The following is a 56,922-nucleotide window of genomic DNA, read 5'->3' on the forward strand; positions in this document are numbered from 1 at the left end:
CAAAACAAGAACAAAAAAAATAAAATCACGGGGGTAAGAAAAAAAAAAAAAAAAAAAAAAAAGGGGGGGGGGGGGGGGGAAAGCCTTGAAAGTAAATCTGAGCCAAGTTCTAATTAATGCCCTAGGCCCCGATTCACCACAGCACTTAGGCATGTAGTTAACTTTAAGCATGTATTTAGTTCCATTGAAGTCAAAAGACAGCATCGAAGAGGCAAACTACATTAGCACAATTTAATACTCTTTGGGCTAATTAATCAGCCATAAAAATTAACTATGAGAAAAGCCTTGAAAGTAAATCTGAGCCAAGTTCTAATTAATGCCCTAGGCCCCGATTCACCACAGCACTTAGGCATGTAGTTAACTTTAAGCATGTATTTAGTTCCATTGAAGTCAAAAGACAGCATCGAAGAGGCAAACTACATTAGCACAATTTAATACTCTTTGGGCTAATTAATCAGCCATAAAAATTAACTATGAGAACTGTATTCCTTATTTCCCTTGCTGTGGCATTTCCAGATAAAAATACTTGGATGTGGCTGGAATAAGCAAAAAGCACTACCTTGTTTGGCTGTCATGGGCTGCTAAGTCCTACCGCTGTGAAGGCCAGTCCCTAAGAGCAGCTAAAGGTACTGAGCTCTCTGCACATCACAGCCTAGTGTCTGTGTCCTCTATGCGGTGACAGCATGCAGGCACAAAAGGTACAGCCCTTGTCCTGAGGAGCAGTAATCTAAGAAACGAAAAGAACTGGCAACATATGAGCAAAGCCATCAGGCAATGGAGGGCACATCAGAGACATCTTTCCTTTTCTCTATAAAGAGGCATTTGTTCACTGCAGTGCATCAGTGTTAGCTGTGCTCGGAGGTGGCAAGGAAGGGCAGCAAACAGGGCTGGGTAAATGAGGGAAGCTGAGGGCAGATGCGAGTTTGGAGGCAGAACTGGTGAGGTTACCAAGAGAGGCAATGTCAGGCAGAGCTGGCAGGAGATGGGCAGTGCTGATGTCTAAAGGGTAGGCAGACTGGAGTCTGGTCCAGCCCCAAATGTGGGCAAGGGCTAAACTCTCCTCGATTTCAGTGGAGTGGGACTGAGCCCTGTAAAAAAGAAGCCCAGAGTGCGATCTCCAAATAGCTGAATAGTCCCAGACACATCTAGACCTTTTCTCCACTTGGTAAGCACAGCATGGTGAACGGCTGCCAAACAACCAACAATGTACTAGCTAGATTTGCCCCGAACATGGTCTTCAGGGGCCCAGTACAACCAATTTTTGAGCTCCTGTTGACTTCACAAAGGCATTTGTACAACTAACCATTCTGTAAATCAGGATGCAAGGAGAAAAGTTGGCTGATAAGGGTCTTCTTGCTAGGATTTCTGCAAAAATGAAACTACAGTTTGACAAAGTATCATTAATGCTGTACATAGACCTATAAAAGCTAGGAAATCGAGAGCTGGGGACATAAACTCCTGGCTGACAATAATTCGTTATCTCATCCATTATGAAAACAAAAAAGGACAAAAACAACCCCCCAAAAATTACGATGCCATGAGCATAAAAGAAAGTACCAGCACAGCTTTTCAGATTAACTTTGAATTTCCTTGCTTTCATTGGTTTAAGAGGTCTATTGTTACTCGCTTTTTTTTTTAATTGCAGATACTAAAAATTCTTTTATCTTTCGAAGTCCTTAAAGTCTGTTATATAAATACGTAATTAAAGCCTCTTTCAACTGGGTATAATTTACTCTATAGTTTACAACAGCTGCACTAGAGCTATTACAGTTTATCATTTAAAAGCCTAATTAGGGGCTTCTTAATTAGTGGATCCTTCAGTCACTAGACTGTGACTGTGTAAAAGATGCTTGGCAGCTATCGCATGTTACAAATCTGCATGAAATGTTTGCGTGAAAACAGGGTGAGTACAAATCCAAAAAGACATTCATCGTCCCTGCAGGTCAGCCCATCTGAACATGCAAACCTCCACACTACATCTACACTCTCCTCTCTAAGCACGTGGCTGCTCTGCACACAGCCTTTCCCTCGTGCACATGTTGTTGGGAACCGCCAGTGCATCCAGAGGCAAGCCCCCAGCCTAGCTGAGCTGACCTGCTACGACAGTCCACTCTGATGTGACCATTCTCATGTTCAAACACAACCGAAAGAGAGGACGGGACTCTGCCCACTGACTGCTCAGGCTGGCTCTCATGTGGCTTGTCAAACGCTTTCTCCAGCAAACGCAGCTCCTCGCTGCTGCCGCTCTCTCCCTCAGGAGCTCTGCACCATGCTGGATTCAGTGGGCAGTCCCTGTGTGGTGCCAAAAGTACTCACATCACTAGAAGGAGGAAGACAGGATTCAGTTACTGCCTCTTATTTATAGCCACCAACACGGATTTCTCGTTAATCACCACCAAATTAGCAGTCAGTCACTGAGATTTTAAGTGCAATATTTGCCCAGAGAAAGGACTGTAACTCCTTCATCCTTCCCCTCTGGGTGGCATGGTGCGGGGGAGCAGCTGGTGGAGCCATAGCTAGTCTTAACAGGAATCACTCACTGGAACGAGCCTCATATGAGCGCCGGGCTCACAGGACCAGCGAGGAAAGAGCTTGTCCAGACCATGCTCTGGAGGACTGGTGGGGTTTTGTTAAGCTTTCACCCGCTTGTAACACAGCTGCTGTGTTACAGAGGGTCAGATTTGAGGCGTGCCAGCATTTGGGAGCATTGCTTTAAACAATACAGTGACAAAATCATGAGTTTTTATTGACTGCAAGATAATATAAATCAGCTATTGAAAACCTGTATCATTAGTGCTATTGCTTTCCAGTGGTAGATAGCTGCAGTAATGGATTGGCCTCTCCATCTCATCCTCCCACTGGAAAACAACATATACAGGACTGATCAATAACCCGATCTACGTTACTTGTAGACATGTCAGGTGCAAATATCTCCCTTTCTCAAAGGTTTAAAAGACCAGATATTTTTGCAAAATTTAGGCCAGGCAACAAATTGCTTTGGGTAAATTGTTGTTATGGCGGAGAACAGCATAACCAGATCCACCCACATTGTTACAAGGAAGTTTTAAATAGACAGGCAATAACTATATTATATGCATGTATTACGTTGCGGGGTCAATAGCTCAAGATGTTCCTTTGCAACAGGATAAATTTCCATTTGAAAAGCACTTTCTATAATATTCATGTCACCAAGGAACCTCCGTTTGACAGGGAATAACTAGATTATTTCATCATGGGGTTTGCCACCAATTTCTACAGCTGAAATCCTAAAATACCTTCAAAATCAGTATGAAAATCTACTGCCATTACTAGGGCCAGGATTTCATCCTATTGTGTCACAACATATTACCCACTTAATTTAGTGTTGCCAAATCTGAAGTCAATGGAAACTCTACAGGTCACAGCCTTGTTTCCCCACAGCTCAGTGGAGAGCCTAGAGAGGTGTTTAAGGGCCTTCTCTATATAAAGATGGCATCACTTTCACTCCATCAGTATGATTAAAGCATGTACACAAGTTTCTTCCCCTTACCCCACTCCCTGTCACTTGCACACGCACAGACGGGATATATTCAAGAAGATGATAAAGCGGGTCGGGGGGAGCTGAAGCACAGTTATTTCACAGTTACTATGTTACAGCCTCCAAGGATGTCCCTGGACACAAAGAAGTGGATGTACGCTGGGTCCTGGCTGTACACTGAGTCCCACTGCAGCACTGACATCAAGGCAGTCTTTTTGGGGGAGAGCAGACAAACACTAGCCAGGGCTTTCTGAAAGGCAAGCTGTCACCTTCTGAAAACCCTCATGGCAAGCCACCTACGGACTCAACTGAGAACTTCACAGAGACATCGTATTTCTTTCATTTGAGCTGACCTTCCTAGAAAACTTTGCACTCCAAATTCCTGGAAATCCTTGCACCCTAAATCAAATACCCTTTTAAACAGATCCTTGTTGTACAACACAGGTTGCATGGCCCGCATGGCACTAATGCCTACTTTCTTCATTAAGTTTAGTGGCATCCAAAGTGATGCTATGGAAATGATTTTATCTGATTTCATTTTGCGTTGACTTCTGTGACACAAGAGCAGGGATGGCCTTTCAAAGGGGAAGAGGCCATAGTAACATAGCGGCTGGGTTCAGGTAGCCACAACCATAAAGCAGAGGTGAAGGCTGAAGACAGAGGAGAAAATAACATCATGCCAATATGTTTTATTTTCAATTACTTCAACCCAATTTGCTGGCTGGCCCCAAGCAAGTACCATGAACCTCCTTGTCTTTGCAGCAGAGCAGACACGCTGCACCCCACCATGGAAAATGCTGGGAGAGCAGAGTGGCAGAGCAGCCAGCGGCTTGGTGAGGCCAAGAGCCCTCTGGAGCACAGAGCCTGCAGAAGCCGGGCAAGCGTGGCACCCCTGTGGTTCCCAGCAGGACAGCTCACCACCTCAGCTCCCTCAGCACGGGAGCACCACAGTGAGGAATCCAAGCACCTGCATGCAGCCCACCACTGTCCCAGCTGCGCAGGCTGGTGGCTGACCTGTTACAGCGCCGGGCCTGCTGCCTGAACCGTTGGGTTCAGAAGAAAGAAATGTATCCCCCTGGCAATCAAGAGATCCCTTTTTATGGGGGCAGGATCATGGATTATCATTTTCTGTAGTCCTCTGCTGTTCTCCTCATCCCCCCCCCTTTTTTTTTTAATAAATGAAAACACACCAGAAGAGCTCAGCGTCTTCTTTCAAAACTTCTCTATTTCACTAACTTGTTCCAACCTCCATCACAGCTCTTTCCTTGTCAGCAACTGTACCACTGTGCTATACCTCTGCCCACGCACAAATGCACTGGTTGAAGGTATGAACTGGAATCTCTCTGTTAAAGGAACAAGCAGGCATCCCAGAGACTGACACAGCTGCTATTTGCATGTAAAAGAGGAAAAGAGGTGCATGACTGAGCCCAAATTAGCATGAGCAAAGCCTCCCACCACATTTGCAAACTACAGCTTGCACAGTGGTGCTAATAGAGGTGCACTTTCCTCACAAAGAAAGATTTCTACCTCAGCTATAAGGAAACTTGGCTAACAGTGGTTCACCGAATATAGCATCACATGAACTTTTAAATCCCTGCTTTCCTAAAATTTAGAGTGCTAGAAAAAGAGAAACACAGTGGATACAGAGTGAGCTGGATATGCCCAGGTTTAATTTCGTCTCTACTTCCTGCTTGATTCCTGAAGCTGGCTACCTCAGCGAAAGTCATATTTTCTAAGGCCTCCATCACTTCTGTACCCCTAGATTTTTGAATGTCCAGAAATATTCACAGTGCTCAGTGCATCTAAAAATGAAAACCAAAATAAGCAGGGCAAATGCAGATCTAATGCTCCACGTCTCATTTCCATCTTTTGAGAAATGAGGACCGTTAACCTCTTTTTCACCATCAGCTCTTTCAAAGGGATGCTGTGGCGATTCATTTATGTCTGCAAAGTCTTGCTGAAGACACACACTTCATAAACTATAAGACTTCCAGATATTAACACAATCTTTGTCTCTTTCTCTGGCTGTATACACACATACCTAAGCATCCATGCCTGTGCACATACCTGCTGAGTCATAAAAAGAGGATTAGATGTCTCAGTAGACTATTTAAGCAGTGTAATTTTTTTAAGAACCGTCCCCCAAACCAAACTGCATTTTGAGGACTTGTTGCAGAGAAGTTATAGACTCTCTCTACTTTATCACCATACTTTTATGGGAGCTGTTGGAACAATTCAGTGCCTCCGCTACTTCCGCAGTAGGTTTAGCTCATCTGAGAGACTAGAAAGAACAGTAAATGCAGAAATTAATGGTAATAAAAATCAAAGCTAAGCCATACATGAAGAGAAACGAATTCTAAAATGAAAAATTCGATTACACAGTACCTGTCTCCTGTCTTGATTTCCTCATTATACGTAGAAATTAACCCTGTCATTAAGTACTTTGATCAGGCTGTACATAAACAGCTTATAACGGCATGAAATCTACCACAGCAAGCAGGCAAATGAACAAGGGGAGAAACACTGACATTTGGGGCTTCTGTCAGACATCAAGTGCTGCTACTCCCTCAGGGCCAAACTGCTAGAGTAAATGGGGTTACTCCAAGGATTAATTGCTCCCTCCTGGTTTGCACTACTTCCAGAAAGTTTCAGTAATAATATCTAAGAGGCTATCATTTGGAGATCAGTAGCATCATTTTAAGATCTTTGAGAGATTTATAAATTGGGCCGTTGTAACTGCTCTTAGGCTAAAACTCGGTACAGAAATTCCCAGCCCATGACGGAGCTGAAGCAGTATGCAGTCAAATTGGTCCAGGTTTGCATAGCTCAGAAATGAGGTACGGCACCATTTCACATACTCCAGCTCCAAACATTTGTCACTTAAATTTGGAGAATTTCCAGGCACTAATACATATCATAAGCAAGATTTCAGGGCAATTGAGGGTTTTTTTTCTGGTTTGTTTGTCAGGATTTTGGAGCAGAAGTTGCTTTCTTCTGGGATGCTTTTAACTCAATGTAGCTTTACTTAGTTGTGGTACTAGCTAAATTCCTTGTACGTACAGATTGCTACACAATCAGAGGTGGTCAGGCCAACAGGACCTCTTCCCAGCTCTGCCCCTGGCCTGCCATGGGTCCCTTACCATCTCTGAGCCCTGTTTCCAAGCAGCCGTGTTTCCTGTTGGCTTCTTCCACCTCTTTGCTCAGGAGACCCTCAGCATGGAGATGGACTGAGGGTGGCCAGGTACAACATCCGCCCCTGAGCACCGCCTGGAGGCACTCCGTTTTGTTTAGAAAGTACAGTTCAGATGCTTGCTCCTCTCTGTTCTCCTAGCTTAGCTGTGATGGCATTTCTGGTGATTTGCCAGTTATAGCAGGCACAGACGTAAGCAAGAAATCCTGACCCAAGAGAGGCAAAGGCAGAGTTTCCCACTGTCTTCAAGATGGCCAAGATTTTACCTTTAACATCCTAATAAAAGCTTGGAAAAACACGAAGCAACCCCACAGATTATTTGTTTCTTTATGCATTGCTAAACATACTGCAGAACAGGCATTTTATTATTCCTAAAAGCACTACAGTCCAGTATTTCCTCTGCTTCTCACAATCCATTATTTTATCCCATTGCTACAATCAGCTCCAGGACATTATAGCAAGAAATTGTTCAAAATGGCTATCACCACAATTTAGACAAACTCAGTCCTAGACCAAAACAGCTCAGACAAAACATCACAGGCACTATGGAGCTTCCCAGCATATTGTTCTCACTCTATAAAACTGCATAACTGTTCTTACTCATGCCCCACATAGCAGTTGTGTGCACACAAAAACAGTCCTTTCCAGATCCACAAACACTCAAACACTCCTTTCTGTATAGTCATGCGAAGAATGAAACCATGTGTGCTGGTTTTGGCTGGGATAGAGTTAATTTTCTTCATAGTAGCTAGTATGGGGCTATGTTTTAGATTTGTGCTGAAAACAGTGTTGATAATACAGAGATGTTTTCATTACTGCTGAGCAGTGCTGACACAGAGTCAGGGCCTTTTCTGCTTCTCACCCCACCCCACCAGCGAGTAGGCTGGGGGTGCACAAGAATTTGGGAGGGGACACAGTCAGGACAGCTGACCCCAACTGACCAAAGGAATGTTCCACACCATATGACATCATGCTCAGCATATAAAGCTGGGGGAAGAAGAAGGAAGGGGCGTACGTTTGGAGCAATGGCATTTGTCATCACTTTGTCAAGTCACCGTTATGTGTGATGGAGCCCTGCTTTCCCGGTGATGGCTGAACACCTGCCTGCCGATGGGAAGGAGTGAATGAATTCCTTGTGTTGCTTTGCTTGTGTGTGCAGCTTTTGCTTTACCTATCAAACTGTCTTTATCTCAACCCATGAGTTTTCTGACTTTTACTCTTCTGATTCTCTCCCCCATCTCACCGGGGGGAGTGAGCGAGTGGCTGTGTGGTGCTGAGTTGCCGGCTGGGGTTAAACCATGACACCATGCCACGCCAATATGGGTATACACCAGGCAAATAATACTATAGATTTGGATAGACTTGGAGGCTTTGACCTCAGCTACAGAGGGGCTGGGCACTTTGAGGTAAAGGTCTGTAAAGGTGAAAGGATGAGCAGTCACTCACCAGCCGGGCAGAGATCAGAGGGCTCATAGGAGACAGGCGGCAGGGAGGAAAGGTGCTCGCAAAGGCAGTTTGCAGGGGCTGGAGCTAGCTGGAGGCAGCATTTTTACATCTGGCTCTAATGAACCAGACCAAACTCTTTCAGCACGTGTAGTCCTAGTAATAAAGCAAATCAGACATTTCTTTTGAATTTGCAGTTCCTGTTCAAATTCATTTACTCGCGTATTGCTGGGTATTTTGCCTACACTAAAAGTTGCAGTAGGGATGTACCTGAAATTTCTAGCAAACCTAGAAGTGCCTAACAATCCAGGCTGCAAATGCACATTACATATACCAACTACCATATCATTATCATTTGACACTTTTACAATATGTCAGCTTCCCTTCTAAAAATAATTCACTATTAATAGCAATTTTATGTAACTAGCATGCCAGGGATTTCTCGCAGATCCCATCCCTGAAGAAACCCCAGATTCAGCAAGGTAATCAAATCTCATCTGCGAAGTCTTCTAGTGATTACTCTCTTTCATTCATCTCTTCAGTGGTCTGGAGTTTGCTCTTGCTCCCACTGAACCCTGTGACCAAATCTAGCCTTCCTGGTGAACTGCAGTATGCAGAGCAGATTACGGGCTCCAGTCCTGACCAAGCAAGACATTTTTAAGCATTTCTTACCTGTAAGTGTATGTGTTCCTTAAGTAATGAATGACATCACCTAAATGCACAGTCAAGCACGTTGTTAAACACCTCTCTGAACAGCTGGTGCTATAACCTGGGAAAGTTCCCTGGCACAGCTTTGGAGCTACTCTAGAATAACTCACGAGTAATGTACACTGGCACTGAAACATGTAAGTCAGGAAAAGCGTAAACAAGAGGAGCAGAGCAGCTATGGCGGAACTGCTTTTCAAAATGTACTCAATGGCTATTGGAAGGCAAGGCCAGAGCATTCGTTTAGGTTTAAAACTGAACTTGGGAAGGATGGCAGCTGCTCAGGGACCCAGGGCGAGTCACAGAGGGTATGTGAAGAAGCTGGCTTCTTTCAGGGAATAGTAAAAATCGTAGTTAAGATAAATGAAGTTTCATTAAAGGTTTTTTTTTACTAAATCTTTGTTCCTGCTGTTAAACTGGATTTAAAGCAGTGTGGTAACTTTATTCCACCAGCAACAAATCCCAGCCAAGGAGAACAGCAAGTATCCATATGCAGTTGGATCTGCCAGGTAGGAACGTCTGGCTGCAGAGTAAGGAATTACAGTACGGCCCCCCCTTGCAGGAGGTGAGGCCTGGGGCCAGAGTCTCGCAGATATAACCAGGACACTCAGCACCTGCAGCTGCCATTGAAGCTAATGGGAATTGTTGGTACTCAGCACCACTGAGGCTTTGCCTCTATGAGAGGAATTTATGATTTATCATGAGTTCATCGATTACAGCAGGAGTCCGCCACAAAGACACACCCTTGAAAGAAACTTAATTTTTCAGTCCTCCCCTTGGAGTACACGTACCCGTATGGGCTTCCCTATATAAGATCATGTATGAACCCCAGCCACGCATCTGGGAAGTTGGTTATCTCGGTACACCCCCAACATTCCTGTGAGGGAAAACCTCTCCAGACAGCTGCAAATTAAACACAGGTCACACATTGGAAGAACATCACTTTGATAGGTCCAAGCCTTCCTGACAGCAGGTTGGGGCTTGTGGCTAGAAGAACATAGGCCTATTGAAAAGCATGCTAAATGCAACTGCCTTCAGGAGGCGATAAATGTCAGGAAAGCAGTACACAAAGCATTTCCAGACCCGAGTCAGAGAATGAAAGCATGAAGCTCCTTAGTACAAGGTCTAACTCCCTTTCATATCTGCAGGCCTCAGAGGTGCTGTCAGGTAAAGAGCATAAGTTACGGGTATCTACAACATCTCTTCTTGGCAGTCTTTATCCTATCACTCTGCCATTGCTCCTCTGCTAAACAGCCAGAAAGTCACGGAGAAATATTTCTTCCCCATTCTATCTGCACATGCTCTCCAGAGATTGAATAGTAAAGAAAGCAGAAAGGAAAATATTACCACTTTCAGAGGCCTGAACCTATTATAGAAGTCCTCATTTCTTCATGAAAAGTATCATGGTGCACCTGCCACAACTGCTTCCATTCAGAGCCTTCTCTGCTGAGGTGCCTACTCAAAGATGCAGGAATCCTTTGGAAATGGGGCCTGGTTGCCCTCTCATTTTCCCTGCAGTCTGTATTTGCATTCAGACTTCGTGACTTCTGATTGCTGGCTAGGAAAAGCTGACAATGATATGCCACAGGTTTCTTAACAAAAATCAGGCAATCTTGCCTTTTGGAAGTCTGTCCCTATTCTCTTTTGCTCCAAAGAGATTTCATTGCTCGTAGCATGGAGCAGATCTTCAGTGACTGTAAATGGACAGTGCTCTGTTGAATTTTTTGGATTGGCAGTGATTAACAGCACCCAAAGATCCTGCACACCATCCCAGCCACTACTTTGCATATTTTACATTCTCTTCCTCAACACAGTTAGGCATCATGACTTAGAGAACAGAGTCAGTAAAAATTGAGATGGTTTTAAACTGGGCATCTTTGTTTCCGAGGTGTAAAAATGATTTTTGGCTTGGGCACTTGGTTCTCAAGTAAACAGCCTGAAGAGGCCATGGAGGATGAACTGCAGAAACTGATATTCCTTTCTGTGGAATGGGATAAGAAAGAGCTGTGCCTCTAGAAAGGGCTCACTCGATAACACTCTTCCTTCATTTCCAGCTGCTGTAATGAGCTGAACACTCCTAAAGGGACAGCTCTTGAAATCCTCATGGATTACTTGTGAAGCACGTATTAATAAGTTGTATCAAATGACTATGATCATGGTCTTTTTTACTAAGTGCATTTGTTCCCCATAATTACAAACTCAAACAAGTGGAATAATGGCAGTAACACACTGTGTGTCAAAGATAACAGTGGAACAATTACTGTTGGCTGCCAACAACCTGGATCAAGTCAGCGAGCCTACAGCACGAGCCTCTCCTGCCGGGTCACTGCCACCATCAGCACCAGTTCCTACAGAGCATCACCTTATGCATTAGACAACTCTCCCCTCATCTGCCATTTAAATCTGGCCTAAGTGAATCACTTGGAAAGAGTAGCTGCATGTGCCATGACCAATAGTGGTCACTCGGATGAAGTTTTCTGTTGGTAAGATTTCCTCTGGATTAGGAGTCTGAATATCCCATCACTGCATCTGAACAGACTGTTCCCTAGCAGAGAGGAAGACTATTTCTGCTCCTGGGCAGCAGCCACAAGGCTGGTGGTACAAAAGGAACAATTGTCCAGATTATACTGTAGTAATTCAAATGGTTAACTGACGCACAGGAGAATAACTCTCCACACAACTCCAACCTTCCCTGCTCTATCATCATCACTAATCAGAAACACATTCAGGTAATTTCTGTCATTGGTTCCAAGTTAAAAGAGAAACTAAAGACTTTGCTGATCTGAAATTGTTAGTGCTTGGCTTTTAAAAAGCTCTTCAGAAGGTCCCTGACAAATTACTTCAGCTTCAAAGAAAACTTCTTTTTCGGGGAGTCAGGGGAATGTTTTTCAAGTAGTTGGTGGAACAAAGGTGCTCATGATTTTCCTAGGAAATATGTGAAAATGAATCAAATAGTTCCAGGAGCAGCAGACCGCTGCAGCCAGCTTCCTTATTCATCTGTATCCAAAGGCTGGATTCCTTGGTACGAAGAAGGCACAAGCCATAGCTGACATTTCCCGGTACCTGAGACTGTCATGACATTTCTTTCCCAAGTGCCTCTCTCCACAGCCTTTCCTCTCCTGGGCCTATCTCCATTTTCTTTTCTACCCCCACGTACGTAATTTCATTGAATTTGGTCAAAAAGGTATTTCCAACCACCTGTCAAATTTGGATGAAACTAGTCCGGATATCCAAAGAGACACAGTAGGAGGGGCACACTTGCACTGGAAGCCAGATTTTAGTGGCATGCTGAAAACTCCCCCAACTGTTCAGCACCTGCATTGCTGTAAGCCTGAAGAAGGGCTTCATCACACCTCCACAGTACCAGATGCTCTGGGGTGGGACCCCACAGAAAGGAGCACAGTCCTGGCAAATCCTGTGCCCTAGAGACTGCCTCAGCCCCAGCCCTGTACTCCAGAGCAGCTGTGTACTCCAGAGGCAGCTACTCCAAGCAGCAGTGTAGGAACAACCATCCCCTGCAAACGGAGGCCCACCTCTCACTGCAGCAGTGGGCTGAAAGCAAGGCACAGGGCACTTTCATACGAACAAAGGTGGGGATGGCATTCCCATTCTTCCTTTTAATGCCAATATGCAAAACCCAGCTACCTGTGAGAAGATTAGACCTTATTCAACAGGCCACTTACTTCCTCCTGTCAGCTAAGCTTCTGTTGTACGGCCAGCACATCAGATGAGATTTCAATGTAGGCAAGAAAGAAGCCAGATACAAGTCTAGAAGTAAAAGGGTTTATTTCTTACTGACCAGCTTGATAGCAGAAGTGCCATGGTCATTCTTTCTACTTTCAGGGACCTTTTAAATAAAGTTCCACTCCAGAAGCCAAGCATGAAAGGAGAGGAATGAAAACTCTTTGATAGATAAGATATTACAAGAGACTGTCAGAAGCTTGGTAGGAGAATGAAATAACACTCTGGATACTGTCATTGGAAACAATAATGAAAGAGTACACCATTTTCTTAACTGAAGTACTATCAAATCTATGTTACTGCCACACAACATATTTTTCGTCCAAAGGTGCCAATTTCAAGCTATGACTATTGATCTCTTATCTAACACTCAAAATTAACTGCACTACTAAGGAAAAGTGGCACCAAATCGTTTGAGAACATCAAACAGTAAAAAGCCAATGGGGTCAAATCAAGGTCAGAATTTGATGAGTAGGGTGTCAGAAATTTAATCCATTTTGTCTAAGATAATGTATAGAGCCAGTATTGGGGTTTTTTTTCCCTTTCTTTTCTGTAATTTTTTTAAGCCAGCTTCTCTCAAAAATATCACAAAACCAGACCTCAACCTTTTTTATGACCTTTTTTCCATGACTGGAGAGAGAAAAGATTAAACGGACTGAAACACAGATGGCAATTATGCCTCTGTTTATTTCCTAATGAGTCACTAGATTATTTTTTGCCTTCTGCCACATCATTTCAGAATACAAGAAAACCTTATCTTGAAGGAGACTTGAGGAGACAAAATAACACTGTTAAAAGTCCCAGTCCAGCAAGATACTTAACTGCGTTTAAAAAAACCCCAAACCTTTAACCATGAGTGAAGTCCCATTCACTTAAACTCAAATTCAGAAATGATGGGTAAATCTGTTCCACCAACTGGTGAATGTGGTGGCTATCAAATTCATTAGTGGTCTCATGACAAAATATTCAGCAGCTCTTATAGTCACATGTTGCATTTACATCTCAGCGTTTGGAGAAAATTAAGTCCAGAACTATGGCTAGAAAAGGCTTTCCCTCTGCCTCCCAACCACAGCCTGCAATGCCCATGCCCCCTAACCACCTCCCACTTGAGTCCGTATCTCCCCTTGCCTGCCCAGGATATCCCCCAGCCTCAGAGACTTGACCAAACTCACACCCAGCTGAAACCCGGATCCAGAAAGCCTGGCTACCTCCCACACTAGAGGCAGTACAGCTACGAGCACACTGACCCAGCACTGGCTGGGCTCTCAAACTTGGCTGTGGCCACTTTGTTTTAAAACCCAGGCTGAGTAACTGATTTGATAGTGGCAACACCGTCTGCTTCTCATATCACAGTCTAGTAATTAGCATGCTCTTGAAAGGAAGCAGAAGATACGTATTCTTCAGTTCAAACCCATGTCTCTCACCTCCTCAGAAGGTGCCTTAACCACAGGGCTTTGGATAGGGGACTCCCCTCTTATCCTACTGAAATCATGCAACAAAAATTCAGGCTTTGATCCTAAAAGGGCCGAATCTTCAGCCCAGTGATTAGGACACATGGCTGGAAGAGATGAATCCTTTATCTGAGGACTTTTCATATGTTTTAGGCAGTAACTGGGGGTGGATAATATGAATTTGGATCTTGTCAGGAAGACTCTGAGTGTGACCTCCCACCTCCTACCAGAACACACAATATGCAAAAGAGGATCCATTTTAAAGGGAGAGCAAGACATACACTCCTCTCTGAAACAGTGCTACCTCCGTGCTGGAACACACTTGCTTTCTGCAGTAGTAGGTAAAGACATCTCTACTCAGGAGATGGCTGGTGCTTCAGAAACACCCATGTCCTTGGAATATTTCTGTTTCCTGGCTCTAGGGGTTCCCCCTTCAGCATCTGGGGATTCCTGCAGGCATTGGGGAGCCTCAGGCTTATCTATCCTAAGGAACTCCAAAGACACGCACAACTGGTGTGGTGAAAAGAGGGCACAGTTAGGTTGAATAATTTGTTACCTAAAAATGCTTCTGACAGATGGCAAGGCTGTTCTGGAACACTGTGAACATAACAGATTTTGGGACAGGGTGCTGAAGAGAACTGATTTTAGTGAAAAGTTGGATTTTTATCAAAGTTACCTTTTTCACTCCGAGTGCCTGCTTTGCATAGAAAATTGCAAAGAAATTTCCAAAATTTGATAAGAAATTGAACATCCCAGTGACTTACTGGAGTCATGGCTTGGATGTCATTATCCTTCATGGACCATTTCCTGCAACTGGGCTCCATGTCCAACAGGCATCATTGCCAGATGTTCCCATGATATATCACACAGCACAAGATGACAGAAAACCATCATTCACATTAAAAAAGCCCTGAATTTAAGGAAGAGAATGGGTCATTTGCCCTGAAGACTTGCAAGTTCCTGAATCTGATGTGGAAACCAGTCGCTTCTACGTTGCTTCCCCCCCCCCCTCAAAAAACCCTGCAGTTTTCCACAAGAAATAAAATATTCCCAATTCATTCTAATTACCAATGCATTTTCAGGCTACGTTCCTAAAGAAATGAGGCTTAGTTGTTGGTACTGTGTGCCCATTTATCCAATGGTCAGTTCTGCATCCCTTCCCTTCCTGTCTCCTCAACGTGTTTAGAAACTACCCGACAGACAGGGAAGGGGGAAGGAGCTGTGAGTGCTGGGTGGGAAGAGTAGATATAAAAATCCTTAGTTCTGTTTTGATACTTTGCAACCACAGTACAGATCTACATGACAGATCAGCAAGTCTCTGAGGTTTGGGAGGAAACACTGCCAAAAGATGGTGTTTCTTTTCCTTTAAAAAAAAAAGTTGAAACAGTTTATTACTAGGTGTTTTATCGCATCTGAAACTTTCAGTTTCAGTACTTACTTATGTGACGTATATACCAAGTAGAGAAGGATCTTACTAAAACCTTCCAGGATGAAAAACTTCTCGCTAGCCAGTCTAGACATTTTCTAGCAAATACAAAAGTGGGATTAGATGGTGCTGCTATTCTGACTCGAACAGAAAAATTAATTAAAAGAAAAACAACAGGTAAACATTAGCTAAAAACAAGATTAGTTTGAGATGGTGAAATGCTATAATATAGCTTACTGAGGTAAATCCATTAAAATTCCACACACTTTTTAAAGCATATTTAAAGCATGTATTAAAGTATGTATTTGTTTGTCTTATGATTATGTAGAAACTTTTTTTTAAGTAAGAACCTCATTTAGATTTCTAAATTAGAGTGGAAACCAGTCTCATTGGCTTCTACTTGCTACTTAGCTTTCTACATATCTAGCTACTAAGTTAAGAGCTTACTGAATTCGTAGTGTCTACTTAATCCCTTAGCTAACTTTAGACTCCTTTTCTAAAAAGTTTCACTTAAGTGAGATGAAAATCACTGATTTCTGACACTTTACTGCATAGCTAGGAAAAAGGATCATGGGGCATGTGGCACAGCCTTAGGGAGATACTTGAGTTAAATTATACACATCTGTCTGCCCAAGAAAAGGTTTTCTATTTGTTTTGGAATGGACTTTTGATATATATTTCTTTTTTCCCAATTCCTGGTAATTCTCCTGGCTTAGTTTCTACATACATATTCCACAGAAGAGGTAAAGGTTACCGGTGTATTAATATTACTTCTGTACAATGCTGTATGTTTGCAATTAGGCTCACTCCCACAATGATTTCCATATCTAGCCACTTGCTCTTCTTATTTCTTGATAAGTGATGGCCCCTATCAGGAAGTCGGGGGCGAGTCTGTTACTGCTTTGAGTAAACAGCCTAAAGGTCATTTTAGATGTTGGCTTTGACACTCTTGGTTCAATAGCCACCCACCATAGCTGTCACCAGTAAGCTGAAGTTAACCTCATGGAAAAATAGCCTTTAAGTGGGTCCTGTTGTCTCATCAACAGAACAACCCACCGGTGGGCACTTAATGGTGGAATGAGGAAAATCCTATCAAATTCTCCTCACTGACACCTGACAGAGGCATTTGGTCTGAGGTCAGGATCCAAGTGCTGTAGGTCTTCCCTGAGGTCTGCTAAGGTTATGGGAAAGTCCTTGAGTTAATGGGATCTCTGAGTCCCAGTGTGTCCACAAGGGTGCCCCAGTTCTCCTAGCCGGTGCTCAAGGACCTTTTTAATGAGATTTCCCATAGCAGAAATGAAAGCAGCAGAAGGCATCCCAGCTACATACACACAACTGACTTCTGCAGGCACGGCTATGTACACTAGAATGTGAAGGGCTAAAACCCACGGCTAACATTGGACCCCCACTTTGGGTGTCCACCAGTACAGCTGTTACACACACACCACCACGCCCCAACCTTGACTTCTGCAGGTATTGTTTCTTTCCTTCTGCTCCCGCAAGATTAATCAGTAGGAGGCACAGCTTTGCCAAAATAGATGCATCCACTGCTGGAGTGTGTTGCCAGCACACACCACCAGTGAGCCTCCATCAGTAAAAGGTCATTACACTACTGACATGCCTGGCCACCTTCTCCCACACACCTCTTCAGCATGAAAGCAGGAAGAACCCAGCAGACAGGTCTAAAGATACTATCGTCCTGCAAAAGGAGAAGAGTTACATGACTAGATCTAAGATCCAGAGCAAAGGCCAAAGTACTCACAGGGCTGATACAGCAAATATGCCTCGCATTGACCCTTCTACAGATTGAAGTGACGCATATCCCATGAGGGACACCACCACTCAAGGTAGAATCCAAAGTTCACTACAAAATGACCACTAAAGCCCTTTCAGGAAACTTTCCATAAACAAAGGCCATTTTCTTCCCAAAATTAGGTACTTCAGATTCCTAGGCTCTCATTTTAGGCATCTGAAGATAAGTATTTCAAAGGTGATGGAACAGATGACTCTCACTGAAGTGGCAGGTAAAAAGTTACTGTGGATTCAGCCCCCTAGGATGCTGTTCTGGTACTGCCTGGTGCTTCTTCTCTCTCCCCTCGCACCAGTGACCAACCAGCTTAGTGGCAAGGCATTTTGGACACGCTTCATCCTCCCCAGCCTGAACACAGTACCTCCAGTAACTGAGGCACTCTTGGGTCTTGCAGTGCCAAATTGTATGCCCTGCTGGAAGACACAGTCTGTGTCCACTTTACAAAAGTGAAAAAGGCACAGCACAGCCCAACCCTCCTTGTCCAGCTAGAGAGATAGGTCTGGGTCTCTCCTATACAACAATGTTGACTGTTAGTAAAAAAGGGATTTACCCAAGTGAGGGGACAGGTTGTGCTGATAAACTATCTCCACTTCTCTGTTAAGACAGATACATGCTCGTACATGTGTTCTTAAATTTCTACATGAAGTGCACCTTGTATCATCTTTGTCTCACCACTGCGTAGTTAAAAAAAAAAACAGAACCCTGAAGAACAGCTAAGGGAAGACAGCAAAAATATGTATGTTTTTCAAAGATGCTGCTGTCTTTTCAGAGCCAGACACCCAGGCTACTGCATCCACCAGCCCCTTTGCTTCAAGACACACACATGACAGTAGCTACCAGAACATCCTGTTCATCTTTTCCACCACACTTTGTGGGATCCAGCTGTAGCCATTGTGACCTCTGGTGCTTCCCTCACATGCAGCATGGGCTGTTCTGCTGCCCCTAGAGATGAAATTTCTGGTTTTTAGAAGTCACTCCTAGCACAGTTCACTCAGAGTGGCATTATCAAGCAGGTGCTAATAGATAAAAACTACTGAGGACACATCCCATTGCTCTTTTTCCCTCCCTCCACTCCACGACAAAGAGAGCTCAAGGCTTCAGAGACCTCTGCAAGAGCAGTCAAGCCCAACTTCCACAGAGCCCTGGTATTGTATAGGCACAGTCATAGCTGTTTTCTCCAGACACGGGGCTCCATTTTCCAGTACATAATTTTCACTTTGCACTAAACAGACAACAGAGTGCGAAAACTCCCTTTTTTGGGTTTGACATTATCGTACATACAAGAAAACCATCTGCAGTTTTCAGCTTCAGCTTTTGCTCCAAGTTGGGATCTTTCACTTACTTTTCCCAATACGTTTTCCAGCCCAGACACTAATTCAGCCTACTCCCTACTCCAGCCGCTCTCCCCCTCTGTAAGCAACGTCTGTTTTCTGGCATGATGCAGGAGTCACTAAACAGCACCTGAGCAGAGTGCTTATAATGCCAAGATGCCGTATCACAGAGCAGGCTCCTTGAATCCAGCACTTACCCAAAAAGGGCACGTGCATGACAGCTGCACAGCCCCAGCACTGCTCACTCATGAAGGGTAGAATAGCACAGGTGGGACTTCACTGCAGTCCGATATCACAACCTGTCACGTCTTTCTAGTTAAAGGAATCTGGGTAAAGAAAACATAAGCGTATTTAAGCAATAATACCTTCTGGGAATGTCTAGCAACAAGAAGTGTTCTGAGGAAGGAGCTGTCTCTCTGGCCCTTACCCTCACCAGTCAACAACTCCCAAGCTGACTGAGTTAAAATAGCTGACTTAAAAGTCATAACTGCTATTCTCAGCAGTAAAATACAAAAATGGTTTTTTTTAATGTACCTTTTAACATGCTGCAAAGTTAAACACAGCTTGCATGTTACCATGGATATAATTTCATGTTTATAAGACTGGTCTTTCCTGGCAGCTAAATGCCTGCATGGGAACAAATAGCACAGCAGGATTTTGTTTGGCATTTTGCTCCGTTTATGATAACAGCTAACTACTTTTTCTATTAACAAGCTTTTGATTTTACTGGAGTTTCTCTAGGAACAGAGTTCATCTCATTGGCATTAAACACATTACAACTGATCCTTCAGTTTGTGTGAGCAGAGCCCTGAACTCAGTGGCACTAGTCATGAGAATCAGGGCCATAGGATCAAGTCCTAGCATGTTTATGTATCTGCCATGGCTGATGTCAGACAGTATACAGTACATGAAAACATGCTTCATCTCCACCTGATGAAGAGTCCACTCCAAACCCAGAGTGCAGGGGTTGAGCTAGATCTAACTTTCATTCAGAGTGATAAATTCTGACTAAACTCAGGCAGTGAAGTTAGGTTTCCATTTGACGAGGGGGGCAGTTTTATTCCACAGGGTCCCAGGAAAAATCTCCAAAATAGAATTGCTAAGTTCATTCATATCAACTTGAAATCAGCTGCATTTACGAAGAAAGGCTAATGGAGTAAGAATAAAATCTAGACTGGCAGGAAGGTAAGTGTTACCAGTTTAGAACACCAAGTCTAAATGCCTCCTTCACATCCACATTTAATTACTCATGCCCACATCTATTTCAAAAACTGCGTGTGTATTCCTAGCCCTACTGAACAACTTCTGTGGCAAAAGTCACCTGGTCTTCAGTGGGCCAAGATTTCACCCCTTAGTGAATAAGCCCAGGAATAGCTTTTGGCTGCTGGTTGGTAACGTGTAGGATTGTAACAACTCAGCTGCTACTGCTAGAAGATCTGAAAATAAGATGTAATTGCACAGATAAGTCTGGGGATTACACCACATCATGTCCCTCCAAATCACGCAGCCAGAGTGTTTACCTGTGTCTGTGTGTTGCTGTCATGAAAAGTTCAGTACCTATTTCAGTATCAGAGATGCATATCAGTCAACCTTGACTTCAGCTTTTGAAGTGGGTGGAGAGCAACACCACCCCTTTCCTGTACTGAAGTCTGCAACAAAACTGCATTTTACTCACAAACATATCTGTAGTTCTGTTGTGTTCTGACTTTTAAAAAAAATAATCTCATTGGACAGACACCACCAGCAAGTTTCTCCACTCTGTGGAGTGTCTTCACAGCCCTCCCACATAGTGAAAATGACTCAGACAAAACTACTAAATTTAGGGCATTGGTATTCTATGTGTTACGCTGGTGTTCATACAAGTAATGCCTTAAACAGTAAAATTCTGAATTAAGCATTCAGGCATCTTTTCTGTGCTGCATCTGCCACTGAAACAGAATGGCAATGAAGGTGGGCTGAGGAGGAGGTTATTTGGATCGTGATTCAGGTTGTGTTTTGGCTAGAGCTAAATGTGAATTTGAATGAGGTTTGCATGTACTTTTAGAAATATCTATTGACCCGATATCGTGATGTTTGATCTCAAGTGATGAGATCGTGCAAGACTAGCTGCCCTTGGGAGATTCCCTTCATCTCAGGCAAGAGACTGCAGGCTTTGACTCACAAATGGGGATGATTTCTCTTGGGATGACTAGACCAATTCCCATTTCTCAGCATTCAACTCACCCATCTCTCTGAGGTTCCCCTCCTGCAAGGACGGCTCATGAAGCAGCTGCTGAACTGCTGGTTGCAAATCCATGCAGTCAATTAAATCGGTACTTCCGTAATTCAGTGTAAAAGTACATAGAATTATTGCAGTTTTATAATTTGCAAATCACCCCCTGCTTCACAAGCAACAGCCATCCCTGTAGCAGGGGCAAGGTACTCTGGAAGAATGCAGTGGTAGCCAATTAAAGGTGAGAAGTTTTACAGCTATCACTCACAAGCCAGGGCTTTGCCATGAAGTTGGCCATGTGGTCACCACCCAGAAAAAGGGACAGGAAGTCTCTGGCCATAAGGGGAGCAGAAGAAGCAATGAGAGGTGCGGGACGAGAAGAGGAAAGGGAGAAAGAGGAGTGCTAGAGCACCTTCTCGGTTAAGGCAGTCTTTCCTCTCCGCTTGCCTAAAATTGCCAACAAATCAGTGTGAGATCGAAGTCAGGCCAAAGCCAGGCCAAGAGACCACGCTCTCCTTCAGGCTGACCACAACACCTGCTGAAGCCAGCACGAGTTTTGTGTGGGTATCTCAGGGAAGGACATAGAAGCAATGACTCATCTATTAATGAACTTTGACTCTTTATCTGTTTGCCAGATGTCTCCAGAAGGGCATGGCTTTCTTAAATATTTTTGTTTTTTGAAACTGCTGAATAATCTTCACAAATACAGTTCATGATCTGTTACCCAATTAAAACCATGCAATTGCTAGGAGCAATCTGAGCTGTTTACACTGCACACTTCCATCACATGCCCTTCCTTTGTTCCTCATCATTGGAGCATAACTCTTTAATAAAATTAGGTTCACGCAAAAACATTTTCAGATAATCTGCTGTAGCCTCCAGAAATGCTTATGCTGGTCTGACGTGCAGTATTTCAACCTGGGAAGTAGGGCATCCTTGTCTAAAGTTCTGCAGACCACGTAAAGAATAATTCTTTTCAATACAACCCAGAACTCATACTTGTATGTACACCTGCCCTGAGGAAAATTTCCATAGTACAATGTTTATCCTTGTCCGGACTCCACCTGAGAAGCAGGGATCTTGAAAGTCCCCAAAGTGCCCACTTAATAGAAGCTTAAAAATCCATGTCTAGAGGGGATGTGGAGGGATTATTTAATCTCTTCCCTTGCTCTAAGGCAGAATAAATCACTTAGACCATCTCTGAAAAATATTTGTCACCCTTGTTCTTGCAAAACTTCAGTCAAGAAGATTCTACTTTCTCCCTAAGTAATTTGTGCCGTGATTTTACTACTCATGCAATTAGAACATTTTTCCTAATGCTCGAGCCATGTCTCTTTACCTTATCACCTCATTAGGATATTTGTCTAAGCAGACAACGCTGAGTGGGTCAAATTACCCAGTCTTATTACCCAGATTTTGACTGGTAATGTAGTCAGAGAATATAATGAAGGATGATGTTGAAAGCCAAGATCAAGAAATATATCAAGATCAAAAGAATAGCTGTATGATATCTACTGCTCACTCTTTTTTCCTTAGCTAGCTGCCCTATAAACTGGGAAATTAAATTAGTTTAACATTAATTACTCTTGGCAATTATATTTTTTAACACTTTACAATCTATGTCTGTACAGACTGCCTGATAGTCTGTTCCACTATCTGTCCAGGAATCCAAACCTCTTTCTTAAGTGGATTCGCATTTTCAGCTTCATTAACATTCCCTTCTTTAGATGCACAGGCAAGCCCTCCTTTGTAAGACTCAACTAAAATAACTGCCTGATAACTTCTACCTTGTGAAACAGAGTTGCCTCAACATATCCCAAGATGGTGATACACTGGTTTTTTGCCATATTGCCTTTCTAAGCAATATCCCGATAAAGTGTCCAGTGCCACTGGGCCTTGGCTACTAAGCGCTTCCAAGAACTGATCAAAAACATCTTTCCACTCCTCCCAGGGAGGTGGCTTAGACTACACCCACCTGCCACAGAGGCTCGTTCTTTCTCTCTTTCTAACTTCACCCAGACAAGTTTGTCCCTCGTTTATCCCACAACTTCAGAACAAGGATGGATAATGCTTCTCCATTTCTCCAAGCCTGTCCTTCCAGAATGAGCTATGCTAATACTCCCATCCTGTGACTTATCCCAGCAAATTTCTAACACGCCTATTAAGTACTTAATTTGATTCTACACTACAACCTCAGGTCCTTTCCATTTTTCCCATGTTTGTATTGACATTGCCCTCTTAACCTTCCAAAGGTGCTACTGTAATATTCCCTTTTTTAAACTTTCCAATGTTTTTCTGCAATGTGTTCCTTAATTTTTACTTACCTAGGTAACTTTTGCACCGGTGTCTTTCACACTGGGCCTACAAAGCCCTCTTCTCACTTAGGCTGGTGTATGGTGCAATGCGATGGACTCCTATTTCTTCATCACCTAAGTGCCACCTCTCCCCAACAGGCCTGTGTAAGAACATCCACTGTTATGTGGAAGTGAGGATCTCCTGTCAACAGCACCTGAGAAATTCATACCCTTACCTTCAAAATCTCCATTAGCAAGTGCCAAATATTTTATTTCCACACTTTTGATGAAAAAATGAAGTGGTTTGGTATTCCTGAATTGAAACATTTCATTTCAATCAGTTGGACCAAAGCAAAATATTTTGCTTTGACCCAGTTTGACATCAAACAGTTTGTCTCATCCGTCCAGAGCAAGGCTCTTTGACCAAGCTTTTTCCCATGATCCAGCACTACGGTAGGTAAGAAGGGAGACTGCAACGCACCCTTGGTTAGGTAATGCAGGGGTGGGGGTGGCTGTAAGAAATAATCAGGATACAATGCTACCTGTCCCAAAAATACCACAGCAGTTCAGGCAGATGGCTCAGACTTAATATTAAGTAACACACAGCAATCCAGCTCAACAAACTGTTTTGAAATGGACCAAACTGACTCAAAGCAAAATATTTCAGTTATACCTTCCTGGTGAGTCCTTCTTAAATCACAACTTCACAGAAACTTTGCATAAAAGTCACTTCAACACCAAGTATTTTTTAACATAATATAATTAGCAACTGTAGAAATAGATCAGTCATGATGACTTGCTGCACAGGAAGATCAGAATACTGATTCATACATACTTCATATACATTGAATTCCTTCAGGAACTCAGCACTTTTACATCTTCTCCATACCATGACAATTCAAAAGGAGGTCTTTGCTCTCCAATAGCTTGCACGTGATGGGAAGTGATGCTAATCATGAGAACAACCAGAAAATTCTTTTGAGCCAATTAGATGGCACCAGTCACAATGACATTAGTCATCCACTCCTCAATCTGAGGAGAAGGAACCAAAATTATCCTTCATCTACTCCTGAAGCTGCAAAAGACACAAGGGAAGTGTACTGTTTCCCATTCTTATTGCAATCATCATCACACAAAGTGACAGAAGCTGCTATTTTCTGCTCCTGTTCTAGGAGAGCAGTGGTTACTCTGTGCAGGCTTCAAAAGAGAGAATTTGATCTCACTTAACTGCTTCATTCTCCTCCTCCTGTCCATGCCTGATCAGCACATGACCAAGAAAGGAAATGGGACCAGAAAATGCTACACAGAAAGAATATATACAGCCTGATGCCATTAGCCTCTGCAGCATATAAGGGCAAGGCTACTGAGATGTGGCTGCTGGTTAACAGTGATGGTGACAGAAGAGAGAGTTGTCATATATGGTGCCATGACTCTGCATACCAGTGAGAATAACAAGAAAAGCATGAGAAGTGGTAACTGGTGTGTGGAAAAGTGCACACAAAAGGAAAACCTCACAAAAAGTTGACAGTGAAGCATCAGGAGAGGTTAACTGCAGAGGGTTCAAAGCGGATGACTTCTAGAACAGATCCAGGAATAATACTGGAACAGAGAGACAGACTGCCCTGGAAGAGCCAATCTAAAAAAACACACATCAGTCTTTACACTGCTGAGATCAATGAGATACGTACCACTTATCTCAGCAAGCTGAGAGGTGGGGGAAGTCCAGGAGGAACTGACAGGCAGGAGAGGCTGACCAGACCCTGTGTCTCCACAGCAAGATGGTTTGGGCATTTCAGAGGTGCTGGTGTAGCAATCTAGCTCACTTCCACCCACAGCCAGGAGACCTGACTACCTAGCAGCCCTGGTGAGCACAGAGACCTTTGTATATGATGTTGTCCCAATGTGACAGGCACCCTTGAACCGCTCAACAGCTACATACATCTCCAAGGCACAGGCTGGCCAGCTCTGGATATATCAGCTCTTGAAGTCCCTCCAACACTTTGTTATTGGAAGACAGAGGTAGTGAAAAAGAGGATGAAAAATCAGAAACATCAACCCTTCTGATAGAGGGGTAAAGAGACCAAGTTAATGGTGAAGTAATATTCTAAAGAAGCCAAGGAAAGACCTGTGGCTTGGAAAGCCCAGACGCCTCCAACACGTCTGGGGAAACTCTGCCAAGGTTTTCATGGCTCCTCTGGGGTGACATTTGGGTTCACTGCCCAACTAGAGTTTGCCCTTGAAGGACTTTATGGGATAGATCCTCAGCTAGAGTAAACAGTGCCACTGCTTTCTAGAAGCATGGCGATTTTGAGCAGGAGACAATTATGCCCCAGATCTCAGACTGGCAGGGAGGTTTTCACAGGGGAGCTACATCTGACAGCTTCACAATGAAGGGAAATGTTATCCGCAACATGAAACTCCAATTCAACAAACAAATTTGAAACTGACTTTAGAAGAAGTCACGTTAACAGATGGTACCAAATCCAAGTGGCAAAGATCACAATTACTTCTTTACATTTCCCATTTTGTCTTTTTGTGTGTGTGGGCACTTCAGCCCCAGAGAAACAGATTACAACTCAAGATGTGGAGCTAATTAAACTATAATATACTAAAAGGAGATTTGGCTGTGTTGATAAATCTGAGTGTGATAAAGCAAGATAGTCCTCTGTAAACACTGAGATACCTCCCCAGGATTTTTCATAATTATTAAATAATTCAGACTATCTCCAGAAGTAGTCTTAAATTTGAATGCCAACACTAGAGAGAATGAACTAAAACATGCCTGAGCTAGATAAATTAGATAATCTAAGACCATATATATGTATGTATAAAAAGATGACAAAGAGGGACAACTGGAATAGTTACTGTGTACTGCAGTTGTTGCTAGACCTTACCTTTCCACAGACAGCTGTACTGAATCCAGTTTCATACTCTTCAAAAGATGGTATCTAAAACTTCCTGATTTGTCTTTCACACTATGCACTAGAAATAACTTGACCACAGTGGAATAAGACTCACAGCAGCCCTCTTTCTCCCAGAGAAAGAGAGATCTTCCATAAACTGTAAAGATACATTTTTAATTATGTTCCAGTGCTCATTTGTAACAAACGCCTGTTTGCACCATGCTAGCAACATAAAAGGTCTCTCATTCTGAGGTGGCCCCTGCTTTGCCTGGTATGAATAAAGCAACACTGATCTAAGAAGTGCTGATGCATCCCACAGGAAGGGGAACAAACTTTCAGCGCAGAGCATCTTCATACCAGCACACTTTTATCTTCCCAATAGGAAAAGTGCTTCAGTAAAGAAAACTACAACCTCTAACTGACCTAGATAGACTGCTGGCATGAGGAAACCAGGAGTGAGGTTTCTGACAGATGAACTCAGTCCACCTTCTATTAGACTTTAAGATTTTTCCACCCTAGCTGTCTATGTACATCCTGCCAGAAGTCACAGCTGCCCTCGCAGAGTCAGCAAAAGGGAACCTCTGTCTGTGTCCCATCATGCAAGGGATGCTCACTGAAGATGTGGCAAAGGGGAGCTCTGGGCATATACAGTATGCTCAAGCATCTGCAGCACATCGATCTGTCTGTGGGCAACAGCTGCCTTTGCAGACATGCAGCACTCCAGGCTCTCTTTATGTTCATTTGCATCTAAATGCTGCTAGTTGGAAATTAAACTCACACTTCCCTGGCTCTGAGCAAGAAAAGCATGCCCCTTTAGCCTAAAGTTAATGCCTAGTCTAGGCTAATCATCCTGGCTCTCTCCATCACCAGCAGATGCAGACAGTATTGCTAGATGATTCACTGTCTTACATACCTGATGAATCACTCTGGCTATCTTCAGTGATGAGGGAGAAACAGAGCGTGCCCATATACCTTGCTTAGACTAGATCCCTAGCCTTCAGACAGCTCAAGTAGGATAAGATACATCCTACCTGGATGGTCTTTTTCTTTTGAATGTGTCCAGTGGTCAAGACAAATGAAAAAGGAACTCAGACTGTGGCTTCTTGACACAATAACCATATAAAACTATCATGAAAGCAGTAACCAAACAGCACTAATATTAATGACAATAACATAAAAAGTAATTCTCATAGAAGTCAACAGCTGTTCCACATGAAACTCAAGTGTGCCACAGCCTACCTGTGTGTAGATGTGTATCACACCTATGCACAATATGAAGGCCACTGCCAAATCACATGCTGTGTACGTTTTCAGAGAAGAAAAGGAACCATTGGCCCAATGGCTTGGAAAGCAGGTCATGAGATTCCTTCTGCATGATCTTCGTATCCTGCATGAAACTTTCTGTCCAGAAAAACACCTGTAACCCTGCCCTTTCAACATAGCTTTGTTTTATTTCCTTGGCTTGGCTTCTGCAGTACTTTTAACCCTTCCATAGGGAGTCTGCTTGGGCCCAAGGTGCATAGCTGGGGAAGTGGCAGGGAAGAACAAGGCTCTGCCAGCGTGAAAGCAGCTAGACTCTCTCCTGCTGGTTTCAAAGCTCTCGCAGGGGGGCACCAGGCAGGGTGGGCTGCCAGGCTTCTCTCCGCAATAGCAGCATTGCCAGGAAGCAGAAATGACCCAAGGGATCCACAACATCATACAGAGGTACAAGATTTGCACGCAGTGGCCTTGTGTTCCAGTCACCTTGGAGCAGCTGCCCGTTTTGCAGTGGGGGTTTCTGCTATGCCCATGAGAGGGCAGTTCAAGCCCCAGTGGAATAGGCCCAGGGGACTGGATCAAGTTCGACTGGCTCTGAAACACCCAGCTGTGTGGTGTGACATGGCCCTTTATCTCTTGGGGCGGGGGGAGGGATTTTGTGCATTTTCATTCTAAACACATAAAGCAGGTAGCTAGATGAAATACAGCACAGTCAGGCTCTGAAAAGGCTTCTTCTAAGTGTGAAGACTGCAAGAGACATACATAATTCTTCATTTAACACTCCGTTGATCACTGACTTGTGGATTGTTCTCCCTCTGAAAAATTCTAACTATTCTTTTTAAATGGGAATTTTGACCAGAGTAATTGAGATGTCTTTAAACATAGATTTGGCATAGAGACTGCAATGGCAGTGAGATACCAATCTGGCTGGGCTTGTACCTATCCTGTGGCTGAGGCAGAACAGGAAATGCCTGTGTCAGCTACAGTTGAAAAGAAAAAGGGTTTCTGTTTCAGTCAGCACACAGCATCAAGGCAGTCAGGCACTGACTGCCCCACTAGGCTCCCCAAGCTTAGGAGAGCATCCCTCATCAACCAGCTTTTAAAAGATCAGTCACATTCAAGCGTACGCCACCAACAGAAATATGCTTATTATGCAACATAAAGTGAACACTTTGAGAGCACTACTTACAGCAGTTTGTCCTGTACAACTCCTTACAGGGTCCTATTCCCGAGGCTTATAAATTAGCCAGGCTGTCTAGACCAAGTTCTGTACGTGCTGCAGGTAGACACACCACAAACCAAGAGCAGCAGGAGGACACAGTCTCTTCCCTGCAAGTATTTCATAAATAATAAAAATCAGCATATGAAAGATGGGAGAAGGCTATCAAGTGTACGCAACATTCATGACTTACACCTAGCACAAATGTGTGCACACGCATCAATTGACTTTCTTTTCACTTGGTCCACATTTGGCCTTGCAATGTTCATTCAAGTAACAGAACTGCTTCAACTACAAAGTCATCTTTCAAATAACATTTTTCAATTGATAATATGCTCCCACGCTTTAATCAACCAAACTTTTAACTACCCTTTAACCTAGTATTTTCATATAGGTATAATACCAGAATGGTAGGGAAAAGAAAATATTATATATCTGATATAAACATATAGTTTAATAATTGACAGCAGATGTCAAAGTCAACAAATCACAGAGCTCAGGCAATGCAGTGATGTGCGTGTTTTCATTCCATGTTATTGGTTTCTTAACTTAGCAAACAGGGGATTTTTGACCGCATTTAAAGAGGAAATCAGCAAATCAATACTAAATTTTCTGTAGAAGGGAGAAGCATAAAATCACTCAAGTTACCACAGAAACAAATTTAAGCAAACTGGTGCCACAAATCAAGTAATTAGGCAGAAAGAAGAATTAAATCTCTTCAAAAACTATTGATTTATGATACTATGTCAAGTTTGGGACATAAATATTTATTATCTTGCAGCCTCTATTCCTTCAACACTTAGATTAATTTTATTCATGTCTTTCTAATAAAGGGGAACTCAGCTAAGTCCAAGTAGTGAACAGTAAGACAATACTCTGTTACATTTGTCTCTCCCTTGAGAAGTAGAGAGCACATTTTATGTCAAATTATTCCATGCACAGGGAATGCTGCAATACTGGATACATACAACCTCACCACGGATTACAGGATTAGACTCCTGTGTATACCCCGGAGCAGTCTAATAAATTTAAATTAAACCGCCATCAAGTAGACAGGGGCAATGTTTTTACTCTTGCCCTAGAGCACAGCAAGAAACATTTCCTTATCTTGTAGCGATGGTCAGTTACGTTTTAGTTCTTTTTTAACCAGACAATAAATCACATCCTTTATGCAGATGTCACCACGCACGCAGGCAACTATCCATCTGTAACTCAAAAAACAGTACTACGGCTACCAACTTTCAGTACCTGCTAATTAGGCTGAGCCTTTTAAATTACCTGAACAATTGGCATACAAAGAATAAGATGGATGCTTAACTGACCCCACAAAGAAATACCATCTGTCACCTGACAGCCAAATTCATTAAACATGTGACATGTATTAGCACCAGGATAGTGGTGCGTACATGTGTTAGTTATGTAGATTATTGTTCTCTACAGAAATTACGTTACTCCAGTGAATAGAAATATGTCATTCAAACAAACAGTGAATAATAGACAGTGTAAATCCATAGGTTATTGTGGGATTACTACAGAGGGTCAAATTCTGGTTTTGTAAATATATTCGCAATACTTGCTAAACTCCAAAAAATATGAAAAAAAATCACAAATCTCAACACAGAAATAGCACGGCACTAGTTCAGCATGGCACTTTTAGGGAAATCATGATTTCAGTTCACTGGTGAAGAGGGTTTTCACTGGACACACACACAAATGAAAAACAAACTAAAACCACATATACTGAACTCACCCAATGAACAAAGCAGGGCCAATACAGAGAGATTTCCAGTTGCATTGCTGCCATGTGCGGGACTGAATTTCCTCAGAGGGCACCAATATCACAGGGCAGCAATCTGCCAAAAGGGTTTCACTGCCAAGGGCTACTTCTGTAATCAAATCTGGCAACCATGTGTGCTTTTGCAAACATTAAAAAATTATGAGCAGAAAAGGAGGGAATGAAAGTTTCCCATCGGCTTCTTTTGTCTCACCCTTACTACGTACAAGCTTTGCTCAGAGCTTTGGAGAGGCAAAGCTGGGAATACTTGCTCTGATGCTATCCTTCAGAGGAGAGGGACTTTATTTCTGTGCTAGATTAACGTATTGCGCTATGTATTTGCCTTATTACCAAGTTCTTCCTGCCAAGAAGCAAGTTTTCCTAAATACCAGAGCAGACAGAGAACTTTGAAGGTTTAAATCCTCGTGCTCTTTTAGCTGGACATCAGCAATGACCATTTCTTCAATAATGCACAGTGCAAAGGGTTGGTGTTTTTACTGCAGGACTATAATCTGATAAGGAGCCAAGACTCGAGCCAAATCACAGCAAAAAGAGAAAGAAGAAATAGTATGTCTTCCTCTTTTTTTTTTTTCCCCCCTTCCTCTACACAGAACATTACCAAACTGGCCTTTAGTGTTAAGTTCAGCTCACAGAAATAATTCTTGAAAGCCCATTGGTGGAGAGTCCGTTTCCTTCTCCTTTCAGGTTGAAAAGGAAACTTTCTGTGAGTTTACTGTAATGGAGTGTTTGTCTGTATCAGAAACAGCCTGACCTCTCCAGCCACAAGATGAAATACCAGCAGCCCACTCTGTCACTAGTTCACTATTAGGAAACTACATGGGAGGAAAGACACAACATAAAATTCACAGGGAAAAAAAAAAAGAAAGGGAAAAAAAAAAGACATCGGCAGTGGTGGGAGTGAATGAACAAGCTTAATAACGAAGCCAGTAAAAAGGAAAATACCCTCTGGCCAATTGATAATAAAAGGTTACTTGAGGCAAAGGGTCAGATCCTGGGCAGTGTAAAGTGGCCCAGCTCCTCCAACCTCAGCAAAGCTACAGTGATTTATAGCAGCTGCAAAAAGCCCCAGGAGACAGAAAAACCCAGCTATAAAAATGGAAGTGGAGGCCCACATTTTGAGAAGCTTCCACTCACTTTTAGCACCAGACTGAGGTACAGAGGTGACTCTGAGGGTTTGTTTCTGTGGGGGAGTTCCTGTGAAGTAAGCTGAAGTGTGAATTTACACTGCATTTACTGCTGGGTCTTTAAGTAGGCTGTAAATTCATATCCTAGCCTATTTTGCAGGGATTTCCCCAAGAAGATAAGCCCTAAATTGGCCTCCTAACCATGGAGGCAGACAAAATAAATAGATGTTTTAAAAACTGCAGACCCACACAGGAATCTCTCTATTGCTTGCAGCAGCAAGTGGGTACCGGATAGTATATATTGTAGTCCTGCAAGTGCATGGTGCCCTTCTTTCCTCCATTCACCCCCAAAGCCCCCTCCCATCATCCCTCTCAGTATCCCTCCACTTCAAGACACACCTTCGAAACTCCTGGCCCTGCCTCAGCTTCATGCCAGATTTGCTTGGCCCCTGGCTCTTCCCTTCCCCATTCCAGTTCCACATCTGGAGGTCCATGTTCTCCTTACCTACTTTCCCCTGACTCTCGGGGGGAGCAGTAAAACTGTCCTGGTGCAAAGGTGTCTCCTCCTACCAGTTCCTTGCCTCCGAACCAACCTGACCACATCCTGTCCATTCACGCCTCACCCATTTCCCAAGGCACTGGATCCTTGGGTTAATGGATGCTCTTTAAAACCTCCTTCGGAAACACAAGGTTAACTCTATGCAGACAAATGCCATGAAGCTGGGCAAGATTACTCACACTTTCTTGGCTGAAAGATGCTTTTACATGCAGCCAAATGGGAGGCCAGAGGCCTTCAGCAGGAGACAGAGGAAGCAGCTAGTACGGTCACAGCTTCATCAGGGTCCTCAGGCTGGGCGGTTTGGTCTTTAGCAGGCTAGGGTGAGCAGCTTGCACCACACGAGGCCTGTGCCATTTCCCTGGGAGCCGCAGTGAGGCTGTAATAGAGCAAAGCATTTATGCCTTGGCTAATCTGGGACCTTGCACTGCTTTAACAGCTGCCTGTGCTGTTCTGCTGTGCTGGGTCAGGCACTCGCTGCACCAGTGTCAGCTGTGGCCGTACCACGCTAACACACGGTGACAGCACTGTATCCTGAAGGATCCTTTTCAAGAAATCAATTTAGTAATATCCTCTGTCACCTGATGCAAACATCAGGTTTCTCAAAAGCAGCTTGGAACACTCCCCTTCAATGAAATCCCTGATTTTGCAATGCATGAAAAAGAAAGTCAGTTAACACTTAGAAGTTTGAGCCCTAAGATCAATAAGGGAAGCAAAAAGGCATAAAACATCTTTTGATATCAGCAGAAGAAACCAGGCACAGTGAACAGCCATCACATACGCGACAGTATTCCGTACCATCCTTATCTGCTGGAGCAGGTAACAGCGGTCTGAAGAACAGGAACCACTTGCTAACAGGTACAAGACTGGAAAAGCTAGCTGACAGATGTAGGTCACAGAGCAGAGACCCTTCCAGCACTTGACTAAGTCTAAGTTTCGTCTTTGATGCTTATGAAGATTCTGCACAAAAAGCATCTCTGAGCACAGAAAGAGCTCAGCACCCTTTAAGAGCTAAAGTCTATGCTGCAGACCGTTTCCTCCGATCCATCACCTCCAGCTTTCTTTGTGCCCCTTTTCTTTTTACCATCTGCAAACATTTGTGCAATTGAGTCGTACCAGCAAATGCACTTAAAGAAAGCCAGCATCTGAGCTTCACAGAACAGTCTTCAGGGAAACTGAAGTTTATATTAGCTCAGGAGCATTTATTTTGGAAGTGTCCGTGCAAACAGACAAACAGACATCCAAACAGAAAGCACCACCAACACAATAAGAGCACCCACACCCCAGCAAGCCAACACCGTGATTAACAATGGTTCACAAAACACTGTTTCACATCAATCCACGGAGTTAAAAAAGTAATAGACATTTGAAAGGTACATAAATACCAGAGAACAGCAATTGCATCATCAACATGATGCAAGTAGAAGAGAAGGTTGGATGCTCTGGAAAATTTCTTCTGTGTGAATTATTCACTTAGCTGAAATAACTTCTCTTTCCTTTTCATCTTGCCCTGTTCAGGAAGAAAACCATATATTTGAATATGGGGTACCATATAGTATCCTCCACATACAGTACAGCACTTGCTTTCCACTCCAGGACGAGACATTCAAACTGGGCCAGTCATATTAGGAAATGGAGTGCAAAAAGGTGGTTGTGTTTTACATTCTGAAATGTGAAAATCTGAGGTTTCAGAGATTATTATGGATGTTACGTTGATCTTATTCCCCTATGGGCTCCACATGCAACATGTCCACTATGACCAGACTCAATCTCATGCACGGCCAAGATGACACAGTATTAGTGCCATGTGGAGGTGGACAGAGAGCCACTCTTCAAGTCACAATGCACGTAGCAGTGGCTGCATCAGCTCCCTCCTGATTGCTCTACTCAAAGGCTGTGCTAGAAAGTAAAACAACACCCTACGTGATAATGTTATGAAACCTTGTCTCATTGCACATATGCAGAACAAGGCTGAACTTTCACTGCAAAGACAACCTTAGTTCAGGCACTTTGCAGTTTCTGAACACTCGGTGACCTGAATATTTGTTAATCAGCTGTAGTGTTGTTAGCATACCCATACATCTATATCCTGCACTTTGGGTGCCCTGTACCATTTTAAAAGTACCGGTATTTGAAAAGAAGGACGACCCCACACAACTAGCTTACCTCAGCCCACAGCCTCAGACAACCCATGCAGAATCTGAGATAGACAACAAACTACTGGAGTACAGGGAGAAAATTATGGAGATATAGGAGAGTAATGTAAAAAAGAAAGCAGACAATGGGGGTCACTGCATGAAGGGCACTCTGAAATAAACCTGTACATACCAATGTTTCCCTCTGCTGAACAACAAGAAGACACAGGGTGTAAAGGGAGTAAAGCTGTGTTTTCACAGAGGTAAACTGTAATAGGTTTCCATCTTAGGTCTCAAACCTATCACAGCAATATTTTGTTTACTCATATGATGTATCATTTGGGATAATGTATCTATATAAATGTACAAACTTTTGAAAGAATATTTTATGGTTTTAATTTTCAGGGTACAATTTCTTTCATTTGTAGATTTCCCAGGCTATAGATCTCCTGTCTAGCAGCTCTCTCTTGGTGTTTAAAACTCCAGAGCCAAGCTACTCTAAGTCCTTACTGAACCTACCACTTACACGATAGCAGGGATAACCACCAGCCCTAAAAAGGGCACCCCAGAGAACTCAGTCATCAGAAAAAATCCAGCAAGGCAAAGGAACAAGGCCCTTCACGTTAATTTAACAACCTACTATCCCCTGAAATCACTGTCAATACTAACCTATTTATCTAGCAACTAAACAAATGTATATGACTTTCCTATGCAAGAACACACTGATTAAACCTTAAAACATTTCAGGCAGGGCATATTTCTCAAATAAAAATCAGACCTTATTAAACCTCAAAGGAAATTCCACATAAACACACAGCATCAAAAAGCCAGGAGCATGTAAGAATTCAGTCTTAGTTTTAGTCAAAATTCAGTGATTTCTTTTCAATTGCTTCAGTTGCAACATTTTCAGAAGTATAGAGAACTGTCCTTTGAGAGCTAACCAGTAAAAAGAGCACGGCTCTCCTTCTTACAGAGTCACGTAGTAGGGAGGCCTTTATGCCCTGCTAAATGTAAAATATTTTAGAAAAACAAAACCAGGAAACAAACTGGGATTTGGTCAAGAGTTCATGCTGGCTGAATCACTGTGGTGTGGAAACCACCAGCTCTAAAGACGGAAAGTCCGAAGCCATGCATTCCCTCACAGAAAGGGAAAGAAAAAAAAAAAAAGGCATTAAAGACCCATTTGGCTTGCTGGTAAGCTCCCCCAACATCTGAAACACAGGAGAGGCTGCCTATGGATAGGTGCCTTGACCCTTTTCCTCCTCATCTCTCTCTGAGCACGGCCAGCAATTTGATCTGCATCACAGTTTTTCATATTGGGTGCAGTGAGAATTGTTTAAATGTCACTCCCTGACTCAAGATGCAGAAATGCTGTAGGGTCAGGGCACTGCTTCTTCCTTCCACATCCTGCACCTATTGCCCTCTTCTGCCTTTCCCCAGGAAAAAAAATTCTACATACTTTACAGATTGAACATGACCGGTTTCTAAGTAGAGATTCGTTCAGTCTTCTCTGGATTGCCTTTTTTTATCTGAGAGCTTCCAAGGAAATATGGCTCAAAAGCAATTAAGGCCAACTGTTCTTGGACAAAGACATACAACAATCAGCATATTTAGCAAGGCAACACAGTCATTTTGAAAGAGGCCTGGAAAATCCTAACATTGTTAAAATTTATCTTCACAACCGCTGACAAGATCTAGTGAAGACATTTGTGTTCTGCTCATGCATTTCATCGTCTTTCATAAGCCAAAATCTTATTAGCAGATCATTTTAGCAAAGTTCAAAAGCCAAACTGTTGTGTGTGCCCATTGCTTGTAGCAAGGATAACAGTTCTTGACAATAACCTATTGTCCATACATTTTTTGCTTTCCTTGTTTTCAAAGTACTGGCATACATAAACATGCTATACTTAGGTACTAATCATCACATTATTTGACATAATCCTGTCACTAAAGCGAAGAATCCTATCAGCTTTCTGGTAACGCTCAGACTCACCTTGTCGCTGTATCTGCGGCAGCCTTTTTGGCTGTGCTGGATGGGACGACCAAGAGCCGCAGCAAGAAAGGAATATAACTGTGCTGCAGAACAAGAGGAGAGCTAGTCCAGCGGCCAAACTTCGTAAGCTGAGGAAACCCAAGATCAGTTCTGCAACATATTTCCTTACACAGACTTATCTACATCATTTATTCTCTCTGTGCCTCCGCTCTGTAAAATGGTACTTTTATATAACAGGCTCTGTGAGAATAAATACAGTATGAAGTGGCATACTGACAGGGAACGTGGAAATACCTCTGAATCTATGATAACTCCCCATTACCAACCAGTCATTTTTAACACTCAAAAATGAATGATTCCAGAGAAAGTTACAGTGGAAGCGACTCACAAAAGACTGAAGAATCACACTGTTTCCTCAACCGAGTTCAGTTTTGTGAGTTTAAATTTAAAAGGGTTCATTTACCATAGTGATTCCATTTGGAAAGCAGTCTTTGAAAATTATAAGCAGCTTTCTACAGAGCAAACTGCCAGCTAGCAGCAATGTTATTTCATAGCACTGGTCACAACGACCAAGGAAGCCTTTCAAAACAGCAACGCATGTTCCAGGATGTCTTGAGAAAAAGATCTATAAAAACCGCGCATCGAAAACCTGGGACTCTTGTGCTTTCACTGCTCTCAGCTCCACATGCTGCCAGCATCTGTAACATGAACTACTGCATTCTGAGTACTCCCTCCGCCCTGTCCCATGTCACTACTCCCACCCTAAAGTCTGGCAGGGTGCATCTACATTAGTGTTCAAGTTTGGAGCAGCAGTGCGCTTTTGAAGCCAGTCCCTCAAATGCCCCACTTACCGTGCTTTGCTTTGCATCACGGAGCAGTCCCCGAGCGCACAGACTGGATTCCTTTCAGACCAGGAAGGGGTACCCCGGCAGCACAGGCAAAGCACACTAGCTGCATGCAGGATGCAGTCCAGGGGACCTCAGTAGAGCTGCAGCTCTCCGGGTTCACTCCTAGTTGCTACTATACTTGCTTGTGGAGAAATTGCCTCAGAGTATCAGACACTCATTCTCCTTCAGGGAAACTTAACAAACCCTTTCTACTCTGTACAACCACCCAAAACTCACATTGCTCCCCTCCACCCTCCCAAAAAAGCAGCTTCATGCCTGTCTTTTCAGATATTTACGCAGCCAGCACCTCCAGTGGATCATAACATTTGAACTGTTACCGTCTTGGACTGGTCTTTGTTAAAACTGTCTGTCATCATTTAGGTCCCTGCTCACCTGCCAGTATTCTGTCACTCACCTCTTCCCTTTCACCTATTTCTACTCTTCCTTTCTTTCTTTTGGACTCTCTTGTTCCGTTTTATGATTTTAGTTACGACTAAAGCTCGCACTCATCGCTAACACCAAATTCATCTGAAATAACTCCTTCGTCTTCTGTGATTTCTTTGATTTTATGTGACTGAATTTCTATGCAAGTTCTACCAGTGCAATCTGGAACTTCACGCTATCTATAGAGAAATCATCTCCTCTTATTTCTCAGATAGCTGCAGCATGGTCTTTTGCTTTGTGGGCCAACCCAGGACCGCAGAACTGAATGGAAGGACCTCAGCTGACTGCAACAGGCAGTCCCCTAAATGCACTTAATGAAGTCATTCAAACAACTGATACTATTTATGTTAAATTTCATGACTATATGACATTCAGAGATAACCATGTATGTTCTGTGTCTTTTGCGAATATATTTTTCCTATTATACAATCTGAAAAAATACTGGGTTTGTTCTAATGTAATTGTAAGAATCAAATTTATATACAAGACCTTTAGAAAACAGAGACCCACCTCTAAATGCAAAGAACAAACATTTGCATTACCTATTTATATTAAAATATGCAGAAATTTCCAAAGTATTCAGTCAACTTATAAATTTTTATAACTTCTTCAAATTGTTAACATTTTTTTAACACACAGCATTATTTCAGCTTTGTGGAAGGCTCAATAACAATCTTTCTGGTCTGGAAAAAAGGAAAGAACATTATAATAAAGAATGCAGAATAAATAAAAACAAAACAGTACAAGCCGTACATCCACGCATACAAAGACAACTTTCATGGTGAGCTATAAGCAATTATAATAACACAATGTGCTGCATGTTGATTTCACCAGTGAAAAGAATTTCTCCAGTTATTGAAGACTTTCCTGGCAGAATTTCAGAAAAAAAATTCTGACATTCTCCCAATCTGACTTCTGTGCAATGCAAGTCATGCACATTTTAAACACTGATGAATAATACTGCCTTTCTTCTGTGAACTGTTAACAGCTGTAGAAACTATTATAGCCTGCTTAAAATCATGTCTCTGTAGTCAATACTCTCCAGACACTTAGCAATACTAAAGCTATTCCTGGGGCTAAACTAGAATTGCTATGTGAGTACAAAGTTTGATTTATGTTGAAATGAAACGACAAACATCTGATCTTTCCTTTTTTAAATAGCCATTCATACAAACGCGGGTATCAGCTGCATAACTAGAAAGTGATGTACCGAATTTACAGAAATTAGACAAAGGAAGACCACCCACAGTTACCTTCAAGAAGAAAAGATTTGTCAGAGGGTGAAAGGTTGCTGGTGAAGATACTTTGTACAGTCGTGGCTGCCCTCATGTCCTCATGGTGAGGCTGTGCTTTATGAGAGTGATGTTTCATGAATCTAATTTTTCAAGTCTTCTGAAAGACACAAAATTGATCAGCAGCCCAGTACCGTATCTTGGCGATGCTGATCATCAGCTGCTCTCAGACTGATCACAGGCTCAGTGGACTGCCTAATAAAACCGTCCAGATGCATCCAAGAGGAAGTCAAGGTCTCTGTGTGCTAATGTTATTCTTTCGCATCCCAAAGCACAGGTGGGAACAGAAGAAATGCTCAGTTGTGGTTCCTCTGACATTTTTGAAATGATGACTGGGAAGAGAGAGGAAAAGACGGCAGTGGAACAAGAGAAAACCTTAAAACACATACAAAATTTCAGGTACGTTCTACAGATTCACGTACGTTACTAAGATGTGCTGAAAATCCAGTTTTGATTCCTCACTCCAACAAACTGCCATCAAAGTTCCTTTATTTTTTAATACATCTTCACCTTTCAAGAAATGAAAACACATAAGTAAATACAATCACATTTGTGGAGGGTTTGTGATCTCTGACAAAGATAGCAATTAATTTGACCAATAACAATAATAAAGTGAGGGTAAGACTAACTTGAAATAAGACACTCTTCTTCCAGAAGAACATCATAAATTGATCGGGAAGAATTTAACAGCCTCAAATTAATGCTCCAACTTCTTCTAGATTAATATTAAATCTTTAGCTGTTGAAGTATCTAGAAAGGTGAAAGATAAGCTAATTGTTCAGCTCATTACTAGTTTTTCTTCTGTCAGTAAGTTACCTTTTTTAAAGCATCACATTTGCATCTTCATATCAGAGCTCTTTAGGGAAGTTTCAGCGTGCACCAGTATTTCCCCATGTTGCACAGGTACCCTTCAGCTGCCCTAGGTTTCATCAAACAGAGCTCTCCACACACAGCCCCCGTGTGTGGAGAAAAGTGGATGGGGAAAAGTTGGGGAAAGTGCCACCGGGTCATGCCTATGGCAAATTCAGTGTTGCTTTCCGAACAGCCTCTGTTGTTAGTTCCACCAGCTAACCTTCACTCCAGGGACAGCCTTTACTAAAAATGCACATGACCGGTGCAGCTGCCCAAGGGTAGGAGCTCACTCTCACTAAAACCTGCATTGCCCACCACTGCTGTAATGGGACTGTGCAAGACTGAGGACTCCGGAGGCAAAACAAAGCTTGAAATTCCAAATGCAGATCTAACACACAGTGGAATTGCTGTAATTCTCTTTTCTTTCATTTCAACATAAATCAAGTTCTTGTGCTGAGCTTGAAACCACTGTTATTTTTGGGAAAACTGCCTTGGACTTTGCTCAGGACCCCAGTTCACATTTACACAGTCCTATCCCAGGCTGCTCCCAACCCCTCTGCTTTTCTTCCTCCCTACTAATTCTCTCGCTCCCTCTACTTTCCTTATTCCTTTTGTTCTTGCGTGTCTCCTTTTCTTCTCTGTGCTTTCAGCCTTACTGCATGCTGCCCTCTGGGCTAAGATCTCTCTCCCTGGGAGGGCTTTGGATGTCATATCTCCATAAATCTCGAGTAACACTCAGATTCAATGGGAGTAAAGCTGACCCATATCATTGGGTCTCTCTTGACAAGTATCCTCTGTCCTTCCTCCTGCCTCTTTGAACAATCTCATCCTGTCTTTATTTAGCATCTGTAACTTCGCTCCCTTCTTCTCCTTAGCTGTTGGCCTACATTTCATATTTGCTAATTTTGCCATACTTAGACTGAGAGCTCCTACAGGCAGAGTACAAAGTTGTTGGATTTTTCCTTCCTTTGTCTATAAAATGGTGTGCTATTTAAATGTTTTCCCATAACAATGGAAAGAGATGATCAGTTTACAACACTAAAGCATACGGAAGGAGAAGCAGTGCACTTAAGGGGGAAGAGGACCCACTGTTTTCTTAAATGTTAATAGGTACCTAAGAAATAACTTTTTTTTTTTCCAAAAACACTGACCACATACAATGCAAAAAGATATTGTTTAGGAAAAAAAGCATAAAAAAGGCACCAAGGTTACTAGTAGCCATTGTATCCTTTGGTCCGGGAATTTCAGCTGGGCTCTGATTCTTAATTCAGCACAGTCACAAGGCAACGCTGCCATTACAATCCTCCGGGGACTGTAAATGAAAAAAAAGTTATGTTCAAATCAACCGATTTCCAAGGTCACGCATTTGAGATCAGGGCAGCAGGGAACCAATCAGCCTTACAAAACTTACAAAATAAGTACAAGCCGTGCAACTAGGAAATTCTCACAGGTGTTCTCTTAACACCAACTTGATTTGCTAAACTCAATGGTCAGTAGTTCCATTGAACAGAGTAAGAAAAATCAGGCTGTGGGTTACAAGGGCAGATAATTTACAATGGGAGGCTGACAGTGGACCACATGGAAAATTAAGCAGCTTGGACTGCAGACAAGCTTAGAGAGAGGGTGAAGCAATGGCTGTTTTGAGAATCCCTATTGGGCACAAACCAGCATTCTGCTACGGAGTGCTAATAACATACATGAAACACTAACGGCTGCAACATGGGTAGAAAAAGTCAAATAACCTTTCAATATAAAAAAATAGATTTAAAGTGATTCCATCCATCACAAAAGAGAAATGAAGCTGGAAAATCTCCAGCATGTAGGCACTGTAAATGTGAGAACAGAGCTTCCCAGCAATGGGGTCAGGAACATCTGATCCTTGGCACTAATTCTGGAATGAGAAATCTTTTAGACAGGTTACCTCCTTATCTGCCTATGTGCAGAAAACTCACTGATAACTGAAAAACTCTTAAGCAATCTTCTGTGCTGCTTTTCTATTACAATAATTACACATGGGCTGCTCAGAACTGAATGGTATCTGCTATCATTATCCTAACACATGTAACTATCCATCCAGACATTTACACTGCGCCTCTCATAGTGGGGAGGGACAATGAATATGAACATACAGGGCAAACAATACAATCAACACTTCCCATTTGGCTAGTATCGCTGCGTTAGTGCAGTCCACAGGCAGGTGCTGTCATTTCTGACAAGGCTGTTGGGTAACAGTGACAGGAATCTGTCCGATGCTGCCCACACGCGGGCCATGTCCCCCACGGCACGCCGACCTACTCCAAAGAAGTTTCATTTTAAAATTCTACTGAACATGTTACAAATACCAGCTGGCAACGTGCAATGTGTCACAGAGAAAGGGAAAGGCGTAACGGTCAAGAAAAAACAACAGGGAATTACCCTCCGAGGGCAGCAGTGGGCTTGCCGCAGCACGTGCTATGCTTGGTCGGAGAAACAGGTTGGATCTTTGTGATGGAGGGACGCTTGGCCCATCAAACAAGATAATGGGCAAAGGCTCCTCTGCGCTTCTCGTGCAATTCCCTGACCCTTCGGTTGCCAGAAGATTAGTGTTGTCATAAAGATGATTTAAAGCAGCCTCAGGCTTTGCCAAGAATAAACGACAAGTGCCTTTACCCTCACAAGATCGTATTCACACCATGCGCAACTCCTTTTTCCCCAGGAAAAAGTCCTGTGCCAATGCATAAGAAGATGCATGTCAAAGACCTTTGACATTGCCTCAATACAACCACACAGCCTGCTGTCTGTTCTTCCCTTGGACAAGGAAATTCCGAGGGACCTACTTACTCCTGCTTCCTGCCTTCTTTACACCACTTGAGGTGCAAAGCCGACGGAGGTGAACAACCAGTTACACTTCCTAGGCAGGCAATAAAATATCGGAGGGTCTCAACTAGCAGAAAAGCCTTTGCACACCTAGCCATGGCAGCTCAGAACGCTTCTGCTCCCATGCAAGAGGTTATCAGACCCACAGCAGAGCTTTAAACTTTAAGCTGACTACCCACCAGAGCCTGTGAGACAAACATGTACGCTCCCTCTCCCCACCCAGATGCGAGCAAGCTCTCCACTGCCGGGGAGGGGGTCGATTGGATAGGTGGCAATACCTTCAGCTACACAAATAGATTTGGGAGAGCTCTTCTGCAGCATGCTGGGAGCTTGGGTTCAGTACGTTATGCAACGAGATAATTCCAGTATTGTCTCTTCAACAAAAAGTAAAAGGTCTCTGAAATGATGATTTTTGCTTTTGGAAATTATATTAAGACCAGTGCAGAAACTGGTAGCAAAGAAGTGATTCATGAACACCAACAAAGTGATTCACCAGCCCCTCACTAGGAAGTGATATCATCACAGCACATCTCCACGAGAATGGCAGAAGAGAAGCATTGTTTCACAGGACAGGAAAGTGCTGTATTCTCCAAAAGAAAAGTATTAAATCTGCAGGTGTGTATGACAAACAAGAGGGGGCAAATTGTCAGTGCTCTGGGCAGTGAGTCAGGTGCCCAGCACGGTGACTACCAAATGCTTGTAAGCACTACTGAAGAATACCAGAACATTTCCAGTCTGGGCTGGGGTAAATTGCAAGCTCTGGGTATATTGTACAATTACCCCACAGCCCAACCAGATTTTTCTCTACCTGATCCGTCACTCCTCGCTCCATCCCTCCAGCCACAAACAGTAAAATCCTTTCTTGCTCCCTGCTTAGCAGCCACATAGTGAGTGTGCTCTTGCATTCTCTTACCTCAGTCCCACACTCTCTGGACCCACAAAATTGCCTCCGCTCTCAGTCTTGCCAGAGATCTATACGCCTTAACAGTATGCCTGCTCCACCCCTTTGCCCTACCCAGCACAGCCACCCAGGTGCTCCAGCGCTTCTCAGGTCGAAAGGCACAGGGCTGCTGCACATCCAGCTGGCCTAGGGAACCCCAAAGCTCTTCTGATCCCTGTGCTACACCGATTCTCACCTCGTGGCTCACACTAAGGAGAAGCTGAATGCATGTATGCAGCTGCTGGGGAGGCAGAAAGCGAGGGAATTTTAGGTTTCAGCATGTACGCCACATGTTGTCTTCAAGGGTGACGTGCAGGATAACAGTTTTTTTCAGTTCTTAAAACTGTACCTTGTGTTGGACACGACCATGCTCCCTGCAGTAATTCTGGGCGGTATCAGCTTGTCAGCACCTCAAAGCCCTAAGCATGCTGCACTTTGCCATGCCTTGTCATCAATGATCTGCCCCTTGCAAAGCAGGCAGCAGTAGGCTTGCAGCTACGTAACTACCAAACTGACGATGACAAGCTGACATTGCCCAGATTAAGAGGATTTTCTTTCTGTCAGTCTTATTCCTTCTCCTCAGCCTGTCCTGTGTGCTAAGAGGTCAAAGTACTACCCCTCCAGTTCACCTGATAGCGATGCTTCTTCCTCACCTACAAAACTCCTCTCAAAAAACCTACACTTATAGCACCTGACATCAGCAGCCCTAGGCATTTGAAAGACAATAAAACCAGTGCTGCTTTCCTCCCCAGCCTGCTGCCCAGCTGTGCCAGAGACGAGGGACACCTCGAATCCAGGGAACTGCCAGAGAAAAGAATGGCGAATTTTTGAATCACTCAATTTCTCCAAAACTCCTTTAACTCTCTGCAAGAAGACTGGTGGGCCTGCTGCTGCACGGATCTGCTGGCCCACAGCATGCCAGAGGCTACTGTCAAATCAAGGCTTCAGGAGCGATCACAGCACAGCAGGCACGTCCAAGCAGCGCCGGAGAAGTCATCTGCAAGGGAGAACAAATCCTGTGCCATGCAAAATGAAAGCAAGCTGTAAGTATTTATTCTGCTATCACTCCTAAACCCCCAGGGACTGGCCTTTTAATGCAACTTGTATCCTCCAATCTAGTAACCTTAGTTCCCTGCAGACTGGTGCTGTAGATGTATAAACAGGGCTTAGAGCTGAGCAGCTCTAGGATTTCTGATGTATCCAGCCACACTTGGTGCCAGCCAGAGCAACACGAGACTCCTCATGCAATCCATCTGCTTCATTGGGTTCACCTAGAAAAGCAAGCCAGCCACCCACCAGCCTTCCAACTCAGCCCTCAGTCACACCCAAACAGCAGCGTGGAAGGAAAGCTGCTCTCTCTGTTCCAGCAGTGCCCACAGGCTCAGGCGCAGCGACAGACAGCTCCTGTCCCAGAGAGCCTCCATCTAAAAGGACAGTCAAAGGGAGGAGACACACACAAATGGGGAACCTGATTGTGTGACTTTTCTGTGTGGTAGGGCACAAGAGAGACCATATTCTTGATACGGTTTCAGTGTTTCTGTATATTAGACAAGATGATAGGGGAACTCAATCAGCAACAGGAAATGGAAATGCCCCTTCCTTTGGCCAAACACACAAAAAAAGCACTGGGCCTGATTTTCCACTGGTGACACTTACTTAACATCAGTGTAACCCAACCAATTTTCACAGTTACTCCTCATATACTTAAATAAGAAGAAAATCTAATTTTCCATTTGGCTTAGGGAAAAAGATACTGCTCTTGGAGTAAACAAGCATAAGTAACCTGTTAGCAAGCATTTTAGAGAACATTTCACTGTGGTGAACATATTCCCTCAAGTTATTTCTATGATCTAGATGAGCAGCAACTGTTGTACTCACCTCTTCAAAAATTATCAAGTATCATCAGTTAATGAGTCCTGCATTACAGTGTTTCCATCCAAAGAGCCTCCTTGTTGTGCATACGCACCACTTCGTTAAAGTCATGGAGGCATACCCCAGACAGAGCAGGCTGGAATAGATCACAGATACCCGTTTTATCTCAATTACCCAGAAAAGTGAATGGTTCACTTCTTCTGTGTAATATAAAACCTCATGTACCACAGGAACAGAAGCTTAAAGGCCACATAGTACTTTCATTTTGTGTGCGCATCTTCCAGTGATGTCAGCTGGATGCGAGCTTCTGATTCTCAGCCAGTACAACTTTTGCCAGGAAGTATTTTCAGACATACCCCATCAGCTCTGGGCTCACACTTTCGTCCCAACAAAACTTGATGTCTCTCCACACCATCCAAACTTGTACTGTCACTTTTACACAATAGAGGGGGGAAAAAAAGAGCTTGCGTAAGTAAAATTTACTTTGTTAAATTCTGGAGGCTCTTTGAAAGGTAAAAGCATTTTTAAATCTTGGCCTCAGGAAAAACATTCTCTGCTTGCAGGAGTTTGAATGGGATGACCACATTTCTAGGCATAGGGACAGCTGATAAACTGTGGTAATCTCGCCACAAGTTAAGAATTTAACAACATGATGATGGCTTAAGCCAACAGGTATCATTTCACCACAGGGCGTGAGAGCAGAGTTCCTGAAGTTCAGCTGGTTCCTGAAGCACAGCTGAGGAGTGACAGTGTGTTAAGCTACAGCAACACGATTGCTTGCAATTGTCTCTTTTATAGTCTAAGTGCTAAACTATCCTTGTTCCGAGACATGGGTCAAAATATTGCAAGAAATGCAGGGCACAGAGCAGAAGAAAGGTTATCTTTAACTTGTTAGGCTTCCCACAGAGTTTTCAGATTCTGCACGTAGATTTAACCAATTTTATCATTTTGGTTACATCAGAACATCTTTATATCAAAACAACCAACTTCTTGTTATCAAACTCTTTTTTTTTAATTCTAGTTATATGCCACCCCCTTGAAGTAAAATAGCTCAGATTCACACATAAAGACTGAGATGAGATAATGGAAATAAAAGATAATGAATCACCTGGTTTTGTACACAAAATAAGCATCTATAATTACAAAGCAGCCAATGCGCTGACTCTGCCTTGAGTTACATTACAGACTGGCCCCTTGGATCCCAGGACTTAAAATCACCTTTGCTCTCTCTGTCACAGGTCAAGTACAGCTCAGCCAAACCAGGAGATTTGTGCCAAACAGTTTGTATTTCCAACAATTAAATATTGAATTCGCCTTTTATAAGTCACTTAGGAATCACGCTTGCACAATTATTTGCATACACAGCCACTTTATTTCAGCCCCAAATACAAAAAGCTATTAACAGTTAGCCAGATTCTGCTCTCGCTTGCCCTAGTGCAAAACCACGTCATTTCCACTAAGATCAGTGGAGCCTGAGTTTTGTACCACACATGGGAGAGCAGAACTTCTTTTTCACTGAGGCAACTCACATCACCGGTGAGTTGCTGTGCCTGTGGCACACGTGGCCTGGAGGCTTCCGTTCTGCTGCACACACTGCCTCCTCTGCTCACCGTCCTTCTAACTCCTCTGCAATCCCACTGTATCCCTCGCGGGCCTTTATTTTAAATGGACCTTGTTTCACAGACAGACCAAAGCAGGTTACTTATTCCCCTTAATTCAGTGGATTTACAAGAAGCACGCCAGCTGAGGAACACTGAACAAAAGACAAAATTGTTTCTACAGTGTATTTACACACAATAAAATGAACCAATCAAGCAAACTGTACACAACGTGCCCTATTATTAATTGAAACCCGAAGAAACTCTCTTCAGTACTTCCAGTGCTTATAAATGCATGCTTATGTCCAAAGTAACCTAGAGCTTCCAGCAGTTACTTAGTCCTCAAAGCTTTGAGCCAAGTTTTCTCCACAGTGTTTACTCCCTGGGGCTCACGGGAGGTAACAGACAACTGGTCTCCAACCCTGTTTTTTCAGAGCCCTCCGCGCTGAGGGCAGACTTTCCTCATTCTTCCTGACTGACAGATCACCTGCTTTAACTTCTCCTGGACTCCCTTCATCTGCTGTACATGTCACAGCCACTGCCACACTCCCAGGCATGGTGCCATTCCCTGTGCAACACCTGGCCAGTGAGGGACAGGCGGCTAGGTGCCAGGAGACACCAGGAACTGTGGCACTGGGAAGCAAGCACTCTGCTGCCAGTCAGGAGGCAACTACAAGTGCAAGAGCACGCACAGCAACACTCTGAGGGAACAGAAATCTTAATCCCACTGTCCCTGCACGCCCACGACAGTTGGGTTAGGAGTTACTGTTCTGCTCTTCCACAGATACAGCGTTTAGAAGTTCATGACCATTGCTTTGTGCTTTTATTTCTTTCTGGTAATGTAATAAAGCAATTCCAGTTATAAAAAATCTGACTGTTAGCGACCGCGATGAGGTATGTCCAGAGGTACAGCCCTCTGTACGTAACACGCAGAGGGCGCTGGCCAAACAAGCTCTCGTTCCTCGCAGCAGGCAGTCTGACTTCAGACAGGATTCACACGCCACCCCATGCAGCAGCACCCCACAGGATTATGTGTCCTTCTGCAGACGCAGTTTTCTGCCACCTTGCGTGACCACATCAACAGCCACATAGCCCGAGAGGCAAACTCCCCCAAACCTTCCCCTTGCATAAAGGGAAAAGTCATTTATTACACAAATACGAGGCACAGTGAATCACCCCAGCTTGACTACTGACCCATGGCAAAAAAACAGTGCTAGTTTCAAGGGCTTTCTTCTGCCAGCCTTCCACGGAATAATTTAACTGTGGAAAAGAACTTGACGTGCCACAGCACAGTATTTCTGATGCTAATTCATGTGTCTTTTTTTCCCTACTAGAATTCACAGAAGCAGAAGATTGTCACATTTTTCAAGTGGGAGATGCTAAGAACTGGGTTTCAACTCCCTGGTAAACCTGGAAAACAAGGCAAGGGGCCAGCTCCTCTGTGCGCGAGCCCCCAGTGACTCAACTGAAGTGTGCATAGATGAGGTGAGAACCAAGAAGAGAATCGGGTAATCCCATTCCAACCGTGTACAGCCAGATTTGTAAACAGAGAAACTGGCCACTATTTTTGAAGTAGAGTATTATCATCTCAGTAAAGCAGCAGTATGACTCTATGCATTCAACGTTTTAATTATCAGACAAAGCCAGGGTAAAAGCACATCAAATTTACAAAACAGCTCTTAACTGCTTGGAAAGGAAAACTGTAAGGCTGCTTGGGCAACCTTGCTTGAACCTTCTTGTATAAGGAATCAGTGGCTGGACACTATAACATACTGTTTCCCTATAATGTAGTATGCTATCAGCTTCAGATCCTTTTGTTCTGCCTCAAATACTGCTATGCTGACATGGCGTATATATGGTTTACGCGTATGTTTTATTCAGCACAAAACAAGGAACAATGCTGCATTTAGCATTCAGTTTTAACATTGTGTATACATACACAAACATAGATGCAGGTAACCTTGAGAAATCAGATACACGTGTGAAAGAAGTTTCTTTTAATACTCTCCCGAATATTTCTCACCATTACTGGAATCCCTTCTGAAGTCCCCCTAGTAGCATCAGTAGAAGTCCAAAAGGTCACATGAATGAGGCCCTCGCTCCCCCTGCACACCAGGAAGAACTCACCCCAACACTCTGTAATAAGGATAAAGCTTTTAGCTTTAACTCAAAAGCCACAAGGACTACAGCCTACCACAGGAAGACAGCAGAAGAGATCAAGGGCATCCCCAGAGACTCTGTTAGGTGAAAAAAAAGTAAAGCGCGCAAAGTTACTCAGCTGTTTTGTGGACGTAAGGTTCTGCTGGCATCCTTGTAGTATCATAAATTTAAGTGTATACATAAAAATACAAATACAGTTACAACCCTGCCATGAGTTCCATGCGAACAGCTCTCTGTAAGCAATGTCAACTCCTTCTATGTGCAAGGCCTTGCCTATACAGGGCTCTCTGCAGGATCAGGACTGCAAACTATGTACATAAATGCTGGTAAAGTATGTTTACATAATATGTAAATAGATAAAGAAAAGTACATTCACACCAGCTACTGAGGGAAGAAAACATCATTTTTCTACTGCTAAAAGTACTGAATCACTTACCATCTGGCTTGGGAGAAAAAAAAAGACTCAGTCCAATTCAGCTATGAAGAAAATCCTGTCTAAAAAAAGTAATCACATGCTAGATCCCCCCAAGTTCAATTTCCAATCATTTTAACATGGAGACACGGAGAGTTTTGTTTTCCTGGAGGGGGAGGGGGGGAATAGTACGAAAGATGTGTGGCTTGTTAGGCCCTGATCCTGCAAGCTCTGAATACTTAGCTATGGGGAATAGTGGAAGCTATTTTTCAGTAAAAAGCTGAGTCTCTGCATCAGTTTCTGCTGGGATGCATCCTAATTTTCCAAGAAAAATCTGCCACACTTTTGCTACCATGCTGTGAAATGCAAAAGTAAAACCTAGATACTAAATATCTGAACTAATTTCCCTTTATACCTTGGTAACGTTTGTGTTTTTTCCTCAATCATCTGAAGATATACCTGTGCACACTGTAGCGTAGTGCAGAAGTGGTACGTTACTAACAAGTATATTATTCTAACTGAAAAAGAGCATGTGGTCATGTAAATACTCCAAGTACTAGAGCACAACCAGCAAAGGTCATGTTTATAGCTCTGGCAAGCATGTGTCATTTCCAAACTTGTGACTTTTCACTTTGTCCTCAAACACACCATTAAAATTACTTTCTTCATTTTTAAAGAAACTAAGATTTTTATATCATCATTTCAATCCACACTTCAAAACCTAGCCTACACGTAGCACTGATTTTCCAAATGCCTTTGTATGTTCCCTTTAACAGTTGTTCATCCCGCAAATGTATGTCATGGAACCAAACTGCCCTGTTCCCTCCTTGCCTTATTCCCTGCACGTTCAAATACCAACTGACCTCTGCGTCTGCTTCTCTGGAACATCCCCCTGACCTCATTCACTGACATTTCATCCTCACTGGCATCTCTTCCTTCCTTCCTTCTCTTTTTCCTCACCACTTTCCTCTACTAACTAATTGCCAACATTTTCTAATTGATGTTCTTATATTTTAATACTTTCGTCTTGGAAATAGTCAAATCCTGGTTAATAACCACAACTCAAAGAGGGATCAATACTGTTGCATGGGCGGCTGTAACAGTCCTGCGTGTCCTGGCCTTTTTCTTCTGCTTCCCTCAGTCTACCTCCCTTGTTCAAACACTTGCATAAAACTTACTTCCTCCTCCCAGAGGCCTCGAGTTCAATACGGACCCTTTACCTATGGGACAAAGAAGGATTTTACTGGATTTACCGACTAACCTAAACGCTACAAACACCTGAAAACACTGAAAGAAATTTCCCTGTCCCACTAAACACCTTACCCACTAAATTTTACCGTTCACCTCTTTTTCTGCTGATACATGAATAATAGATACATGAAAAAATGTATCTATTATCTATTTAAAACAGAAAAACGTTCCTTGGCTATTCCTTAAAAATTACTTATTCTTTTCTTCTTAAATTTAGCACTATTGATTAACCCTGTATAGATCTCCACTGGGATAAATTTGATCCCAAATCATTAAGAAATGAAAAAGTTCTCTCTCTTGCTGAAAAGAGATTCTTAAAATAATGAGTTACATGTATAACCAAAGGCAATCAAGTTACTATGGCTTCATGCGCTACTGCTTATCACCTGTGTGACGACCATAACCAGTCCTCACTTGTGACCGTGAAGGAAGGCTTAGCTTAAAGCCAGCCTGTGCTAAAGCATTTTTGGCAGTGAGGGAAGGCTATGAGTGAACACCAAGCAGGTTACAGCGACTCAGCTGCACAGCAGTAACTCTTTAAGCCACAGAAATAGGATTACTTCAGACCTTGCTAGTAAGGTTGCCTAAGAGTTGGTGTGTGATCACTACTTAGCGTAGCACAAGCAGTGGTAGACCCACACCTCACACCCTCTGGGACCCCAGTTAGTAAACTATCTACTTCCAACTCTCAGACTCCAACAGAGCAGGATCACACCCTACCCTAGAACAAAAGTCCTTGTATACCGCACCTATCTCAAAGCAGGCAAAAGTAAATATGGCACTGAATCAGTGATAATGGGAGAACAGACAAGCACCGAGAGAGAAACATAAGGCTTTCCCTGCAAGGGAGCAGCTTTTCTCATCACTGCCTGACGGCGCGGACTCTGCAGAGGCTTCGTACGCTAAGTGGGCCTTTCCCCTGGGTCGCATCAACAAAACCTCCTCTTGCCATTTGAAAGCCAGCTGCTGAGGGGAGGGCTGAAGGCCAAGGGAGCTGCTTCCAAACAGAGGTGACTTTGCAAGCTTTCTCCCACCCTCCACTCTCCCACTGAGCGACCAAACAGGACCCTCGGGATTCTCTGAAAAAGTAACAGAGAGAGGAAAAAAAACGAGTGGAGGCCGGAGGGGCCTTATGGAGCTGGCAGCCAGTGACGGTGACAGAATTCAAAGGACCTACAGGGAAGTGGTTTCAAAAACGGTGGAGAGAGCCAGGCTCTGAGCCCGAGGAACTGCCCGGTGCCGGTGGCAGCGAGCACCAGGTGGCTCCTCCCCGGCATGCCTGGAGCGGCAGGGAGGTGCGACACAGTGCCCCACGCCCGCTTGCTGCCCATGACAGCAGGATGGACTCCGGGTGCTCCACTTCACCGCTAGCCAGGACCTTCCAGGGAGGAGACAAACCCCCCAGGCTAATAAAGCACCAGGACTACAGCCAAGTATGACTTTCGTTCTGTACCAACTATCCCAGGAAACAGATTTCAACTTTCCCAACAGGTAGTGTCAGCATTTAAATTAACAGTAACTTATATCAATAAAATGATAAATGACTTCTATGCATTTTGCTGCTTTTGAATGCACTTAGGTAAAATAAATATCGAATTATTTTAATACAACCAGAGATAAAGATAGGCAGGGAAGAAATCACAAGTAAACATACCACATCTTTAACTGTGTCTTTTCTGCTGTCAGGTAAAAGTCTAGAAGCGACGGTCCAAATTACGGTGTTCTGTACATTATAAGATTAACCAGTTTAATCAATGATTCCCATTTGTTTCTAATTACATTCTTCATAACATAGTATCCATACACATTCCTGTTGATATTTTATTTTGAAAGTTATGACAGTAACAAGAAAGAGTGATAATACAGCTTTTTGTGGACCCAGAATTACACTTGCAAATTGACCTGCGGGTTTCTTTCATCTCAGCAATTATCAAAAAAAAATCTTTTTTTACCTTCCTACCCCTATCTGAGCACCCCCATACACATCTGTTGATATTTTATTTTGAAAGTTATGACAGTAACAAGAAAGAGTGATAATACAGCTTTTTGTACCCAGAATTACACTTGCAAATTGACCTGCGGGTTTCTTTCATCTCAGCAATTATCAAAAAAAAATCTTTTTTTACCTTCCTACCCCTATCTGAGCACCCAGGATTGCGGACACTTCAACAATATTCTTGAATATATTTTTAAGTCTCATATAAAGGTCATAGTTTTCCCAGATGATATAATCAGGTTATCTTTAGGAAACATTAAAGATACATGAAAAACTTAGAAATGTCAAGTACTAACTTTCCACAACCATTAAGGCATTTCTCCCTCCCTCTCTCTTGTCACGGCTGCATACAACTGGTGAAAGTATCGCACAGCTCCGCAGCTGCGGTGGCTAAGAGTGACACCACGCAAGCGGCTCCGGCCAGAGATGCCTTCCTGCAAACTACATGCCGAGAGGGGAGCGCATGAAGGGAGGGCAGTTTCTAACCACGCTGGTAAACGTCTTCTTCCTCACACCCAGGATCGGTCCTAGACAGTCAGAGAGTTCAGAAGGAATAAGGCCATGACTAACTCACAGTACCCATCACCACAGTCTAACCTGGGCGGCATCAGAGCCATCAGCACCGATCTGATTTGCACCAGTGGAGCTAAACTCAGAAGATCAGAATGAGGCTCGTTATCTCTGCAAATTCATGCACAGGGAGTTGCATGCTGCACAGCTTTTCCTACTCTGAGTCACTCCAACTCCTGCTCTAGGCTGTTCAGTAGCAAACTGTCAATAAAACTCATTAATGATGTGCTTTATATAGAAATAGTGCATTTAACAGAGAGGCTACAACAAATGAAGAGCGCAGCAAGGGGTGAATTACGTGGTTAATGGAATACAGGATGTGTGTCAGTAAAGAAGTGGTAAAGGTGGGTGGGAGTCTTAATATTACATAGATCTCCTTTAAGTTTGGTATATATATGAACCTAATTCCCCTTTTGATTTCAGTACAGTTATATCTAGCACTCCTCTGTGTTTCTACGGATATATAAATTCTCTGATGAATAATTGATAACCAACTTTCTTTTACATAAGCCATTACTGGAGAGCCAGCAAATATTACAGACATGTTGTTTGTCTTCTGAATCATGTTTGGCTAGCGTTCATAACTCCTTGATTGGTGGTAGCTATAGTAAAAAAAATAATATATACCTTTGCAGAACCGGTGGCAGGAACAGCACAAAAAGGATATTCTTTGACACAGATTCTTATTTTTTTTGTCCTATGTAAACACACATCTGCAGCCGTTGGCAACATTATAACAGAGGATGGCTTCTGTACTGCCTGTCCAAGTTCTACACCTTGTGAAATATTCTAGCATCGTGACACGACATTTAATTACAGCTAACAACTGCCCTCCTAAGCAGGCAGCTGTCATTTGCGTCCATTCAAGACTGTTGTTTTACCTGATGGTTACAGGTAATTTTAACTTCTCAAACCAAATTAAGAGAATCTGGGAAGCAACCCCTAGAAGAAAGTGAAAACAAGCAAGGGATATGTCACAAACTTGGGGGGAATTGTAATACATAACAGCAACAAAGAAGCAAGAAGCTGTAAAACTGTCAATCCCACAGGAGAGTTCAGGTAGAAAGGAGAGGAGCCCAGAAATAGGGGGAGGTGGGCAGGAGAAAACAGTTGTAACACTTCTCAACACATTCTCTTTCTGCGCCTGGGGGAAAAACCCAAACACAGCAGGAGACCAAAATCGTAACCTGAACCTGACCTCCCTCACACTGGTTGTATCATAAAACCACTGGGCTGAACTTTGGTCATTGCATCACCCACCAGCAACTACACCACGATTTTTTTTTCTTTATGTGCACTCAAGATGGTAGACGCTAGCTAAGAATATGGCCTTTCAGAAGAAAAAACATGTCAGTTTAATTGTCAGCTGGCTGCACAGCTTGCTTTTCTTTTGAGTTTTTGGGGTTTTTTTTAATATTACTGCACTGAAAAATGTGGGTGTGATACAGCATTTAACTGGAACGTTAAGTGCCAGGGACATATTTTCATCTGTATCTGTTAGAAATGGAAATCAATACAGTAGTTGATAGCATTGAGGATCATAAGGTGATCAGTTATGCAAAACCTTATCACCAACGTAACACGGCACTGGGAATGTTCACATAAAGATGTTCTTAAAATCTTAATAAACATCCTTGTACACAGGACGTGTGATTCATGGTTTACAGAGCGATAAGCACTAAAAGGGTCAAGTAACTCACCTAATATCACTCAGTGTCAAGACCAGGCTGAGATCAGAACTCAGGATCCTGGTTTTCCATGCCGATTCTTACAACTGCATGCTACTCCAAGTGCACAATGTCCTACCAATACCAAGCATTTCTGTTTCCACAAAACGGCTTATTTTTGTGCTGCATAGAAAAAGAACCAGTGTGTTCAAAAGTGAGCATTCTAGCAATCACTTGCAAGCATAAAATGTAATTGCTGAGGCAGGACACAAATGGATAGCCTAAGCCAATAGAGAGATAATTTATCATTATCACTGATAACTGCCAAAAATTCCAGTCCATACCTCCACAATTAAAGTGACTGTCCCTGCAGAAGGGGACTGAATAGAAGAGCACACTGAACATGGAGACTTCCAAACCCCTTGGCTTCTGACAAAATGCCAGTTGCCAATCAAGGCAGCAGCGGTGAGACTGTCGGTGTCCTCAGCAGTCCACTCCAATACAGAAAGGCTCACAGGCCATTAAAGACTCTGCCTCTCAATTCAAAACGTCTGCCCCCTCATCCTAAGCATCCTGCCAGGCAGACCTGTTCCTGCCAGGTATAGAAATGCTCACCTGATCTTCACCCCATGCTCCCAACACTGGCACTGGAGAGAGAAATGACTTAAAACATCAGGGTGTGAACACGAAACAGCTGAAGATTGCAATGCTTTGTAGCTTCAGGTGGAACTCGACAGCAGCAACTCGAATGAACATCCTCCTCTATGAAGAGGAAGCAATAATGCCATGACCTAAACTTGCATTCTGTGCACCAAATTTATTTATAGAGGGAGGGAAGTAGGTTTGGGAAGAGAGATTCAAGTCACCCATCTTTCTTCACAGTATTGGTGTTTCATCCTCTACTGGGCCATCACATGCCCACAAGATCTGTATTTCTGATTCATGTACAGTATTTCTGATTCATGTATAATATGAAAGAATACTATAAGGCCACATATATCTTACGTCAGTTTAATGCATCTCTTAAGACTTGAGTTTGCCTTTAATCAAGAAAACACATTGGTTTACCTTGTTTTTAAATGAAATTTTTTAACTTGGTGGGCTGCAGCCACTGGAATCCTGTTTGATTGAGTATTATCATTCAGCTGTTTTTCAGAATCCTAACCAGCTGGGCCTAGACCTACCATGGTACTTAGGTGCTGAACACCCACTTAAATAATTGAACTCAAGGTGGTATGAGCCTGTATACTTTTGTGATCAGAGCCTAACTTTGTTTAACAAATCCCAGCACTAACAGGTTAATTTCTGACTTCAAAACGACAATATTTTCTAGGCATGATCTGCTATGCGCAGTCATGCATATTAGAAAGAAGGTAATGGGATCGTTGCCATAGATATATAAATTAAATAAAACGTTGCGTGTAATGCCCTGGCAGAGTAAGTGCTGTACCCTTTTTGTACATCAGCCTGAAACAACCACACACAGGCTCCACCAGGCTGGAACTGAGCCCAAAGATTATCCATCCTTTCTATCACACGTGGATTCTCCAAGGATCAGCGTCTGGAACTCCATGTGCTCGTTCGATGTTCATCTGTGGTTAAAGATAATGAATTCAGATACAATCACACTCAAAAGTGACGATAAGGAGACACATCAAGGAGAGCGCGTGCCATACAGCAAGACCTCGATTCAATACTCCAATGGGAGCGGCAGTGTCAGAAAGTAAGCTGAAATCTGATAAATTTGCCAAAATGGCTTAGCTGTAACAAGCGATTAGTGAGCAAAAATAAACTGTTCATGTAGTCCGTTATACATCCATGACACTGTACTTGCGCTACCGTGCTCAGTTGTACATGGCCAAACTACAAGCCAAGTAAAAAGTTCCTCCTGCACCTCCTCCTCACCCTCCCACAGCTATGCGGGAGAAAACGCGCGGCACGGGAACCTTGTTTATTACTGTGGCTTCCCCGTCCCCGGCAGGCAGGGCACTGTGCAGACCCCCGGGCGGGCGAGACCGACCGT

The 56,922-nt window shown here is 43.2% G+C and overlaps 2 long non-coding RNA genes across 3 annotated transcripts in view; both read right to left on the reverse strand.

Moving 5' to 3' along the window:
* LOC103908186 overlaps positions 1-8,300 on the reverse strand; it is a 14,675-nt gene extending 6,375 nt beyond the window's left edge. For both annotated transcript variants that reach the window (XR_658145.2, XR_658146.1), the window contains exon 1: positions 8,154-8,300. This is a non-coding gene — a long non-coding RNA (uncharacterized LOC103908186). The remainder of the gene's footprint in view (positions 1-8,153) is intronic.
* Positions 8,301-37,972: 29,672 nt separating this feature from the next.
* LOC103908188 lies at positions 37,973-39,236 on the reverse strand. Its single transcript, XR_658147.2, has 3 exons — positions 39,148-39,236; positions 38,687-39,057; positions 37,973-38,116 (listed from the first exon to the last, which is right to left on the reverse strand). It is a non-coding gene; the product is annotated as an uncharacterized LOC103908188 (long non-coding RNA).
* Positions 39,237-56,922: the final 17,686 nt, after the last annotated feature.

This window comes from Aptenodytes forsteri, unplaced genomic scaffold (genome assembly GCF_000699145.1).
Source record: "Aptenodytes forsteri isolate BGI_AS27 unplaced genomic scaffold, ASM69914v1 Scaffold349, whole genome shotgun sequence".
Classification (NCBI taxonomy): domain Eukaryota; kingdom Metazoa; phylum Chordata; class Aves; order Sphenisciformes; family Spheniscidae; genus Aptenodytes; species Aptenodytes forsteri.